Source organism: Mesocricetus auratus, unplaced genomic scaffold, assembly GCF_017639785.1.
Source record: "Mesocricetus auratus isolate SY011 unplaced genomic scaffold, BCM_Maur_2.0 Super-Scaffold_100031, whole genome shotgun sequence".
NCBI classification, from domain to species: domain Eukaryota; kingdom Metazoa; phylum Chordata; class Mammalia; order Rodentia; family Cricetidae; genus Mesocricetus; species Mesocricetus auratus.
Genome location: NW_024429212.1, coordinates 10675539 through 10747627, shown reverse-complemented (window position 1 = coordinate 10747627; position 72089 = coordinate 10675539). Strand labels below are relative to the sequence as shown.

General features: G+C 42.9%; 1 long non-coding RNA gene across 1 annotated transcript; it reads left to right on the top strand.

The window, feature by feature from the left end:
- The first annotated feature begins 17456 nt into the window (after positions 1 to 17456).
- Positions 17457 to 59751, top strand: LOC121135164. Its single transcript, XR_005872372.1, has 4 exons — positions 17457 to 17486; positions 27259 to 27310; positions 58176 to 58332; positions 59282 to 59751. It is a non-coding gene; the product is annotated as an uncharacterized LOC121135164 (long non-coding RNA).
- Positions 59752 to 72089: the final 12338 nt, after the last annotated feature.

Sequence of the window (72089 nt, the reverse complement as noted above, 5' to 3'; positions counted from 1 at the left end):
AAACTAAAAGTTTATTTTAGTTTTAAGTTGCCCTGACAAAGGCAATGTAAGAAATAAGTGGTTTGCTTTGGCTTACGGTTCCAGAAGGGAAACAGTCAAACATGGCAAGGAAGGAGCATGAGACCAGCCTAACCATCAGGAAATGATCACACACTTTATCTACACACAGGAAACAGAAGGAAAGAGAGAGAGAGAGAGAGAGAGAGAGAGAGAGAGAGAGAGAGAGAGAGAGAGAGAGAGAGAGAGAGAGAGAGAGAGAGACCAGGCTCTAAAATCTGAATCCCAGTGACCCACTTCCTCCAGCAAGTTTCCACCTCCTAAAGACTCCATAACTTTCCCAAAGAATATCACTATCTGGGAACTCACTATTCAAACATGTGGGCCTGTAGGAAACACTTCATATTCAAACCAAAATAACCACTAGTGAGTGTGACATTATCTTTTCAAAGTAGGATGACTGAAGGACATTCATAGATAATCAGCACCAGTAATTCCTCTGAATTTGCTTTTCCAACCCCCTGAGATGCCTCTGTACCACAGCTCTGAGCATTTGGCTGCCTCTCTCTTAGTACTACAGATGCTGTAGTACTACGGGATTTACAGAGCATTGAGAATGAATTGACACCACCAATGGGCCTCGTGTCCTATAAAATAGTGACTTAGAAGATATAAAATATTTTCATAACTCCAGAATGTTTTATTTTGTTTTTCAGCTGATGCTATACATATTTTTATTTATTTAAATTAAACAAGCTAGCTTCACATGTCAATCCCAGCTCCCTCTCACTCCCCTCTTCTCCTGTCCCCCAGAAATCCTCCAACCCCCAACCCCCTTCCCTGCCCCTCACAGGGAGTGTTCTGCTCTCCATGGAGGATCTTCAAAGTCTATCATATCATCCAGGCAGGGTCTAGACCCTTCCCCATGTGTCCAGGCTGAGAGAGCCTCTCTCCATGTGGAATGGGCTCCCCAAATCCATTCACATGCCATGGATAATTACTGACCAAGTACCTGAGGCCACAAAGATTGCCAAGGCCTCCTCACTAACACCCACATTCAGGGGGTCTGGATAAGTCCCATGAATGCCTCTCAGTCATCAGTCTGGGGTCCATGAGCACCCCCTTGTTCAGATCAGCTGTCTCTGTGGGTTTCACCAGCCTGGTCTTGACCCCTTTGCTCAACACACCTCCCTCTCTGCAACTGGGTTCCAGGAGTTCAGTTACATGCTTGAAGCCATATATCTTAAGGTAATGAAAACCTGTAACTATTGTCTGATTTGTCATAAAACTTAATAAATTTAAATATTTTAAAAACATTAGTCTCAATGTAATTTCTGTTTTTGTTTTGTTTTATTTTTTGAGACAGGATTTCTCTGTGTAACAGTCCTGGCTGTCCTGGCATCTGCTTTGTAGACCAGGCTGGCCTTAAACTCGCAGAGATCCTCCTGCTTCTGCCTCCTGAGTGCTGGGAATAAAGGCATGCGCCACCACCACCACCAGCCAGCCCAAGTAATTTCTTTAGTTTATATTCCTCTTATATTTCTCATTCCATTCTATATTTTTGAATCCAGAATTGTCAAGAGGTAGGTTACAGTATATTTAATTTTTCTCATTCTGCTTTTCTGTATTATTCAAGTTTTTCACAATTCACAAATGGTAGACGTTAATTTTTTTAAAGGCAGCTGACCCACCAAAAGGAGAATTAGATTTTGCATAAACAGTAATTTTCATTAAGAACAATAGTATATCCATTTGCTTCATTTTGACAATTCAGTTTAAAAGTACATGGTCAGGTAAGTGATTGAGTTTACTGCTCAGGCCACAGTAATTAAAGATGCTATCTTAATAACATTTAATTAGTAAAAACTTACTAAACTTTGATTTCATACTAAAAGTTGACAATTTTATGAGTGATGATGGATAAGGACAAATGTGTATCACTTATGCTCACAGGCAGATGTGTCTTCATCATGAATGAGATAAATCCCAGGACCCTGAAGACCTGCAAAAATCATTAGGGGGGTCTGCAACCCAATTTCTCAACCCTATGCCAGCTCCAAACAGCTTAGGAAACGCCTTTGACTGCAACTTCTGTTTGCATCACGTGGGCGACTCCAGCCTGCAGAACAGGCAACGTATGGAACATGACTACTTTCTCTTTCATGATTGATCTCTTCTTTCGCTTGCTCGAAAATACATTAGTCATTTCTGCCAACAAAAGCATCCTTCCAGCAACAGATGTTATGTCATAAAGAAAGACTTTGTACATGCTGGTATAAATAACAAAGGTGTTAGCTGGAATTAAAAGTAGACATTTCATATATATATATATATATATATATATATATATATATATATATATATGTCTTCGGTGATTACTGAGTGAGTGTAAAAATCCACTATAAATAAAGTTTACATAAACAACATGTTTAAGGCACACTGGAAAGTTTGACTAAGAAGGAAAATTTATCTTCACACTGATGACTGTTTTGTTCACCCTCAACAGAGTTTACATGACTGTTATACATAAACAGACTCTAAGATATTCATTAATCACAAACTTTGAACTAAATCCCCACTTGAAGAGAGCACATGTGCTTCTGGGTGCCATTTTTATAAACACCAAGATGCCTTAACCCCTTCCCACACCAGGGAGTCAGGGACTGCCTCTCGCATCTCCTCATAGATGAAGACGCCATTGAGGAAGGCTGTTTGCAGTAGCAGCAGACTCCCGGCTATGGCACGGGGTGAGTGTGTAAGCAGGCCAGTGGCAGGTCACATCGCTATGTCCTATACTTCTCTCTCCTCCACTGGCTATCAGCTCTTTGTTGATACTTTCGAAGGGCTCTGGGAAAGCAGCATGGCCAGCTCGACAGACCATGAATTCTAGATTAACCAGCCTCCTATCCATCCATGACGTAGACTTGGAGGACAGAGTCTCTAGAAACTGGGTGGAGAAACCCGATTCCCTGGCTTCAGAGGTCCCTTCTCTTATGTATTCGTTCAAGCTGTTGGGAGGTGTATCAGAGTATAGAGTTAAAAACAAGCAAGCAGGTGCGTACCCACACTGCACAGAGCATGGTTCAAAGCCTAGCCCTTCCCCACAGGTGGATGGTGCTGCATGCTCTACATGGCTGTCTACACTTTGGGTTCCTTTCCTGTATCCTACTCCATGTGATTGCTCAGAATAGTCAGTGCGTTGATATTTGTGGAGGACTTGGAAATGTATCACAGGGGGGGAAATTAGTCAAGGAAAAGGGGCCTGCGTGGAATGAGGAGCACTTTCGTGCACGCTCCTTAGGTTCATTTCCTGAACAAACTTGTGAGCACAGAATTCTTTTTTTCTTTGTTCTAAGTATTTTTTTAATTTATTTTTCAGTTTAAATTTAGATTAGAAACAAGGTTGCTTCACAAGTCAGTTCCAGGTCCCTCTCCCTTTCCCTCCCCTCCTCCCGTGCCCTCCCCCCCAACCCCCCAATATCCCCTCATTTCCCCAGGGAGGGTAAGGCCCTCCATGGGGGTGTCCATAGTCTGTCATTTCATATAGGGCAGGGCCTAGACCCTCCCCCAAGAGTTCAGGGTGAGAGTGCATTTCACATTGTTGGATGGAAGTCCAAAGTCCGTGTGTATACTTGGGATGGGTACTGATCTACTGCCCAAGGCTCAATAGATTACCTAGGCCTCCTCACTGATACCCCCATTCAGGGGGTCTTGATCAGTCCCACGCTGGATTCCCAGGCTAATGCCTGGGATTCAAGAGTTAACCTTTGTCAGGTCAGCTGTTTCTGGGGGTTAAACCAGCCCAGTCTTAATTCCTTTGGTCATTAGTCTTCCCTCTCTGTTACTGGCTTTTTTGAGTTCAGCTCAGTACTTAACCGTGGGAGTCTGCCTCTTCTTCCATCAGCCACTGAATGAAGGTTCTGTTTCCCAGACTCTCTGGCCATAGGATTGTAGGCTGGCACTCCCCAGATCTGTGTCTAAAATCCATATATGAGAGAGTACATGCCATGTTTCTCTTTTTGTGACTGTGTTACCTCACTCAGGATGGTTTCTTCTTGTGCCATCCATTTGCCTGCAAATCTCAAGATTCCATTGTTCTTTTCTGCTGAATAGTACTCCATTGTGTAAATATACCACATTTTCTCTATCCACTCTTCCATTGAGGGGCATCTAGGTTGCTTCCAAGTTCTGGCTATTACAAATAATGCTGCTATGAACACAGTGGAACAGACATCCTTGTCGTATGAATGGGCATCTTTTGGATATATGCCTAAGAGTGGAGTTGCTGGGTCTTGTGGTAGGTTTATTCCCATTTTTCTGAGGAATCTCCATACTGATTTCCAAAGTGGCTGAATAAGTTGTCACTCCCACCAGCAATGGAGGAGTGTTCCCCTTTTACCACATCCTCTCCAGCATAAATTGTCTTTGGTGTTTTTGATTTTAGCCATTCTGACAGGAGTGAGATGGTATCTCAGCGTTGTTTTGATTTGCATTTCCCAGATGGCTAAGGATGTTGAGCACTTTCTCAAGTGCCTCTCAGCCATTTTAGACTCCTCCATTGAGAATTCTCTATTTAGTTCTGTAGCCCACTTTTTAATTGGATCCTTTGGTGTTTTGGAGACTTGCTTCTTGAGTTCTTTGTAAATTTTGGAGATCAGCCCTCTGTCAGATGTGGTAACCGGTTAGTGATTATCTTTTCCCATTCTGTGGGCTGCCTTTTTGTCTTGTTGACTGTGTCCTTTGCCTTACAGAAGCTTTTCAGTTTTAGGAGGTCCCATGTACTAATTGTTGACCTCACTGTCTGTGCTACTGGTGTTATGTTCAGGAAGAGGTCACCTGTACAAATTCATTCAAGGGTACCTCCCACTTTCTCTTCTAAGTGTTTCAGTGTAGCTGGATTATTATTGAGGTCTTTGATCCATTTGGCCTTATGTTTTGTGCATGGAGATAGACATGGACATGCCAGCCTCCAGTTATGCCAGCACCATTTGTTGAAGATGCTTTCTTTATTCCATTGTATATTTTTAGCTTCTTTGTCAAAGATCAGATGTTCATATGTGTGTAGGTTAATATCCGGGTTTTCAACTTTATTCCATTGGTCTACCTGTCTATTTTTGTGCCAATACCAAGCTGTTTTCAGGATTATAGCTCTATAATAGAGCTTGAGGTCAGGGATGGTGATGCCTCTGGACGTTGCCTTGTTGAACAGGGTTGTTTTGGCTATCCTGGGTCTTTTGTTTTTCCATACAAAATTGATTATTGTTCTTTCAAGGTCTGTGAAGAATTGTGCTGGGATTTTAATGGGGATTGCATTGAATCTGTAGATTGCTTTTGGCAGGATTGCCATTTTTACTACATTGATCCTATCTATCCGAGAGCATGGGAGATCTTTCCATTTTCTGAGGGCTTCTTTAATTTCTTTCTTTAAAGATTCAAAGTTCTTGTGATACAGGTCTTTCACTTGTTTGGTTAGTGTTACCCAATTCTTAACCCCATTTGATAGATAAGGAATCTGAGGCTTATGAGGTTAACCACCCTGCCAACCAAAAGTTCGGTAATAGGCCCACAATTGTCTGTGGCTGGAGGAGAGTGTTCCAAGCCCTTGTTAAATCAAGCTTGATAAATGGTGAGAGGATCAACTGCCAAGCTACTAATTAAAATATTCACCAGGGTAATTGTGTACTTGGATCCCATGTTGCTCCAAGATACATTTGGAGAAGCTGATAAAAGAAAAAAAAACCAACAGCAAAAAACATTTTTTAAAATTGTAAATAGATGAAGAAGAAAAGATTTTCTATATTTTTAAGGTGTCACTTCTAAAACTAAACGATTGTTCTTCACATTTGCAGACCACTGCCACCTTAAGTTCTCAAATTATTATAGGGGTCCTTTTAGCAGAATGCCAAAAATATCCAAGACACAATGCCCACCTCAGAGCTCCTGACCAGCCTTGGCTATGAGCTTGCACAGAGTCTTATCTAATTACCAAGGAGGAAAAGAAAGACTAAGCGAGAAATGCCTTTGGTGTAAATTATTTCAGTTGTGGGGATAAGGCAAGTCTTCTCAAACCCTGCTCAGCGAACACGCACACGTCCGTAGGGAAGGTGTGCCAAGAGTGAGACAGTAGAGCAGAAATGTTCATGCCTTGGAACACAGCTGAGACAACAGCAGAGCATCAGGACCTGAAACAACCGGTGTCTCATCAGAAGGTGCCGCCACTGCCTTCTGACCAGGGTATTTCAGGTCAGGTTGTGGGAACTTGAAGAGAGTGGCAGCTCCCTGCTCGTCTCTGTAGACTTGGCAATCAAGCACCATCAGCTATCCAGAAGTAATTCCGTAAATTCTTGAACTAATGGAATAAATGAAGATTGGCAGGCTACGTAGATGAATGCAAAGATGGATGGGGGCCATGCAGGTCATAAACTAGTTTAATATAAAGGACTGTTCATACTTAAATGTCTGCACCAATAACTCGGAGTATAATGTAAAGCGAAAAGGGAACAGAAATACATTTCGGTATAGTCTGTACACTCGAGGCAAGAATGGACTAAAGGAATTTATTTCTTGGCTGAGAGGCCAAGACCAGACCCCCTGAATGTGGGTGTCAGTGAGGAGACCTAGGCAATCTATGGAGCTTTGGGTAGGAGGTCAGTATTTAACCCTGGAACACAAATGGACTTTGGGCACCCATCCACAATGAGGGATGCTCTCTCAATCTGGACACTTGGGGGAGGGCCTGGGCCCTCCCCGGAACGAAATGATGGACTCTGGAGATCCCCCATGGAGGGCCTTACCCTCCCTGGGGAATGGAGTGGGGATGGGGGGCTTGTGGGGGGAGCGGACGTTGAGGGGAGGAAGAGGGAGCTGGGACTGACATGGAAGCAAGCTGGTTTCTAATTTACATATAAAATAAAAAAGAACAAAATTAAAATAAAAAAAAGAAATTTATTTCTTTATCTCGCTGCTTTGAAAACAATGTCAAGTTGAGAGGGAGGAGACGAAGGAGGAACTATTAATAGATGGCACAGATCTATGGTTTGGATGCGAAGCATCTGCCCAAAGATTTGTGTATTGAAGGCTTGTTTCCTGAGCCAGGTGGTGTTCGGAGACAGGGTGCTTGGGAAGATCGGCTTTTCGTGTTATGAGTGTGTTGATCCACTCATGGACATGCACTGTGGACAGATTATTGACAGGTGAATGAAGGTATGTGTGGCATTTTCTGACTGGTGATTCATAATTAATATGGCTGGCACCAGCCCACATGTGTTGCCCCTGGGCAAGTCAATCTGCCGTGTGTAAGAAAGCTGAGTGAGCCACGAGGAGCAAGGCAGTAGATAGCATTCCCTAATGGTTTCTGCTTAAATTCCTGCCTCCAAGTCTTGCTTGACTTGAGTTCCTGGCCTGATTTCCCTCACTGAGGGACTATTATCTGGAAACATAAGCTGAAATTAACCCTTTCCTCCCAAGTCACTTTTGTCTATTGTCTTTATCACAGCAATAGAAATCTAATTAAAAAAACAGGGGCAGCCTCTGCATCTGACTGAACTTTACCTCTCGAAATTTCCCCTGGTCATCAATTCTTATAAAACTGGTTAACACCTCAGTGGGAACAGCTGAGTCACCAAGTCCTCACCACTGTCTTTTTTTTTAAAGATTTATTTATTTATTACATATACAGTGTTCTGCCTACATGTCAGAAGAGGACACCAGATTGAATTGTAGATGGTTGTGAGCCACCATGTGGTTGCTGGGAATTGAACTCAGGACCCCTGGAAGAGCAGTAAGTGCTCTTAACCTCTGAGCCATCTCTCCAGCCCCTGTCCTGTTTTTCCCGCATTTTACACTCTTTGACCGTGACATGTCTCCCATAAACTCATATGTCTGCGCAACTGGTTCCAGCTACAGACATTGTTTGGAAAGCTGTAAAATGTTTGGAAGGTGGAACCTCACTAGATTATCAGGGCCCATAGAAAGGAGTCCATTTCATCTTGCCCCAAGTTCAGAGAGTTCAAATCTGTCTTACTACTTACAAGACTTAGCTTGGCGGGTACAGGATGGTTTGGTCTTGGTCGTGGATGTCTCTAAATAACAAGAGACTTGGACCCAGGTGTGTTTACTCTCTATCCTGAAGGTGGGATGGCAGGCGTGGCTACCATATACCTGGAAGATTAAGGGGAGTTAGTCTCTTTGCACCTTACACATGATAATAGAAGTCTCATTCCATTGCCCCCACTTGTGGTTGGGCATTTAAGTATGTGGAAGAATAAACTCGGGCATTCAGTGGCATTCAGTATTAGCTGAGTCTGCCCTCCTGACATCTATTCTGTGTCCCTGTCTCGTCTCTTAACCCCTTTATCTAGCTTTTCTTTATCCACATTCCCACTCTCAGGTATGAACCGCGGGCTTCCAGAATGGCTCCCACTGCAGTTCCCCAAACACAGACTCGCACAAATGATGCAGCAACTTGGGGCGATTACAGATGGCAGCGACACTAGAGAATGCGTGTAATTGAGGATAGGCCGGGACTTCTGCCGGGACTCTGATTCCTGTTTGCTGATGCACACAACATGGGTACAAAGCGCCCAGCAGCCTCATCCCAAGTGAACTGTAGCCCTTCTTACATGCAAATCTAAAAGAAGCCCTTCTTCCTCAAGTTGTTTTCGTCAAGTATTTTGTCACAGCAATAGGAAGCAACCAACATAAATATGTACTCACACATGCATACATTATATAGATATATAGACATGCCAAAAGTAGTAACACTTGATGATGATTTTTTTGAGAAAAAAGTTTCAGTTTTAGCTAAAGTGTATTAGATAGTTATATCCTGGTATAACATTTTAAAAGATCATCATGGCATGGCCATGGGCTTACTGTGAAGAACCCTGATCCATCGTCAGGAACTTGAGCACTGATAGAGCCTGATGGCTTTATCAGTCGTTCTAAACTTGGCTACATGTTCTCAGCCTTCTACAGACTTGAAGGCAATAAGGGCGGGACCCTTTAGGCTCAACAGTGAAAATGGACATGCTATTCCAATGGGAACTTTTGACTATGAAGAGGCCACCTGCCTAAAACCTCAGCATGTTCTGTTCAATGTTGCTGTGAATTCAAACTGCCTTAACAAGGATAATTAAGAGAAAACAACTGGGTAAGGGAGAAGGCTTAGTAGATAATAATGCTTGCCCTGTAAGCATGACAACCTGGTTTCTAGTTGCCAGCATCTACCCAAAATGTCTGCCTTTAATCCCAACAGGCTGTTGGAAGAATGGGTGGCTACCAAGAGCTGCCAGGACAGTCAATCTTGCCAAAATGGTATGCTGTCAGTTCAGTAAGACACTCTGTCTCAAGGAAATAAGGAGAAACTGAGGAAGACACCTGCTATCCTGCTCTGGCCTTTGAATACATATGCCCTGACACACACACACACACACACACACACACACACACACACACACACACAATATTATTAAATAAATAAATAATGTAAGAAAAATATTAAAGAGTTAGATGGAAAAAATTCCATTGGCTAGATAGTTACTCTCTTCTTTCTCTTTTTCTCCCTCTCCTCCTCCCTCTCCCCTCCCTCTCCCTCTTCTTCCCTTCCTCCCTCCCCGCTGTGTGTGTGTATGTGTGTGTGTGTGTGTGTGTGTGTGTGTGTGTACAGGTGTCCTCACTAGTAGACCAGAGGTTAGCATCACATGTAGCTCTTCACTCTGAGACAGGATCTCTCATTAGACCTGAAACAAAGGGTTTAGATAGGCTGGCGGCCCAGGAATCACAGGATATCCCTGTTTCTGTCTCCAGGGGTAGGTGCCTCAAAGTCTTCAAGTTCTATACATAATGTTTTTCTGATAATGTTGCCTGGGGTTTAAAGTAAAAAATCAATGCTGGCCAACTAGACAACAAAAGGACAATGCAATGCTAAGAGGACATGAACACTAAGTGTGTGGCGTTGTCCTAAGAAAGATAGTTGAGCAGTTAGGAAAGCTTGATTACCCTGAGCGGAAAGACATATAGACAAAAACAGAAGAGTGATGAACCCAGTTGTTTCAGAAGCTCATGTGGTTATGAAATAAAATCTGGGATAGCTGTCTGCTACTGATGCTGCCCCTAAACCTTAACAGCAGCAATCACAGTCATGACCGAATATCATGAAAAGGAGTATTTCTTCTCTAGAAGCTAAGGAATGTCAGAACATGTGACAACTGCAAACTCAGTGAGTCCAATAATATTGGACCAGAGATTAAGAAGCACACCAGGTAACTTCAGTGTCAGAAGAGCTAAGCACTCAGAGAGTGAGGAGACTAGGAATCACAGTGTTTATTTTTCTGATGCTGACTCTACAGAATAGGAAACTCTTAACTAAAAGTCCAACTGTTCTTTCACTTAAAGTTGGTTTCTACTGCCATGTAAATGACCACACATTTATAGTTTTTCTTCTTAAGAAGAATACCTTTTTCCCAGAAAAAAATAGTTTTTAAAAGAATGAATAAGGCAATCGGAATACAATAGAAACTCTCAAGTCCCTGCCAATACAGCCCCTCTGATTAATGGGTGGATGGTGGCTGTATTGTTGGACTCACGGATTTGACCTGTTGATCATGCAATGGTAGGCAGTTCAATGTGCGATTGTTCACAAGAACATTTACTTCTCCTTCCACTGACAACCTCAACCTGTGTGTATTTATAAAGCTGTCCCATGTGAGGTGCATGCAGGTCGAGGAGCCCCTAGTGACATGATCGTTGGATCTGCCAAGTATTTCAGCCACAGTTGCCAAACAAGGTAAATCATGGGTCTAGAGTTTTGAAACTGCCCCATGCCAGCACCTCCAAAACCATTTCAGGGTATAGTTGTTACTCACAACCTAAATACTTGGTTCTTCTTTCTTTCCTTTTCTATGTCCTTGTCTCAGCTCAACACATGCACACATGGACATATACGCCTGCATGCACATAACAGGCACACACGTGAGCCCATATACCTCTATTCAGGCACAGACACACATGCATACATGCACACATACATAAACATATCACATAGTCTGTAACTTTGAAATCAGTTGCATATATCATGTATACACACGCACAGTTACATACAACACAAGCACACGTCATACACTTAGCAGTCAGCTGCATATATCATGCATACAAATGCATGATTTATGTTATTTAATAGGCTGCCATGCACCAGGAAGAAGTTAGTTAATATTTGTTCCTTTCTGGGCAGTGCTCATCAAAAAAGGGTGCATACAAAAATGCAAACCAGTTACTAGATGTGACTGCATAAATATTTAGTTTGGAATAACGGGATCTTTTTTGTTACACTGATTCTTTCTCTTCATGCCAACTACGTAGTTCAAATGGTCATGAAGAGCAGAGGGTCTGCCAGGCAGTGGTGGTGGACTCCTTTAATTCCGGCACTCAGGAGGCAGAGGCAGGCAGATCTCTGTGAGTTTGAGACCAGTCTGGTCTACAAGAGAGAGTACCAGGACAGGCTCCAAAGCCACAGAGAAACCCTGTCTCAAAAAAACCAAAACAAAAAAAGAGCAGAGGGTCTTCCATCTCATGAGGATGGAGTCACCAACCATCCCCAACTAAGACATCAAATTCTTTTCGTCTTCTTACCTAGAGCATCTTTGTATTCTGCTTACTCCATCTTTTTAAAAAAACTGAATCAAATTTAATTTCATAGACCAGTTTCACCAAGCAAGGAAACTATGACTTGTATGGGACACCAACTATAACTGAAAATTCCCAAAGAAAACAGTCTATCAAAAAAAAAAAAGAAAGAAAGAAAGAAAAGGACTCCAGAAGGAGGCCATTTTAAAAACAAAACATTCATATTCACATACAAGTAATACCTTTGAGTTTACCTTTATCAAAGAAACGCTAACATACTTCCTTTCTGGCCCCTTACAGAAAGTGTATGTATACCAAGGGTTTAGGTAACAAATACTTCTTTAAAAGTTAAAACTCATATTGTCATTGTTCTATGGCTATAATCCCAAATACTAAGGAAGCCAAGACAGGAGGATTTAAAGTTCAACTCCAGCCTGAGGTATAAACAACTATATCAGAGGTTAACCTGAGCTACACAGTGAGAACATGTCCAATTAATTAATTAATTAATTAATTAATTATATAGAGTGAGACCAGTATATTAAAAGTCCATACCTCCTTAAATGCATTGAGAAACCACCTTAGTACAGAAAACCCCTCAGTTGATCTTGTCTACTTCTCTAAAATAGATCTACAAGCAGATTTGGTCATGTCTCCTACCCATCACTAGTTTCTACCAGCTTGTCCCCTCACTAGGTGGTACACCTTTCTTTCTCAAATCTGCTTATAGCACCGAAGACTGCCATTGCCCTACTGTTGCCTCGGGGTACTGTACTTTTGGTCCAGCCCTTACCATGCTTTTCTGCCTGGTTCTCCAAATACTGTGTCGTGCTTCTGTAGCCAAAAGGAAGCCCTGGGATATAGAGAGAGAAGCCTTTTGCTTGTCTGCCGCTTTGGTTTTTCCCCACCAGTCGCCTGGGCTCTGCCACATTGTAGTCCCCAAATAACACACAAGACGCTGTATTATGAAGCTGTTGGCCTTGTTTGTTTCTTACTAGCTAGCTAGGACTTAAGTATTTATCCCATAATTGTTAATCTAAGTATTTCTCTTACCGGAGAAAAGTTCCAGATATCTTACTTCTCTGACTGGCTACATAGTGACTCCCTGTGTTTCTCCTTCCCAGAGTACTCCTCGACTCCTAGTCCCACCTATCTTGCTTCCCTATTGGCCAACAGTGCTTTATTGACATATACACAGGATTTCCCCATCAAGATGAAGGTCTGTCTTCTATTTTCTGGGCTCTGTTACTTGTCTGATGTGGCCAACAAATTACCTTATTTGGTTTGAGTGCCATTCACATGTCTGTGCTACACACTGCTCTTTGGAATGTGGCAAATAGCTGAGAATCCTTGGGAGGTGACAGTCACTAGCTATGGGATTCAATAACAAATCATTCTAACTTGTTGGTTTGATGGTGATAGTTGAATGGCATTACTTCTAAATTAGAATATCAAAGACATTAAAATATAAGTATATTTTAAGGCTAGGATAATACTCATGAGAAACTAGGGTATAAACTCTCTCACAGCATTCTTACAGATGGCATGAAAAATGTACTTGACCTTAAGGTAAATTTTTTTTCCAAGTCAGTGATTGGTTAATGGATAATTAGATTGATTAAGCCTATATATATGCACAGAATGCCTCTACTAAATATTCATCCATCTAGTTTTAAAAATATAACCCTAAGTGGCTTTAGATTAGTTCCTTTATCCTGTTTGACATGGCAGATAAATCATAAAATGCTCCTGATAGTTACAGGCATTTTGTAATCACCCCCAAGCAATTCCCTGTAATGCTACTGTTATTTTATGTCATTGCTGAACCCAGTTCTTATTTTTGGTCTACTACCTGAAGAATTCTAATCTCTCCTGTCATAAAAAAATAATAAGACTTTGGTGATTTCTTAGTAATTTTCCTCAAGGATATTTCCCTAGGTTGTATCATGTAGAAAAGTAATTATGACGCATATTGTTTAATTGTAAATCCATGTTTTGTGTTAAAATTATGACTTGAAAAGGGAGTTAAAATAAAGAAAACAGTAATCCCTTCTCTGGGGAAGTAGCAAAGCTATGTTGATTTAAGATCTAAATGGTTTTTGTTTCTGACTGTTTCTGTTCCAGCTGCCTAGTTAAGGAATATATATAAAACTGTCCCAAACTCCGTTGGTTCTTTTCTATTCACAATGACGCAATTTTATTTCTAGGGTGGGAGGATGAAGCCTCCAATGGAGGAGACACAATGACACCTTGGTTGTAATCAACAAAATATAAAGGAAGGGGGGGAAGGAAAGAAAGAGGGAGGAAGGGAGGGAGGAAAGGAAAGGGAAGGGAAGGGAAGGGGAGGGGAGGGGAGGCGAGGAGAGGGGAGGAGAGGAGAGGAGAGGAGAGGGGAGGAGAGGAGAGGAGAGGAGAGGAGAGGAGAGGAAAGGAAAGGAAAGGAAAGGGGGCAAACCTCTTCACAGTTGCCACTAAGAAAAACCACATGATCTCAAGGGGAAGGTGGCTATAATGAATATTCCACTTTAACACTCAGAACCAATAGTCACCTGCTCTTCTCTACTATGCGACAGTTAAGGCCATCAATGCCTTCTAAACTCACAGGGGAAAATTCTGGGGGGGGGGAATAAGATGACGGCATTTCAAATATATGAAAGAAAATGAACAAGAATGTAAATTTGGTTCTATCCGCAGTATATTTGCAGGAAAAAAAAGCATCACTCAAGGCTTGTCAATGCCAAAGCTCTTTTTTAAAATATGCTTCTTTGTGGTCCTACAATATGGTTCCATATACATTATATTCATGCTGTAGGAGAAAATACAAGAAGATAAAGCTATTCTGTAAAAAGATGCACATACTTATGCAGTCACTGACTTATAATGATCCAGCTTATTGATGCTTTGTAGATGATCTTACAAGTTTTGCTCTTCTCCCAGGATATCCATCTGCAGCAAGACACTCCCTTGTAATGCTGAGCAATGACAGCAACCTGTGTTGTAAAGACGGATAGCCCACACTCTCAGTATACTGTGGTGCTGAGCAGCGAGGTTCTCTAGGTTAAAAGTAACAAGTACATTCCTGAATTACTATATTTTCAACCTATGGAACATTTCCTGAGATGAAACAGAGCACCAAAAATATTTCACGGGTTTTCATTTGGCATAGAATACCTTCTTGGAAGCCTCCCTAGATTCTTGAGGGCAGAGTGCAATGATTAAAACACTCTCTGAGAAAGTTATCTTCAGAAGGGGGCAAATAAGCTTAACCATTAAATCCAGAAAGTAGAGTTAACTCAATGAAAGAACCACATCTTTCAGATGGGAAAATATGTTTGTGTCCTGTTGCTTCTTGAAATTTTAAACAGGAAAAAAAAACAACTAGAACATGCAGGAAACCTATCTAAACCTAGTCAGTCATCAACTCCGTAAACAGACTTAGCCTTGTGATTATTTTGTTGCTAAAACTGTCACAAAACTTTTGGGGAAGTAGATTGTGAATAAAAATTAAGCAAAAATTTTCATTAAACAATGAAGCTTCTTCCTTTGGGGGCAATTATTAAGGTCTGTACGAAGTGTGTCGTTATAAAATATTACTAGAGGAAACGCAGAGTAGCACATTAGTCAGTAGAGGGACCTCTGAAGTAGCCCCCAAAATCATGAATGTATTTATCTTTTGCCTCAGTAATCTCAAATCTAATACTGTATTTGCGCAGAAGCAAAGTTAAGACTATAGCTGGCAGCCTAAGTTCAAGCCCAGAGCCCACATAAAAGTGGAAGAAGAGATCAAGTTCATGATGAATAATAACCTATCAACTTCTGCACACATGCAGTGGCATGCATGGCCACACATACATATCATGAACACACACAAGAAAAAACTAAAATAATGTCATTTGGCAATAGTCAATAGCTATGTAAAATGTAACAAGTCCACATGACCTAATAAAATTCAGTCTTTAGAAGTTGACCTATATTTCCATCCAAGATAATACAAAAAGGCATGTTTTCCTATTTGAATCAACAGGAGTAAAAATAAATAAGGCAAATGTCTGACTAAACAACAGATGCCAGGAAACAAATACGCAGAGAGTCTAAAACTGATTTAGCTTGTTGGCTTGGTCAGCCAATGAATATGGGAAAATTATTCCAGGTAGTTTGAATCTGGAATGTCCTCAAATGTTTTGTGTTAGAAGCTTAGTCCCAGAGCTGGTGCTATGGGGAGGTAAAACAACCTTTAGAAGGTAACACATAGAGGGAAGTCTTCATGATCTAGAGGGATGGGATATAGGGTGACTATAGGTCTCAAGTCTCTTCCCCTGTCTGTTTCACTTCCCAGTCACAGGGGAAGCCATTTAACTTGACCGGGGCACTTTGCCTCCCTGACACATGCCCCCAAAGAATTGTGTGTCTATCCAGTAATGGAATGGGCAGATCAAGGATACAATTGTAAGGCGGGGCAAAGCATGGCTTAGCATCAGTTAATTTTCTCATGTATGTACTTTAATAGAAATGAAAAGCTGACACGTAAAAACACCTAGAATAGTTGCTAGTATCAGAGTCCAGCATAGGCACAGGGAAAAACCTGACTGCTTCCTGTGGCACTGCAAACCACATGATTGACAACAGAAGACCGAAGAATGACTCAGTACTGAGGAAACGCCAAGTCCTAAATATAATGCTGTTCTAGACCTGCCTGAAGAATCTTAAAATTACATTCACCATTGAGTAAAGTTTACAATGTAATGCTTGATTTCTGAGCAAAAGTTAGAAGAAGAAAAAAAAAAGCAAAAGAACAAGAAAAGGCACTACGAACACACACACAAAAGTTTAAGTTTCCCTAGCTAAACACTGATTCTAAAACTAGCAACAGACTTTAAAGCAGATATTCTAAGCAAAGATTCCATACGTCCACAGTATTCAAACAAAGACATGGAAAACATGTTTAAAGATTTAAAAGTCACTCAGGGGTGAACCCTAAAGCAACAGCAAAGTACACTGGACATAACTAGCCAGTGATTAAATGCTGCAGAAGAAATATTTCTTAACTTACATCTACACGTGAAAACCATCCAGAATGAAATACTAAGATAAAGATGAATCCAAAGGCACAGACTTGAATCAATGAGCTACGGGATGACGTCGTATGATCCAATATAACTATGAGAGGAATTACTGAGGCAAACCGAGAGGGTAAGAATGGGGATAGGCATGGCTAAGCACTTGAGCTGAACTCAAGAAATCCAGTGACAGAGAGGGAGGCTGGATGACCGAAGGGATTAAGACTGGGCTGGTTTAACCCCCAGAAACAGCTGACCTGACAGGGGTTAGCTCTTGAACCCCAGACTGATGCCTGGGAATCCGGCATGGGACTGATCAAGACCCCCCCCCTGAATGTGGGTGTCAGTGAGGAGGCCTAGGTAATCTATTGAGCCTTGGGGAGTAGATTGTGGGGAGCCACCCCCACATTCTCCGTTACAAGATGGCGCCGACATTCATTGTCAGTTGGAGTAAACAACCTTGGTGCGCACGTGCCTGCTACTTTTCTATCCCTTACTCTCTGCCTCTCCCGTGGCATCATATGGGCTGACAAGCAGGAGCCAGTCAGGAGATGACACGTCCGAGGCGGGGACTGCTGAGCTATATAAGGGTTGGGCTTTTCGCTCCCCGGGTCTCCACTCTGTAAGCTTATGCTCTCCCTCTCAAGACGCATTAAAGCTGTTCTGCAGAAGGATCCTAAGTGTGCCGCGTCGTTCTTGCTGGCGAGACGGTAGCGCGGGACATCTGGTGCCGAAACCCGGGAACTCAGACCTCATCATCGTCAGCACCATCGGAGACCCCTTGGATTCAAGGAGGATTCAGAACTGCAGGTAACTACGCTCGGAGAGGTATGCTATTCTGGGACTTTGGACTGGAGCCTGTGTTACAATCGTTACATCGTTACTTTTGTTTCATTCGAGCCGCAGGTGTTTATTTTTATCATGGCTCCTCTCAATCCCTCTAGCATGTCAGAAACCAAGCGTAGTGTAGTGAGAGGTTAGGTGCACGTAAAAAGAAACCGGTTGTAACTAAGAAAGATAACCCCCCCCGGTAAATTTAAGGATAAGGGGGAGCCCTTACAGTCCTCAAGAGGGACATTAGAAGATAAACAAAAAAGGGGAGAAGGATTATACCCTTTTCAGGAACTGGAAGCTTGCACAAATGCAAGTCACACATACTACAGGCCTGCCCTACAATCCTCAGGGACAAGGCATCGTGGAGCGAGCACATCGCACACTTAAGTCTTACCTAATAAAACAAAAAGGCGGAATTATGAAGGAGTTGCCCCCAACACCAAGAGTGGCTATTGCCATGGCATTGTTTACTATGAATTTTTAAAAATCTGGATGATAAGGGTCAAAATGCAGCAACAAGGCATTGCTCGGATCCGCAAAGACCCAAAGAATTTGTAAAATGGAAAGATGTGCTAACTAATGAATGGAAAGGCCCGGATCCTATTCTAATAAGATCCAGGGGAGCTGTTTGTGTTTTTCCACAGAATGAAGAAAATCCCTTTTGGGTCCCAGAACGACTCACCAGAACCATTATGGAGCAAAAGGAGGGAGAGACATATTCCCGTGACAAAGAGGAACAACTTGACATTGATGGCACTAATTGCAATGAATTGGACCTATGAATTTGAGCAGATGCTTCGCGAATTGAGGGTCGCCATTGTTCAGATTAATTCTACCCGCCTTGACCTGTCCTTCATGGAGGGATTGTCTTCGTGGATTTCTTCAGCTGTTTAATATTTCAAAGAATGGGTGAGGGTGGGATTGTTTGGAGCAGTCCTATGCTGCGGAATAGTGTTTATTCTCTGGCTGGTCTGCAAGCTCAGAACCCAAAACAAAAGAGATAAGGTGGTCATAGCACAAGCACTGACTGCGCTCAAGCAAGGGGCGTCAACCGATATCTGGTTGACTATGCTTAAGCAATAGGCTGCTGACTGAACAGCTCCTGCACACCCGGAACTTAGGTTCATTGCACAGGGTAGAGTGTTTAGTCTGGCCTCCCAAGAGGGGTGTTGAGCAAAGGCATCGCACAGAGAGATATTTTCCTCTGAGAGACATGTTGTCCTGCATAAGGGTTACCTGCTGTATTTTTTCCCTTTTCCCAAAAAAAGGCAGAGGACAGGTCGGAAGCATCCCGGATTTTGATGAATCTAGGGATAGGTTTCGTACACGTCTCACTAATTTTGTTCTTTGGGAAGTTCAACCACTGTCTCTACCCTCTTATGTCCTGGGAGAGCCTGTTTGCTATTAAAACAAAAAGGGGGGGAGATGTGGGGAGCCACCCCCACATTCTCCGTTACAAGATGGCGCCGACATTCATTGTCAGTTGGAGTAAACAACCTTGGTGCGCACGTGCCTGCTACTTTTCTATCCCTTACTCTCTGCCTCTCCCCTGGCGTCATATGGGCTGACAAGCAGGAGCCAGTCAGGAGATGACACGTCCGAGGCGGGGACTGCTGAGCTATATAAGGGTTGGGCTTTTCGCTCCCCGGGTCTCCATTCTGTAAGCTTATGCTCTCCCTCTCAAGACGCATTAAAGCTGTTCTGCAGAAGGATCCTAAGTGTGCCGCGTCGTTCTTGCTGGCGAGACGGTAGCGCGGGACAGTAGATCAGTATTTATTCCAGGTATACAAATGGACTTCAGACTCCCATCCAACAATGAGAGATGCACTCTCACCTTGAACTCTTGGGGCCCTGGATGAAATGACAGACTATGGACATCCCCGTGGAGGGCCTCACCCTCCCTAGGGAAATGAGGGGATATTGGAGGGGGGTTGGTGGGAAGGCATGAGAGGAGGGGAAGGAAAGGGAGAGGGACCTGGAATTGACATGTGAAGCCACTTTGTTTCTAATTTAAATTTAAATTTAAAAATAAAAAATATAAAAAAAGAATGGGGGTAGGAATGGAAGAGATCTTGAAGAAATACCTTCCTAAATCTGTAATGAAAACTTCCAACCTACAAAATGTCCTAAATAAGGACACATGAGAAAACAACAAAGAAAATCCTAATAAAAAATCAAGAAGACCTTAAAGCACATAAGAATATATAAAAATGAATGCATCTCTATTGAGAGATTTTAGTGCTAGCTCAATGACTGGTAGGAAATTATACCATAATAATTAAGATTGTATATTATTTACTATCTATTTTCAACCATTTTGACCAGTTATACAACCCTTCATCCAACAACAGAATGCACATTCATTTTAAGTGGTCACAAAATTTTGCCAAGTTGAATAAAACACCTCTCATATACTTAAAAAGACTTAAATCACAATCTTTTTCTAAACACAATGCAATTAGCTTGAGAATCAATAATAGAGCAGTGTTAGGTGAATTTCTAAACATTTAGTAACCAAATCACACATATCAAATTAACCTATTGATCTAGATCCTTGGGGGGATCATCCAGAATCTCTCTGTCCTGCATTACTCCATGACAAAACCATAAAAACATTGTAAGGAAATAAAGCTACATTCCTACATAGTTCGTGAATATACATGCCAGGATTTTAAGCAAGGTTTTTCCAAGTAAAATCCACCAAAATATTTGAAAAGGCTTTTTATTGTATCAAGCAGAGTTTTAAAATGTCCTTAAAAATCTCATCAGCTACTGTGTTACATCCATATCCTATGTAATCTCTCCTGCCTGAGTGTCAAGAACACTTTAAATTAATTGACCAATCAAAGTGTGGATGAGGTGGTGGTGACCTGGAATTCTTCACATTAGTAGTAGAAAATAATGCAAATGTGAAAACAGGCTTGCAATTCCTTACATGAGTAAATATGCACCAGACATAAAACCAGGCTGTTTAACTCTCAGATGTTTACTGGAGAAAGGGTTGCTCTTTCCCAAGCAGGAGATGTACCCCAGTGTCGACACAGCTCTATTTTTTTAAACAACCAAACACTTACCTGGATCCAAATGCTCATCACAGGTGAATCCGTGAACAAACAAATGGAGGTATAAGGCTATGCCACACAGCAATGAAAGAATGAATGTCTGATACGCAGCACAGCATCCAGGTTTCGAAATATTATGCTAGATGAAAGAAACCAGACCAAACTAAACGCATATGTGGCATAACTCCATTTATATGAAATGTCAGGAATCGCAAGCCAGTATTCATCAACAGAGGACAGATCAGCAGTCCCTGAGAGCGGTAATGAGAGATGAACTCATAAAAGGATGCAGGGGAAAGCGTTTGGGGTGGTGGACATGCTCATCGATGCAGCAGGGGTGATATTTCCGTGTGTATATACATATACATACACTCACCAAATCGTGTATTTATCAAATCCACGAGGTCTCCACCCTACACAAAGAACTATGGCAGTTGAGGAAAGCTGGGAGCCAGAGGAGTGCTCTTCCCCAGGACTGTCTAGTGCCAGTCAACCATGAAAACCTACATGCAAGTAAGATTTTACAGACTGAACAGGTAGTATTTAGGAATATGTGTTATATACATACATTTATGCATGCAATCACCACTAGTGAAAAAAAAGAGGTCATGAATTTGAATGAGAGTGGTGAGTGATATATAGGAAGAGATGAAGGGAGGAAAGAGAATGGAAAGATAACATAATAATCTCAGAATAAAATTAAAACATGTACAGCTTATTGCATGTCAATTATATCTCAATAATTCTCTTTTTATTTTAAAGAAATCAAGCAATGAGGAATATTTTAGGTACTGATCTGGAAGGCATATCAGGAATCTAAAGTAAAACGTTTAAACACGATAACGCAAATATATTACCTGTAGCATGAGAAATAAAATAAATAAAGTACCTCGCTGGGAGACCCCTAAGTCTATAATTTCTTCACCATTTTAATGTTTGATCTCCAAGTACTATTTTAAAATGGTCTAGTCAATAATAAGTGACAATCTCAATGTCCATCAACTCCAGGGTATAGTAGTGAAATGTGGTATAATCTTTCAATGCATGCTCTTTTAGAAGTAAATGTATGAAGTTTTACTACATGCTACAACAAAGATGAACCTTGGATCACTTCACTAAAGTACCTCCAACCCCATAGACTCTAATTCCTTTAATGTGAATGGTCCAAGAGAGATAAATCCACAGAAACAGAGATCAGAGACTTCCAAATGCTTGGGTAAGGGGGTTGTAATAACTGCTAAGTATCTCAAGTTGCCTTTCAGAGAGATAAAAAAAATGTTCTAAAGTTAAGATGTGTTTCTGATTATTACACATCCCTGTTACTGAAAACCATTGACGTGTGTGTTTTTAAATGCTGAATGTTAACCTAACTGGTATGTTCGGCAAAGCTGCTAAAATAATACTTTTATAGTCATTGAACTCGTTCCATTCGCAAGCTCCGTGTATGTTATCCTTTTATTTGACATTGTTTAGCAGCCATACATTGAGGGCAGCCAACACTGAAGTCCCTTTGTGCCAGACACAAATCAATAATCTATTCTACGTCTCTATATCCAGATGCACATGTGCCATGAGCGGTCTCACTGAAAGCCACAACTGGCAGGCACACAAAGGGTCATGGATGTCCATCCATGTTTCCACATGTCCTTTCATAGATGTGTCTACCTCTCTCCGGAGATCCACTTTGTCACAGATTGGCTCTGACCAGTTGGTGAACTCAGCAATTCTTCCCATAGGAGCTCCCACTGACAGGTGTAAAACAAACAAATGCTGAATGAACTTTGGGATGTATAGGGGTCACGTTAGGGTTCATTTAAGTATATTTAAACAGATCAATTAATGAGGCAGGCTTAATATCATGTGACTTAACAATTAGATGTCCAATAGACTTTCCAAGACGGTGTGATGACACAGAAGATTTGAAGCCCTCCATCCAGATGGGTGGTCTGGGGGATGAGAGCGGTTGTGCAGAGAAAATGACAGAAGCAAAAGAAAGAGCTTGAAGGTAGATAAACCAGTGGGGGACGGCAAAAGTTACAGAATTAGGTCAACGGGGTGTCAGCATTTCAGTACAAAAAAATGTACAAATTAGGAGCTTAGAAATAACTTAACTTGATTAAATTAAAAGTCTACAGGATAAGACCACACAGTGAGCGAAAAATAAACCCACGTCTAATTATTGTTCTTTCAAATTATTTAGAGAATCATTATAATTGGAAACAAAAATTCCACGGTGACAGAGGTGACAGGCTGCCACCCTGATACAAAACCACGGGGTTAAATAGAGCTTCTGTTTCCCTCTGCACTCAAAAGCTAATCTGGAGGCCACACCCCCAGCTGCATGGAGTTTATGAACAAAGCAGGAAAAGGCGGAGGATAAAGGCGGTCACTCACTCTACCTGAAGTTAATAAAGAATAAGGAGCGGACCATGTTCCCCCACAGCTACACATCTCATCCCCGCACAAACCATACTACAACTACTTTTCTAAGTTCTTCTTTTTTTTTTTTCACTTAAGCACCTAGTGAAAGCCATGCCATTATCCTGCTTTAAAATGAGCAGCAAACAAAAGAGAAAAAAAAAGCATCCTAAGTATTTTTAAAGGCCTGGGTTATGCCTATTTCTGATTCAACTTCCTTTGCTTTCTTTACACAAATATGAGAATTAAGAAACTTATTTACATGCAAGGATGAAGAAAGGAAACATTGAGAACTTCCTCCTAGGATATAAACAGAAAGAAAACCCCTCCCTCCCTGACTTCCAGAGCCCTAGGAGGACAATGAGCATATTGTGAAATCTGTAGAAAAGTAACTGATGTTTCTGAAACACAGAAAAATCTGCAGGCGTAGACTCTTCATGACTCCATTGTTGCCTAAGTATGTCCTCTAGCACTGGCTGCATGAATAATCACCAGCTTTAAGAAAAATAAGTTAATGGAGTTGTAAATTTTTTTGTAATAAAGGTACCAGAAAGCCTACAGCTATGTGGTTGGAAAAGCTTCAATGAAGCCTTTTTGCAGATTTTTTCCTACCCAGAGCCCCTCTGAGTCTAAAATCGGTCATTTGCTGAACAGAACCAGGGGAGGATAGTTGACAAGCTGTCTCCAGAAGGAGTCTGTCTCTAAGCTCGAAGGCCACCACGTACAAACACTTTTCAAAGAGTCAACAACTGTCAGTACTTTTCTCAAAAGGCCAGCTAAACTCAAGAGCCCCAGGGTTCAGGGCTCCTGACCAATCCCACTGGTGCCCAGAGAATTGGAGTCTATACCAAATGCTTTGCCTCTCATGGTGTTCCCAGAGTCTGGCTGAGAAGAAAAAAAGAAAATGCATCAAAAAACTTGAAATTCCTCAAGGACTAAGGCTGCCTTTGGGGTAGGAAGGAAGGAGCAGACTGACGGAAGAATTTCAACCTGGTTCTGTACAAATAAATCCCATCAAGGGGAGGAGAGGGGTGGAGAGGGGTGGGGAGGAGAAGGGTGGAGAGGAGTGGAGAGGGCAGGGGAGGGGAGGGAAAGACAGAAACATGGCTTGAAAACACAGAAGTAAGGAAGATGGCAATACCCTTTAGAAGGTTGTGGTACAGGACTCAGGTCCTACCCTCTTCTTTCTCCTTTTTGTCCTAGCCTACGACCCCAACCCAACCATGCAGAAGACTTTGAAATTGGCATGAGTGATTGTTGGGATGGGGACGCTTTTTCTTTGACTGGTCAGACAAATTAATAAGAAAAAAAAATCTTAGACCTGCACCAGAGTTCACTTGGGAACACTGTCAAGGCTTCCTAGTGGGAAAAAGCACCCATAAAGTCAGCCAACAGACCCAGAACTAGAGAAAAAAAAAGTTTTCTCGGCAGCTTTCCTGAAATGCTCTAGAATGTGGCCATATGTTGGTTATAGATGGTCTTTATATTCTGTTTTGATTTTTGCTGTGGGTCTTGATTTCTGCTGTTGTTTACAAATCCTGGGGGGTGGAACCCAGGGTCTTGCCCATGCTAGGGAGGCTAGGGAGGCATTTTACTACTAAGCTGTATCCCCAGACTATAAATTTTTGGAAGTTATTTACAAGTTGACTAATTTGGCTATTCTTCAAAAAAGATTTTCACAAAGTTTTGGATAAACATATTCAATCATTATATAAACATAACCCAGTTACAGAGGGGAAAAAGTGAGTATGCCTTTTAAAAAGGTGTGTGTGTGTGTGTGTGTGTGTGTGTGTGTGTGTGGTGTGTGTGTATGTGTGTGTGTGGTGTGTATGTTGTGTGTGTGCGTGCGTGTGCTGGCTGGGGAGGTAGCTGTGTGTAAGCCCACATGCATGAGGTTGCCTGAAGCCTAGAGGAGGATGTTGGATCCCTTGGAGCTGGAGTTACAGGCAGCTGTGAACAGCCCAAGCAGCAAGTGCTCTTAACTGCTAAGCCATCTCTCCACCTACTCTGGGTGGGCATTTTAGTATTTACTTTCTGATTATGTTCAGTGGAGCACGCAGTGAAGAAGGATGGAGTTCATCCTCTCCCCCTCCCACAGCAGGCACCCTGGAGAAGCTCTAAGAGTTGTGTCTGCTCTGAGCCCCTCTCCAGCACTGTCTTGGGAAACAGGAACCATCAGACCCACGGGAGCAGCAACAAAGGCTGCGTGAGAATAACGGGGTGCTCCAATTCTCTGTGAAACGAGCGGTGATGAGCATGGATTGCAAATGGATGGAAGCTTTGCCATGGAGAGTAGAGGAAGCCCAGAGTGAATGTGCAAGGAACAGATGAAGTCCTGAGTGGCATGTAATATTGACAAGAATAAATACTTCAGACCCACAGGAATTGTCAAAGCCTTCCCTGGACGGGGCTGGGAGAATTAGCAAAGCCTTCCTCTGGTCCATGTACAAATGTTGACAGAGTATACAGAAAGCGTGGACTGACCACAGCTTCCTCCTCCCAGATGTTTACAGCCTGACACTCAACTCCTGAGGAGACTAGCTCGCCCTTCCCCCTTGTGCTAGACATACTAAATGCACTGGGCTTCCAGATTGTTGCAGCCAGTGCCTCTCTATCGGAGCGCTATTCCAACTTTCCTGTACATGTCTGCCCTTCCTTCATTCTCTTGTCACCCCAGCCTAGATTTCCAGGACCAAGTTGTGCCAGACTGGGTACTTTACACAGAGGGTTTTAGAAACTGCATAAAGGAAAAGCCCAAAAATGGATCACGAGTGACCTGGCTGAGATGGATGAGGAGAGGGCGGGTGCTGCAGGGAGACCTCCAGTCAGATAATTCGTGAGCCTGACTCTGCCTACTTTCCCATCCCATGGAGTCACAGTAGCACAGAGGCAATTTTGATTGACAGGCAGTGCTGCTACTTGCTGGTGTTAAAGTTCATGAGAACTGGAGCAATGTGCTGGGCTCTCAGGAGTGGAGACAGGTGGCATATGTTAATCGTCTCTCAATACCCATATACTAAGGAGGTTACCTGGGAAGTCAGGAAGTTCCTTCCCTGGGTGGCACCTGGAAGGAAGGTTCTACAGTCCCTCCAGAGAGCAAACGGGCTCAGGCTCACAGTTGCTGCACCTAGGAATTGTCCAAGGTGACTTTGTCCCTGTTCTTGAGGACGTGGGTCATAAGGCGAGCTCTGCTTCCATCCCACACAATGGGTTTGCTACCTACCCATCATTTTGTTTTCCTCCCCAACATCGCAAATCACAGGAGTCATTTCTGTTTCTATAAATCACTTAGAACATGCGCTTCTCACCCGATCGGGCTGAGCACAAAGAACCAGGGTGTTCTCAGGCAGTTTAGCCAACAGCCAAGCTCTTGTCATCCAGCCTGCAATACATTTGATAGTGATAGCAAGGAAAAGAGTACTACAGCAAGACCCTCATTGTTCCATAGAGAAACCTTAGAGGTGAATGCTTCTGTTATTATACCAGTGGATTCTGAGTTTCGTTTAAGCAGATAGCTGCTAGATTTGCCGTACCGCGTGGGAATACACACCTCATGGAGAAGATGCACAGGGATGTGTGGGTTAATACATTGCAATGATCAATAAATTGTCTCCCTAGGAGAAAACCCCATTTTTTTTCTTCCCCCTAAATGGCAGCCTCTAACTCGGAACTCCCAGCCGAGTTCACTGGCAGCGACCTTAGTCTCCACTCTAAGTTACTCCTGGTTTCCCCTCACTGGGATTTGCCCAGACTCCAGGTCTCTCTCCAGGAGCTGAGCTCTGGAAGCCACTTTTGAAGAGGACTATCAGTTCCCTCCTGTTATCACTCCCTCAACAGCTGCCTCACTCTGCCTGGCCCCTGGGATCTCTCAGCTTTTCTCGCTCTGTAACAAGTCACTGGAGAGTCTGGGAGTTGTTAAGTCCAGCAGCAATCTTCAGAATGTACCAGGTGCTCATCTCACCCCAGGCGCTAGGCCCATGAGCCCTGCCTAGGCAAATCCTGCATTTTTGTATACTTCTGGTCTCCCTTGGTTCTAGAAATTATTTCCCCTGCAATTCTCCGATTAAGAATATTTCCTTGATGTGCCAAGATAGAAAAGGTTGTTAGATTTAATGTCTTTGTTTAAGGCATTCATTCTTGTGAGACAGGAATAAAATGGAACATTTTTAAAAAAAAAAATCCAAAGCTCCTGGCCTTAAGGGCATGGAGAAAGCGTCCCACACATAGAAATTATGAGCTCTCACTCTGCTCCTGTTTTGTATTCGCAGGCTCTCCGACTTGGCATGAATGAGAATTGAAGTTCCTGCCTTGTCCCCTGAGGTATGTCTTGGCATTTATTTATTTACTTGCTGTGGCTGACAGACATCTTTTTTCCTTCACTTTATGTGTATGAGTGCTCTGCCTGCACGTATACCCAGGCACCCTCTGCCTGTTGTGCTCAAAGCAGCCAGAAAAGGGTGTTAGATGCCTAAAACTGGAGTTACAGACGGTTGCGAACTGCTCTGTGGGTGCTGGGACTCAAACCTGGGTCCTCTGGAAAAGCAGCCAGTTCTCATAACCACTGAGCCACCTCTCCAGCACCTTGACTGACATTTTCATTAAAAAACTTCTTACTAGGACTTATGTTTTGTGCCATTTAAAGCAAGCCTCCTTAAACTCTTTCTACTCCTGACTCTTTTACACTTTAGTTTCATGCAACCCAAGAGCGGTGGTTTGAGGAGAAATGTCCACCACCGGCTCATATGTTAAAATGCTTGGTCATTAGGGAGTGGCAGGTTTTGACAGGGATTAGGAGGAAGTTTGTCACTGGGGGTAGACGTTGGGGTTTCAAATGTTCAAGCCCGACCCAGTGTCCCTCTCTCCTTGCTGCCTGTGGATCCCAATGTGGAACACTCAGCTACCTGTCCAGCACCATGTCTGCCTATAGGTTGTCATGTTTCCTGTCATGCTGATAATGACTAGACCTTTAAATGTGAGCCAGCCCCAATTAAGTGCTGTCTTTTATAAGAGCTGCTGTGTTGTCTTTTCACAGCAATAGAATACTAACGAAGATATCATGTATGTGAGTAATAACAGACATGCAAATCAATCACTTCCCAAAAATTAGCCTTAAGTTCATTTTAAAACAATTCCATAGCATACATATGATTTTCTGCCTATTAAGAAAGATAAAAGGAAATTTGCATGCAATAAATATATGAAAAAATCATTTAATAAATAAATGCTTGTTTATTTTTACAGAAATAATTAAACTCAGCATATTTATTCGATATTATAAAATGAAGAGCATCCTCGAGCATCCTCTCCATATTCTGTGGTTAACTGATATTTTGATCCTATAATTGCCAATGTTGAGAAGTCGTCTTTGCATAAATGTGTTGCACAAAGTGGCAGAAATATATTTACGACCACTTCCTAAATTGTTAGAAATGCATGAATGAGAATTGAAGCTCCCAGGAAAAATTCAGATAGCATTTTTCGTTTTGTTTTAATGTAATTCAAGTCAGCAACCCTAACTGAACATTTTTTTAAATCAAACATTCTATACTAATATAATCCAAAGATGCACTAATTTGACACTAACATGTTAAGGCATCAGTCCCAGTGTGCAAGTCTTGAAAACATTGGTCAGCATTGCTTGGTATGGTTCCACGAGCAGTGGAGAGTATTCATGTTGGGTATTCAGAACCAAGGCTGTAGTGAACTTTCATGGTGTAAAATGGGTGGGCCCCACCAGAAATACATCAGATTTATCCTGGGTTGATTTTGAATTTGTTTGTTCGCTGCACATTCAGCAACCTTTTATTACTACCAACGATTTTACCCCGTGTGCTTTCAGTTGCATGACCACAAATGGAGTGGCAACCCCCAGTGTGCAAAACTGGACCTTCAAGGGGATGGAAAGAAATTTCTAAAAAATAAAATCAGCATAAACTAAAGAAATACTGAACATAGAAAACTTGTGCAAAGCTGTTGCTTATGATGAAGTGTTTCCATCCTTACAACTTAATGATCTGCTCGTAATTCTAGACATAAAACACAGGCTTACAACGCTGATTCAAAGCTGGCCAGTGGCAAGAGACTTCTGCAAACAATTAAGAGAGGAAATTGGGAGATCAAAGATGAGGAGGGAAACGTGTGGCAGTGGTATGCTTGTGAAGGTGGTCTTCCGAGTGGAGAGAGGGTGAGATGTCCTACTATACAGGGTAGGAAGGAACAAAGATGGAAAGTCAGAGAAACTGCTCTGGGAATTCCCACCCCAAGCCCAGCTGCCCTAATAAACACAACAAGCGGCATAGGAAGGAACAAACCCTCATTTCAGTTCAGATAAAGGGAGGTGGGACTAAACAGTCAGCATTGCTGCAGACACACAGTACAGGAAACCTGAAACTCGTGGGAGAGCCCCGATAGGAAAGCTGGATGCAACATGGGAGGAGCCCAGACAGGAAAACCAGATGCATCATGGGAGGAGGCCAGACTGGAAAGCCAGATGAACCATGGGAGAATCCCAGACAGGAAAGCTAGGTACATGTCTTAGTATTCCAAATAGAACTAATTGTGAGAGCATCACATCTAAAAAGATTGAACCAAGCTAAATGAAATATTCATTGTGTGTTTGTTTTGAATAGATAGCTTTGTAACTAGTACATTAAAATGCCTCCACCACTGTTTTGCAATTCTGCTCAGAAAAAAAAGATTCATGGAAAAAGATTTGGTATTTCCAAGAAAGAAAGAACATAAGCAATTAGAGTAATATTAGTTATACAGCTTTATTGTGGAATAAATTAAAAATTGCTTAATTTTTAAAACAAATTCTTATAATTCTATACTGTTTTAAGATAACGTAACTTTTGAAATTATCAAATAAGATAACAAAATTTGAAATAATGTTTACCTATGGTAAATGTTGTAGTTTAAAAGCATCTGAACTATTTTTTCAAAATTACTTCATTGCTACTACACAAGAATAAATCAAACCACAAGAACATATATACTTTTTCCATTTCCTTCTAGCTTGCTTTAAATAAATACGTTAAAGAATTTGGAGCTAAAGAGATGGCTCAGTGGTTAGGAATAAAGTTCGGTTCCCAGAACCCACATCAGCGGGTTCATAACTGTCTTTGACTCCAGGGGATCTGACACCCTCTTCTGGTCTCCAGAAGCACCTGCACCCACACGCACACATCCACAGCACAAGTGCGCACGTGTGCAGACACACACACACATACACACACACACACTACTGAAAAATAAGACTTTTCTAAAACAGAGATAGATTTAAGAAATGCAAATGCATATGTAAACTAAGAGAGGACAATTCATAAACTCATAATGAGACTGGCACACGCTTCCCCCAAAGAACTTCAAATTCATGCAAACATTGGGCATCTCAATTGGATCATGAACATATGAATGTTTTTGCACAAACACATCAGCAAACCTGCCACACTGTTAGGACACATCATGAAAATTTAGGAGAAAATGTGGAGTTTGGAGTCCAGATTCCCAGATCAGTGATTGGGTAACCTCTCTGGAAGTAGAGAGACATCGGTTGCAATAGCCCTGAGTTCAGATTACAACTTGTTCCTTCTCATTCAAGAATGGTCTTAAATCTGAGATCTATCTGAGGTCACTTATGATAGCATCTAGCATGAGCTGTGTTTTGTGGGGGCTGTTGTTGTTGTTTGCTTTGTTTAAGACAAGGGCAAAGAACAGCTCTGGTAACCCAGGGTAGAAACCGGGCATCTCATGGCAAATCAATAAGGAGGAGGTGGCGCTAGGAATCAGTGAAGACTTGAAGGGAGGATTCTGAACAGCAGCACAGCACCAAGGATTCTGGAGGGCTATTTCTGAGCTAAGTGAAGGCAACCACGGGGTCATTGCTTCATTTCTTAAGCAGCTGACTTTGGTTTGAGTCTTCTGAACAGAGCATGTCAGAGTCACTCACGGTGAAACTCAACTGGAGCAGAGGGGAAGGCTGAGTCTCTGAGAGCGTTATACATACTTGAATGATTTCAAGAATCATTAACTTGCCTATAAAATGAGCCTCCGTATTAAATATGTGCCTGGAAGCAATGTGTGGGACCAAATGCCGATGTAATCTAATGAACTCAAGTTACACAAGAAAATACCCTTCGTGATTCTTCTCCATTTATGTGTTCAAACACTCAAGAGAGGCTTGCAGGGGGGCCTGTGGATGCCAGGGAAGGCACATTCTACAAACGAGGGAAGACTTTGTTCCCTGTTCCTTTTCATTCAGAGCCTTTCATGAACTGTGAATTCCCTCTAAGAGCACCTATCAGCATGAATAAACTGATAAAAGCAAACGCGCGAAATGCCTTTCACTTAGCTAACAGGCATGACTCCAGACCCTGGAGCTCCCACTGCTTTTATCTGAAACCCTACCCCACCATGAGAGTAAACAGGACTTGACAGGAAGGCCCAGTCCTGGAAGTTACAAGATCCTTGGACTATTGTGGAGCCATGGTTAATGGCCAGCTTTGTCAGGCATAATCCATTCCCGTGCAGTCTCTTGGATCACCCTGTGACTGTGGTACTCCATTTTACACAAAAAAAGTCAGATTAATAAATCCACTCGGCCTTCCCAGAGCGTCCATTTATACACTGGTGCCTTCAGCAACTGCCACCCAGGGAAACACTAGGGTGACAAAGCGAGAGTCCACACCTCCAAAGACCAGTAAAGATGTCAATGCCAGCAGCCAAGTTTATAAAAATAAGGAGGGAGAGTGATAGAGCTGTGGAGTATTGATTAACTCACGGCACCTTGGTATCTCAATCACTGAGAGCAAAGGCAAGACCTTGAAGTAGACCAGCACAGGGCTTCTCAGCGGGCATATCTGGAAGCCCGAGCACACAGAACACATTCTCCCAAGTATAACTGTACTCCCTTCCTAACTGTCACCTGTGTATTCCGAAGAAAGCTTCCAAAATGTCAAAGGATCTGTTCCAAAAATAAATTAGAAACTAGTAGTCAAGAACAAGTCCATTGGAATCCACATACGTGTCAGAATCTTGATTTTAAAAAGAAAAAAAAAAAGCAATGAAAAAAACGATGCTGAGAATTCAGCAATAATGAGCATGCATGCTGGCACATCACCTGTGGGCTCACCTGTGGGCATAGCTGGGGATGACCTCCTGCCTCTATTTCCTGAGCATGGGGAGCACGGCTGTTCACCACCATTCCCTGGGCACTGGGAACTAAACACAGTGCTTTGGGCATGGCTGGCAGGCCTCCTTCCACTGAGTTACATCCCCAGTTCCTTAGATCTTCAAATAAGGCAAGGATCAGAGAAATTACTCAATAACGGAGAAAAAGTATAAAAAAAGAGCCACACAAAATAATTTAGGTGGGGAGACAAATAATGTAGAAATTACCAAAGTAGGAACAGAGGTGTCTTAGTTGGGGTGCCTATTGCTGTGACAGAACACCCTGACCAAAAGGCAAGCTAGGGAGGAAAGGGTTTTATTAGGCTCACACTTCAGCATTGTTGTTCATCACTGAAGGAAGTCAGGACAGGAACTCAAGCAGGACAGGATCCTGGAGTCAGGAGCTGATGCAGAGGCCACGGAGGGTTGTTGCTTACTGGCTTGTTTCCCCTGGCTTGCTCAGCCTGGCTTCTTATAGAACCCAGGACCACAAACCCAGGGATGGCACCACCCACCGTGGTGTGGATCTTCCCCCACTGATGACTAACTGGGAAAATGGATGTCAAGGGAGCATTTCCTCAGCTGAGGCTTCCTCCTCTGATGACTCCAGCTTTCCTCAAGCTAGCACACAAAGCCAGCCAGTACAAGAGGAATACTAAAAAAAAAATCACCAGACCCTAACACCGGCTCTTCAAGAATGCTGACCTAACCTTCCAGAGAAAACAGTAATCACAAAAAAGCGGGTGCCAACATGAATGTAAAGGCAAGGAATGGAGAGATTGGCATCACCAGAGAATACGAGGTGGCAGAAAAGAGAGCACTTTGAGTGAGCTTATGTCCTTAGATTAAGACAATAGACCAATGAGTTCAAAAAAAAAAGAGTTTCAAAACATATGCCTGGAGAAATAGAAAGAATAAAATAAATAATAAATATGTTAGCTAATTTTCTTTCATAAAAAAGCTTCTACTCTTTCAGCCAGAAGAGCATCTGGACTTGAATGGGTTTGTAAGACATTCCCATGTCATCACACTTATATATGGATGCATCCAAAGAGAAAAAGAACAGTTCCCAGGGCATAGTACCAGGTTTGTGCAGGACAGGGTGTGACAAAAATCCAGAACAATGTCACTTAGGAGCAGAGACCCAAAATCCAAAACTCTCAACAGAGAATTGGAAGGTCCAAGATATCTTGTTTTTTGTTTGTTTGTTTTTAATGTAGACAGCAAGCAACAAAGTTGTGTTAATTCTGGGAACACAAAAGGGAGAAACTTCACTGATAAAACCCTGTGGTTCCTCAAATGAAGATATCAGAGAAAAAGCCTGCATTCATCACATTAGGTAAAGATTTAATTTACTACTTAACAAAGCATCTATTCATAACAACGAAAGTTTCACCATAAGTGCAAGAATACCTCTTTTCATCTGCAGCAAGATAGACACACACATGCAAGGCCTGGTGCGTGAGATCTCTAATATATACTTTGAAACATTTTATTTAAAACTGACCTCCAATAAAATTAAGATTTCTGTACACCAAACAACAGCACAGAGTAAGAGACACACATGAGCAAGACATGTTAGAGCACAGACAACAAAAAAGCAGTTTGTGAGAGAATGTGCCTCACCCCAGTGGGCTGCTAGAACAAAATACCTTAGCTTGGTAAGCTACTACTGATTTTAAAAAGCAGGGGGTTAGGGTAACTTTAAAAATAGCATGAAGAGAAGTCACCCCATACAACAGAACTCACATAGGTTTATCGGAAGAGGAGGGAGAAGGGGCAGAAAGGGGGGCAGAGACTGGTCCCTTGGAACAAGAGCGGTTGAAGAGAAAGGGAAAGAGGAAGAGAAGGAGAGATGGGGGAGGAAGAGAGGAGAGAGGAGAGAGAGAGAGAGAGAGAGAGAGAGAGAGAGAGAGAGAGAGAGAGAGAGAGAGAGAGAGATGAGAAGTGGGCAGAGCTTTTAAAAAGGGAACCTAGTGCAAGTGCCCAGGAGATGCTCTTAGTGGCTGCAGCTGAGGGCATATCCTGTAAGAACCCCAAGGGCAAGCCAGTACAGATGCCTGAATACTAAAACTGTCCATAGTTCTGAAGGCTGGGATCTTCTAGACCAAGGTCCCCAAAGATTCCTTGTCTGGTGAGGGTCTCATCTCTGCCTCAAAGATGACTTCTTCTCACATCTACCTCAAAAGATGAAAAGAGCAAACCATGCTCCATGTTTCTCAAGCCTGATTTCAGGAGCAAACATTCCATGCTAGTGGGTTCTAGTTGTGAATGGTCACCTCTCAAAGGCTCTCTGCCTTTAACACTTATTTCATTCAGGATTAAATTTCTATATGAATCCTGTAAGGATTCAGGACTACAGTAGAGTCACAGGTATTGTCAGAATTGAAATATTGGCAATGAACACAAACAGCCATCCACACCAATGGCTCAAGACCAGGCAAAATCTTCTCCACTTCAGTTTTAACTATAGCACTGTAAAGTACATCCAAACTAAGATGTAAGCATAAACAGTTTTATGCTTCAGATCGCAAGCGTCATAATGTTTGAGGAGTGGGAGTTTTGCTTATGGGCCAGCAGGAACACCAGCACAGCGCAGTGGCTACACTTGGGATTAGAACAAGCACCTTGGAACTCAATGAATTCAGTTTTTACATGCCTTACTACAACTTGAGGAACCCCTTGTACATGGATATAAAGAATATGCAAATAATCTCTATAATGGTCCGTGATGTCCTGGGAGTGGGGGGTGGAGAAATCCGCAAATGTTCTAAACAAGGAAATGAATGACCTGTGATGTATTGATGAGATAAGAAGAAACGGCAATTCTTTCTTAGATAGTTTTTCTCACCCTGAGAACATTGGCCCAGCCTGCAGGTATCTGGAGAGTTCTCCAGGGTCTCTGTGGGCTACGCCCAGCACCATTGGCCAGAATCTATACTTCTTATATGTCTTAACAATGTATAAGAACTATCCTAGCATTACTTAGTACCTCCTTTGTTAGTTTTCCTCTCCAGTCTGTGCAGGTAAGTTACTAAATGCTAGGAACAGGAATGAAACACTCTTTGGCCTTAGTTTCCTGGAGTTCACACATAAGCATCCTATGTATACATTCACATTCTTGTGAGTACATACATGTGTGTATGTACTTTTATACATGTACATGCTCGTGCTAATACATACACATACATGATTAAAGCGAGTTTTCCTTTCAATGTCCTGGTGTTCCATGATCTGACTGGAATGCTAGCATGATTTGCATACTTTGTCCTTCTATTCTACCACACCCCCTTTCAGGATAATGATCCGGGCTCCAACCAGTAATACAACAAAGGTGTCTTCACAAACTGTGGGTCGCCTCAGTCATCCTCTCGGAAGACACATAAGAGCTTAAAGTAAGACAACGTAAATTCTGGATGCCTTTTTATAATACTCAGGCCTACGGTGGAGAGCACGGCTTCTTTTAGCTCAGTCTTTAGAGTTGCCCCTGAGCTCCCACCCTTTGAGTGGATTCCAGGGTGATCAGTTCAGGTAGCAAAACTGGTTCATGCAGGTGATCAGTTCAGGTAGCAAACCGGCTCATGCAGATCTGAACAGAGTATCCATCCTTCTGCTGGGCAAAATATGCGATCAGCCCGGAAGTGATTCATAGCAGACCCTGTTCTAGTTTGCTTTTCTGGTGCTGACATAAAAAGCCCCAACCAAAAGCAGCTTAGGGAAGAAAAGGGTTTCTTTCAGCTTGGAGGCTACAGTCTATCATCAAGGGGCATCAGGATTAGAGCAAAAGGGAAGGTCTGCTGCTGCCCGGAGCATGGCCTCTAACTAAGCAAATCCCGGCCAAGGGAGTACAGCGGGAGCCACGGAGTAATGTGTGTTGCTGACTCACTCACAGACCCATGTTTAGTTAGCTTTCTTATGCCACCCAGGGCTACCACCTGACGATTGGTGCCACCAACGTGGACTGGACCCTCTTACATCAGCTAACAATCAAGGTGAAGCCCATACAGGGACGCCTCCAGGCAGATTATGATCTGGGCAATCTCTCCATTGAGACTCCCTCCTCATAAGACTCTAGGCTTTGTCAAGTTGACAGATAAAGCTAACTGGGACAGATCTCATTTACATAAGTAATGCTTTGAAAAACATGTATGATGCCCTATTGTAGAGAGAAGCCTTTTCCTTGTCTGCCACTTTGGTTTTTTCCCCACCAGTTGCCTGGGCTCTGACGCATTGTAGTCCCCAAATAACACACAAGACACTGTATTAATTATGAAGCTGTTGGCCTTGCTTGTTTCTTACTGGCTAGCTTTCACTTAAGTATTTATCCCATAATTGTTAATCTAAGTATTTCTCTTACCGGAGAAAAGTTCCGGACATCTTATTTCTCTGGCGGGCTACATCATGACTCCCTGTGTTTCTCTTACCCAGAGTCCTCCTGGACTCCTAATCCCACCTATCTTGCTTCCCTATTGGCCAACAGTGCTTTATTGACATATACACAGGACTTCCCTAACACCCTACGTAAAAAGACTAAATAATAAATTATAATAACGAGCAACGTGTGCTTCTAATTTAGATCCTAGGTATCCACACGCACGTATCTACATACTCTGAAATATGAAGGCGACAGCAGTTACAGACACTGTCAGACATGGGTGTGCGGTGTTAATCTCAAATCCTATGAGTGTTGTTGCTGTCTCTAACTTTAATGAGCACACCTCTTGGCAAGATTACAAAGCCCAAACTGCAAATATCTCACAATTTGCCCAACAGTTTCATTCTTAGACTACCGGTTAAGCTCCAGTCACAAAAAGGAAATATTATACATTCAAGAGTAAAGAAATAAAAAGAAAGGAATACAGGGAGGAAGGAAAGAAGAGGGGTGTAGTCCTAATTCCCAAATATTGCAAGCAGGTTCTTAAAAAGAAAAACTAACAACAGACAAACCTGGGAGGTTATCCAATGAATTATTAGAAATTTTTGCAGGACTCGGCACAATTTTCTGTTGTGCAACCAAACCTGATGTTGGCAGGATGTGTTTTATCCTTGATCCTTATCCAATAATTACTGTGACCTGCCCCCCCCAGTTCAATGTAGGGACAAAAACCACCCCTGCAGACATCCCCTAGGAGGCAGTACTGCCCCACCAAGACCTGCTCTAAACAGCCTTGTGGGAAATGCAGCTCTTCGGCCCCAAGCTGCCTTGGACTTGAACCAATTGTCTCTTGCTCCTGGAATGTTGCAAGTGGATGTTTATTTCCATAGCTCTAAATCTCCCTTTACATACTATGTGTCCCTACCAGCCACCACCAGGCTGCTTAAATGAAATACCTGGAAATGTTGCAGGCTAACTCAAGTCACATTGATGACCTGGGTCCCCCAAAGTGAGAGTGCCTATCTATAGTCAGATACTGGCAAGTGCCCTGTGTCTAGGGTTTATCTCATAGGAGGTGAGGCGAGTTTGTAAATATTTAACCACACACACCTGATTTCTGTGAAGGAAACTTGGTAACTTCCTCTTTGTTTCTTTTTAGCATACCCAAGTCCTCTTGTCACTGATAACGTTGAGTGACACTGGCACTAAACACCCTACCTTCCTTTCTCAAGATTAGACTTGACAGCAGCATCCAAGGAGTAAAAGCGCCTGTTGCTTGATTTCTGAGGTTCCTGCTGCAATCTGCTTGTAAAACAACGCACATATACACGCACCGACACACATTATACAAACAAACATACACACGGGTAAAATATTTGGTAGCGTGGGGTTCATGCAGGCAGTACATTTTTAGAAAAGTGATACTGGAAAGACTTGCCAGTGTGTTAGCACTGGCCACAGTTGGGTCAGAAGAGGTAGGTCACCTGTGAATGAAGGGGATATCTCGTATGACTAAGCAGTGGGTTATCTCAGGATTCAAGGAAATGGAAATGCTTCTAGGACCTTTGCCCTCAAATTCACACCCTAAGCATGGTGATTCTGGACATATCCGCCCTTACCTTGAACTTTGGAATATGGTGGTATTGGAATATGGAGTCAGGCGTGGCAGAGGCACCTCCCAGGTTGGGGTGTGTACAAAAGATCAGTCAATCTAGGGAAAAGACTGGCTATATCAGGGGGATCCTAGTAGCCAGGTTGTTCAGTTGTCTACGGGCATTTTCTGGAGCTTCCAGAAATAGTCAAGAAATATTGTATATAAATTGTACAGTTTTGTGGACTGGTCAGATGGCTCAGCAGGTAAAGGCAGCTGCCATCAAAACTGAAAGCCAGAGTCCAATTCCAGAGACCCGTGTGGAAGAGAGAACCAGTTCCCCATAAGTTGTCCTTTGACATCTGCAAGAACATTGTGTGTGTGAGAGAGTGAGTGTGTGAGAGAGAGAGTGTGTGTGCGAGAGTGTGTGTGCGAGAGTGTGTGGATGAGTGTGTGGATGTGGATGTGAGAGTGTGTGTGTGTGTGTGTGTGTGTGTGTGTGTGTGCGCACGCGCTTTACAAACAAAAGTAAAACTGTGAATGTTTAGATGCTGACAACCCTTCAGACCCTTGGGTAGCCTTGCAAGTTTCTGAGATGAAGTATCCATTCCGGGGACCACTTTGATGTAATTCTGCTGTGCCTGTTAAACCAGTGTTCACAGACTTTAATGCACAGCATTGTTGTTGAGAAAAGGGCTGGAGGGACTGCTCAGTAGTGAGGAACACTGCCTGTTCTTGCAAAGGACCTGATTCAGTTCCCAGCACCAATGTAAGGGTCCCCAGTCATCTGTCACTCCAGATACAGGGGCTCTAATGCCCTTTTCTGACCTCTGTGGGTACCAGGCACACACATGGGAAACAGACACACATGCAGGAAAAACATTCGAACACACGAAATGAAATAAATGTCTTTTAAGATTGTCTCCGTTCATGAAGAAATTATTCACTTTTGCATAATCTAATCAGTTTGCATATCAATTCTATAGGAAAAAACCAGGTTTTATATATCCTCTAGCTACTCGTTTCAAATAGCTCTTAGGAATCTCTCCAAAAATGTATCTTTTAACATTGTTTAAATTAGATCTCAGGGTTTACAACATTGCTAGGAGAAGTAGCACATCACAGAAAGGAGAGTCAGCACACATTCAACTCACAATATATTATGAATTATTTTCATTTGTAATAAGGAAAACAACAAATCTGTTGCAGCCAGATTAGTTCACAGTGAATATAATGAGCTAGAGCCTTTACTGTTTTGAAGGGTGTATTAATTCAGGCGGGATAAACAGAGTAAGAGAATGTAAACATCAAGCCTCTGCTCTGTTCCTTTCTCTCCACAGAAAACCCACAAGGCTGACCTTCAGATTCTGTCTACATGACAGCAACATAATCTGCTGAAAAATGTCAAGCAACATTTCATTCCTGCTTAACCTAGGGCAAAACAATAGTTTATTTTTCTAGCTGTGCACTCATTCACTCACTAAAGAGATGAGCACTGACATTTTTCCCAAACAATAAAGTGGGGTGTGAAAAAGCAAGTCCTAGTCATCGCTGGGCCTGTGCTAGGAAAGAGGACAAATTATTACACTGGCCTTGAACCAAGATTTGGAAAGATTCTCCATGTCAGCCTCATGACGTCTCGACTCTAGATTCTACCCGGTCATTCCCCAAACTTGCCTATTCCCATGAAAAACATGCAAATCCTGCCAGTTATTTTCATGTAAGTGTTTGGATGAGTCACAATCTACTGAAGTGGAGATCTGAAGGAAAGCAAGAGAGTTCAGAAACTGATAGATTTTTAAGAGCAGCAGCAGGTCCTGACCCCAGCCAAGGGCACAGTAGGTTATAAACCTTTTTAGGATTGCCAAAGACAGGAGAGGAAGAGGGCTCACAACATCACTCACGGCTGTACTTCCAATATTTATATCACATTGTCTAGAATTCTGGCCCCAAGCTGGTTTTCATAGTTCACTAGAACCTCTATCTGTGACTTAAAGCACAATACTGAAGAATACAAACATCCCTGAGATTTGAAATGTCATAGGTGGCAGTCGTATTGGTCTAGCGTCACGGCCAGTATTAGAAACCATCCAAGTAGAAATGATGGTCATCTAAAGATTAAACCCTAAAAGTGACGCCAGAAAGACTGTCCTTACAGATGTAGCTGGGATCTGAACCTACCAATCATATGCAGCTTGTTAATATGCGTGATAATCAAGAACACTAATTGGTATGGATTTAGGATCTGTGTGCTTGTGAAGGACAGGGCAGGCAAGATATATTTGTGTGGTTAACACAGTGTTTGGCCAGTGGCCCCGGGAGTGGCCAGCCACATGATATTTGCATGTGAAGCTCGAAGAGCATGAAGAGCCGGAAGTTCTTTTCTATCCTTCCCAGCATCACGGAATTCCACAGGCCCTGGGACAGCTAGAACTTGGCTGCTAAGTATGATTTGCTGTCCAACTGTATGATGCCTCCATGCAATACTGTCATGGATATAAAACAAAGGTTTCTATTAGGTTCCAGACACAGACTCCCACGTGTGCCACCATTAAAGACTTCTTTGTAAAACTCCCTTATGGGCCACAGGGATGACTAAATCAGTAAAGGCACTTGCCACTCAGCCTGACTTCCTAAGTTACATCTCTAGGCTCTACGTGATGGAAGTCAGTTGTCCTCTGACCTCCAGATGAGCACCATGGCAGGTATACTTCTCACACACACACACACACACACACACACACACATGCACACACACAAAAATTAATTTTTAAATACTCTGTGGCACATATAAACAATGCAGCATAAGAGAAGGGTTCACTTTCATCTTCATAGTGATATTTTTTTATACACTAATCCCTCCATATTCTGTGGCCTGGAGAAAGTTTGTACAACTAAGAGAAACAAAAAGAAAAACTAACACATTCAGAGACAGGTAGTGAGCCAGGATTCAATTTAATAATTGGGAGCATTTTCCTAGTAAAGTACAGTTGACTAGTTGGTATTTTCCTTGGCCTGGCACAGAGGGATTGGGGTGGGGGGATCGTCCCAGGTTTGTGATGACAGCCTGTACAGGACCAGCTTAACAGAGACCTAGGGCATCATTCTCCGTAGACTTATGCTATTCTGCTTAAAATTTTTATGGATGTTCTTCTTTTATTAAAAAGAGAGAGAGAGAACGTAAAACTGAAAAAACACATAATTACACAACACTACAGTGAGTCGCTGCTCTCCCTGTCTAGGGGAAAGAGCAGACACATAACTGACAATGACACAAATCGATGAGGAAAGGGGCGTGGGGGACCATTGACCCAAAGGACTCACAGAAAGGGAGGGGCAACCATCCCCCACGATATTTCATGAAGACGGTTCTCAAGAGAAAGGAAACAGAAAGCCTGGGTGAGTCTGGAGTGAGATGACTGGGCCACCATAGGAAGACAGAGCTGGAGTGAGGGATCCAGTAAATCAGTGGAGACTGGGGATCTAGACAGAGATGTGTGGCTTGAGATTTCTGGTCTGTATTGATCCCATAGCTACTGGACAATGATGGACCTCCTATAGGAGAGGATAACGCAAGGTATACTTCCTGGGGTGGAGCAAGGATGCTCTGAGGTCAGCTAGGGGACAAGGAAAGGCAAGGCTGGGGTCTAGAAGCCCCTCCCCTTTCTTCCATCTCAGGCTCTTCACTCCAGCATCACTCACAGCCTTGTAGAGTCTTCGTAAGTATTTTATTGACTCTCGTCATGAACCCAAGTTGAAACATACCCCTCTCCTCCCTGTGGTTGTCGCATGGTACTTCAGCTCCTCCTCAGGCCGCTTTCTCAGGGGTTCCCCTTGGCCCCTGCCATGCTCCTTTGTAGCATGCCGTCAAAGAACCACGGCCCCTTCCTGAAAGTATTCCACAGTTGGAATTAGGATAAGGTTTACAAGAATAGGGCTGTGTGCATTTGGTTCTCCCATTTATGCCCAACCCATAGCTATAGAAGTATTCAATGCGCTTTGAGTAAACAGTGAGCAGACGAGTAGAGGCGGGATGGGGGGGGCGAACATCAAGGAAAACTTGTCTCTTATTAACGTGAGCTTGGCTTGGCCACTTAGGGAAAGCTTTCCCCTGCCCAGCTTCCTCTACCAGTAATAGACCAAGAGGCAGTGGCTCTTTATTGCCCTAGAGGAAGCTTGGCTGTGGGACAAGAGACACAGGGAGCCGTCACTGGCTGCTGTCTTTGCTACCCAGAATGAACCGTGCCAGCGTCAGGATGCCAGCTCTGATTAAATTCTTTTGATTCTGGGCTTCCCCCTGACAGAGATGGGGAAAGGGTGTTGGTTCATCCCACTTCTGTGGAAAGGGAAAATAAACACAGTTCTCATTTATTAGAGACCAGTATAAGAAGTAGCCCTTCAGAACTCTCTGACACGGCCTCATTACAACATAACAACGTGGTTGAGGAAGAACCCATCACTCTTTCCTACTTCATTTGGCTCCCACCGTGACCACACAGCTTTTCAAAAGCCCAGCGCTGTTTTCCAAAAATCCACTTGGAACTCCATCGTAGCCTCCTCCTCCCTCTCAACAGCTCCAACCCTCAGCTTGAGAATTAAGGCATGAAACACATGGAAATACAATGTTCCAATCCATCTAATTAATGCATTAAGTCCCTCATTTACATAGTACAAATTTCCCTTTATGCTTTCAGTTGCTTGGCAATCGCTTGCCTCAAGAAAATATATTAGCAGCTAAAACGCTGCTTAACAATAAGAGAAATAACAAAGACATCAGCCATCTTTCAAAAAGAATATTTCAGAAAGGAAGGGGAAAATGCATCACAGGGAGGATGTCAAATCTTTAAGGAGCTCAGGAACTGGTTTTGGAAACTGATGTAATATAGTGAGCAAAGTGGCATACGTTATTCTGGCAGGCAGAAGGGATGTCCATTTAAGTCTGTGGAGCAGATGCTGCCCCCAGATCTTCATAGCAGTTCCTCAAATACATCTGCTCGATGAAGGCCACAGGGAAGGAAGCCAGCCTCTGACTTCACAAGACAGGAGGGCACTCAGGGTGCCTGCGGCATCAGCCTCAAGAGCAGTATGGCTCTCCCTAGGACCTGTGTGCTCCCAAACATGGTTAAATAGTGAAGCAAGTTTGCAACCATGCTCCCACAAGGTCCTCTCAAGTCAAACTGCATCACTACAAACAGACAGATGGAAGGGCAACTTTGATCCTAAATTAATCCCAGCTTGGGTCAGAATACCACTCGCTCCTACAGGCCTTTGGGAGGCCCAGACTAGGTGGGAGTGAATCCACAGCAGTCTATGTACCTCCATGGGATTTTGCTTCCTCATAATTTGTGGAAAGGAGTGCACCAGAAGTCCAGAGTCCATGCCGAAGGGAAGGGACAACAGCAATTGCGAGGAACAGGCAGCAATCCTATCTCTTACCCCTGACAAGGCACTAAAGTAACTCTCAGGCTCAGAAAAAAAAACTAGAAAAGGCATTTCAAATTCAGATTGTGAGATGTTTCATGAACCCCTCAGAGAGCCACCTCAATGCTTACCTTAACTTCTTCCATGTAGCATCACAGATCAAAATACGTTTCCATAGTCTCCCTTCCAAATGGTGAGACTCTTTGCACTATTTAATATGTTTGTGTAATACATCAAAATAGTAAGAAAATGCATTAGCTATAAAATGCCTCTTCCAAAAGGACAACAGGGGTAAATATGGTCAAAATGCATTACATACACGTACAGAATTATCAATGAATAATTGTTTTTTAGCGCTTCATTTTGCTATGTAATAAACACTGAGAAGTCTGAATATTAGCTGCCCCCTTCCCACTCTTTTTTAAGATGAATTCGCTGAGCTTCAGAATGCTAAAACCATGACTTGTTGATGATCTCATGACAGACTGAGCACGGAGGCTCAACTTACAACCCCAGCATTCATGAGGGTGAAGCAGGAGGAGTGAGAACAGTTTAGGACCAATGTGAGGGCATAGCCTACACACACACACACACACACACACACACACACACACACACACACACACACATATCAAAACAAGAAATCCACTGAGTTGAAGCACATCCATAGTCCCCAATTCCAAACCCTAGCTCCAGAGGAGGAATACATTAGCACATCATATCAAATCATACTAAATGCAAACCACTTATACTTGTGGGACAGGACCAGATGCACAGCATATGAAAATCAGTGTACAGCGGCCTGATTTCCCATCGTCTCTCTGTATTGGAATGGACCCTTTCTCAGACAGTTGCTCTTTAGCAACTGCTATATTTCCAAATCCTGATTTAAAAACAAACAAGCAAACACATGAATATGAGAAGGGAGAGTAGAAAGAACTTGAGATGTCTCAATGAGAAAACAAATATATATATATAAACCAGGCCAAAACCAACAAACGCAACAAACTGGAAAGCATATTCCTAGCCAGGTTCTGATTTGCTACTCCAGTTTGAAGACATGTCATTCGAAGCCAATGTTCTGAGGCACTTTATAAATAGCCCTTTCTTCATGGGCTGAGGAGCATCTGCTGTCTAAGATGGCCTGGTTTTTTGGGACTGCTGTGAGGGACAGCTTCCAATTTCTAAGCCCAGGCAGCAAGCTGTGTGGGGACATGTTTCCCAGGGGGTTGACAGGTTGTGGTGGTGGCTTCCCAGGCCCTAATTTCAGAGTAATCTTCACATCCATTCCTGAGTCTCCCCATCTGTGTGGGCGCCAAGCAATCTTGGGGGAGCGTGTGAGCTACTTTTCTCTTAGATGTGACCAAGTATACTGCAAGGAATGACTTGAACACAGGTCGCGTTTTGCCCCATAGTTTGAAGGAACAGTACATCTTGGAAGGGAAGGTGTAACGGGCAGAAGCAGCCAACTTCCAGCCGTATCTGGAGACAAAGATAGGACAAGAAGTAGGGACAGACTGTAAAATCTTAAAATCTACCCATCCCCAGCAACTTGCTTCCGGCAGCTTGTAGTCAGAATTTCTCTTCAGCCTCCAGCACCCAAATAATAACATGGAGGCTTAGTGTTAATTATGAAAGTTTGACCCTTTAGTTCAGGCTTATTGCCAACTGTCTCTTATAACTCGAGTTCGCCTGTTTCTACTAATTCGTTCTGCCATGTGGTTTTTTTTTTTTTTTTTTTACCTCTCTTCCATTCTGTATGTCTGACTTGCTTCATGTCTTGAGGGCAACTCCTGTGTGCCTAGATTCTTCCCGAGTTCCTCTCTTTCTCAGGAAGTCCTACCTATTCTGTCATGTCTTGCTATTGACCATTTAGCTTTTTATTAAACCAATCCCAGTGACACATTTTACACAGTGCAAGCAAATATCCAACAACAGCAGCTAGACCACACTCCCTCAAAGTAACATGACCTTCCAATACGGTGCCATCATCTGAGCATAAAGTGTTCAGACACATGACCCCGTGAAAGCCATGTAACATTGCAACTGTGATGGGCTATCTGTATTATTTGCTATTTTCTGTAACAACCATAGATTCCAAAATCTCTTTAAATTTCTTTTCTCTGGTAAATTAATTCAGATAAATTATAGGCTTTATTTTGTCTTTGGACATCTAGTATGAGACTTCAGGAGAGTTAGTCAGAAAACAGATGTCACTGGGACACAGGGCTACTACCTTTTACAACTTAGTGTGAAATTTATCAGTGTTCACCATGGGATATCCAATCTGGAAGACTCCTCTGGAAACCTGAATGTTTGTTTATAGAAATCATCAACACAATGTTCCTAGAAATGTGTCATTTTTCTAACAGACGGTTTTATCATGGGCTTCGACTCATGGTGGACTAATGAAAGCTATGATGGCTAGTGGTGACTGTCAATTTAACAACATCTGGTTTTACAAAGGAGACAAGCTCCCAGGCACACCTGTGGGGATTTATTTAGATCAGGCTAGCCTCTTGATAGGCCTATGAAGGATCTTGGTTAGACTGACTGAAGTAAGACTTGTCCTGTGGAGGGTAGCATCCATTCCTGGGGTTGGCTTCTAGACTTCATTAAAAGGAGGAAGTTGAGGCTCAAGAGATAACTAAGAGAGCCCTTGTCAGTCTTATAAAGGACCCAAGTTCCCAGCACCCATGTTGGGTGACTCACACTATCTATAACTCCATTTTCAGGATACCCAAAGACTTCCCTGTTCTGGCCTCCATGGTTATCCTAACTCATGTGTACCTAACCCCACAAGGACATACATGTACATATAATTTTTTAAAATAAAATTAAAATCTTTTAAAAAGGAGGGTGCTATTGGTATGTGATCATTCCTTGGTCTCTGCTTCCTAATTGCAGATACAACTTGACCAGTTGCCTCAAACTCCTTCCCAATCAGGATGGGTGATATCAAGCCGTAAGGCAAAAATCAAGCTTGATTATACATACATTTAATCCCAGTGCTTGGAAGGCTGAGGCAGATGAATCTATGTGTTCCAGGCTAGCCAATTCTACGTAGTGAGATATAGGTCATCCAAGGCAATGTGGTGAGACTCTGTTTCAGCCACCTCCCCAAAAGGGGGAGGACTGTGAGGCATTCCTCCATTCCTTTGGAGGCTGTCCTAGAACTAGCTCTTGTAGACCAGGTTGTCTCACAGAGATCTGCCTACCTCTGCCTCCCAAGTACAAACCCTCCATTTTGTCATTGTTAATTTGTTATAGCAACAGGAAAAATAGCTAAGACAAAAACTATGCTAGATTTTTTTTACCTTCAGACTGCATAAATACTTTACATTTGAAATGCCCTCTTTAAAAGGATGTAGGATACTTCATGACAGTCATCCAAACACAAAGGCTACCGAAGGATAGTCATGAAACAGCCATCCTGTGTCAGTCAGAACCAACTTGACACAGCGTCTTTTTGTGTTCCACAAAGTCTGTTCTCCAACACTGAACACACTCTTGTTTTGCAATGAAGTTGTTTGCTGTCAAGTTCAACTAGCAGTTTCTTCCGCTACAGGTACCATGCCATCCGCGCTTGTATTTTGAAGCGATTCTTCTCAGAGCTTCCGATTTCTCCTAGTCTTTTATGGTAGGTCCTCCGCATCTTTCTCTGCGAGCTCACAGAGGGCTCTGTCTCCTTGTCTCATCAGTAATTCCTGCTCCCTTGCACACCCCCAACTTCTGCCCCCTGCCCCTCTCCTCGCCACCTAAAGCGAGTCCATAATCTCCTTTATCCTAACCCTGGACAGCAAACACGCAGCCTATCAGCAGGCTGAGTTGCTTTTGAAAACCTCTCGACATTCCTTACCTGGACATCCTTCCTTCTCTGCTGACCCGAACGTCCCTGAGATTCATACTCTGGTCCTCACTTCTGCTGACACTTTCCAGTCAAGCAGCGCCTTCCTTATCACTGCACACTGGACCATACTCCCTTCTCACCCGCATGACCTCCTGGGCATTTGAGCCCCTCCCCCACCTTTTCTCTTACTTCTTTAAATTCTATGCATTCCACGGGCCAGCTGTCACCAGCCCTCAAATGGCTCCCCTGCCCATGTGCCATGTGTCAAGGCTGTCATCTTTGCGCAATCACGTCCCTGGCTATGGATTAACACCTTGGTACAAAGAGACCTGAAACCTGGGTCAGGAGGCAACACAGACACCTCCTCTTTGGTGTCTCTTCTCCTTGGCTGTAGTCTATCCTTTCACTAACAGCATCAGGGGCTACGAGCTCCACTCTGGGGTTATAGCGCCGCAGGAAGCTGCTCCTCACACCTCAGCTGACATTCCCCCACGTAGGTTTATGTGGTACAGACTTCTCCGGTTCACTTACTGCTGCCTCAGGGAGATTTAGGAGATGCCAGTATAAACTCAAACTGTCTCAGTGGCAGCCTTGCCATGTTTGGAAGGCAGGAGATGTGAAGTCAGCTTCAAATACTGGCAAGGACACTATTGTCACTCTAGAATTTTCACTGTGCCTCACTCCCCAGGCACCCATGTTTGGTAGACTGCACAGTCATTGCCATGTATCCACAACACTATTCACCTTCGGCCATCGGTGGCTTCCTTTGCCTGCGGCATCGATCCCCCCCATTAATGCTCCTCCCCTCAGCTCATGTACGGAAGGAACCAGCTCCAGTCACTACTTCCCGGAAGCCCTCCCGTATGTCCTCATTGCATCATCTCTTTCCTCCCTGAAAACTTAGGTGTTGCTATGTAGCATTGATGTAGTATGTATAAGTGTGTGAGAGAGAGAGAGAGAGAGAGAGAGTGTGTGTGTGTGTGTGTGTGTGTATTCAGACTCTATAAGATCAGGGAGCTACATCTTAATTCTGCTTTTATCACTCATACACCACCTGTTGTCCACTAGATAAGCCACTTAGGAATTTGATCAAGGACCCATTCGGCGTGGCCTCTCTGGACACGGCCATCTGGTTCTGTTTGTCTTTGTCACACCTAAAGCCATCACAAGCGATAAAGTCTGAAGTTCTGTACTTTCCTTTCTAGGCTTAGTCACTTTTATTATACTGATGTCCTTGTCACCTATATTTATTCGATAAGCGCATACTTTATGTAAATTAGTCAAATAGACATCAGCTACCTAGTCACCTTGTGTTTTCCAAGTTAACTCTCAGGCATGGTGTTTTGAAAAATCTCATGAAATCTACAAGTCCTTATCCCAGGCAGACACATCCATTGAACAAATGGCATAGGCATTTATGGGTTAAGACAGAGGCCCCCTTGACACTTTTGCTGTTCTTAAAACCTACTGACAAGATAAATAAGGAACTGGGGAACTCCAGCTTAAAAATGCCAGAGCCAACAATATATACATGTATATGCATTTGTGTGTGCACACGTGTATATATGCATGTATATCCACAGTGTAAGTATATATATGTATATGTGTGTGTGTGTGTGTGTGTTCTAGACATTTTCAGCATCTTTATCACAGTCGTGGTAACATTTTAGCTAGTCTGCTATTTTAATTTCTAAATATTTACTCAGGCATTTGTTAGTAATAGTAACTAAATAATCTCTGAATACAATGGTCTGGAAAATTAGGATGATCTCAGAGGGGTTGGAGAGATGGTTCAATAGTTAAGAGTACGCAGTGCTCTTGCAAAGGACCTGAGTTCAGTTCCCAGCACCCTTGTCAGGTAGCTCACAACCTCTTGAAATTTGACCTTCAAAGCATCCAACACCTTCCTCTGGCTTCCTTAGGCATGTGCACTCGTACCTACATGCCCCCATCTACATACATACATGCACATAATTAAAACAAACAAAAGCAAAACCATTAGAACATGCTTGGAGCATTTAACCTTTATATGGGACAGCCTACGAGCCTGGGGAATACATTTTAAGTGGGTTATAGTCAACCATAAAAGTCACTTAATGGTAGCACTCTGTTGTGTAACTTAATCTTACTAAGTTGTACAGTAAGAATTCAACTTAAAATTGGACTGTTTTCTGGGGGTTGGGGGGCCTTTCCTTCCTGCTGCCCTCTCCTCCCTGCCCTACTCTTCCTTCTTTTTCCTTCTCTTCCCCTCTTCCTTCTTTTCCATTCCATTCTGCCCCACTTCCTTCCCCTTCTTTTCTACCTGGCCTGGTCTTCCCAGCAGGAACACTGCATGGGTCACTGCTGTCCTCTTGTCACGGGCTTAGCCCAACTTGTCTTCCACAACAGATTTTCTTGATAGCCCTCATTGGGCATAAATAATCATGCAGTCCTTTGAATTCCTATAGGATTTTGCACTCTGTAATGACTTTTAACATTTTCCAAATCACAACATCCTTTCTTAGATCCTGAGACTTGGATTTTAGTGAGTAATGTGAGAATGTGGACTCTCAGTTCAAGCACCTGGCGATAACTTATGTAGTTGATCCAGACAGACTTAAAAAGAAGTGTGGTCTCAGAAAGGCACCATACAAGTGAATTTTCCAAACTCACTTTTAAATAACCTACATCTCTCTGAGCACAAGGATGAAGACTGCGGTCAACCTTAACTCAATGGAGATCAGAGGTTGTAGAATTCCCCATCCTTTGTACCTGAAAGAAAACAAACTCTTAAGTCCTAGATCTTTCTATGGTATCCCGAAGCATCGAAGTAAAGCAACTCGTCATTCGGAGGGAAATGGAGGCGGAAAGCAATGGAGGTTCTTGCAAGTAACCCACTGGAGGGTACCGGCAATGAAGAAAGGAAGCCAGACTTCGCAGCAGTTACGGGTGTAATATCTACCAGATGCCCCAGATGTTTTCAAATTACCAAAGTGCAACTCTTTCCCACAGCCCATTTGCAAGTGGACCTGACAGCCCAAGCCCACAGAAATCAAAGACTGCAATCTACAATAAATTCTGCCACGCTAGATGGAACGAATATCTGTCAGATTTTTTTACTTAAACTTCTCTTCCTTTGAGAAAGCAGCATCTGGCCTCAGACCGCACATTTAATTGAAAAATCCTTTAATAATAGCATTAATTTTCATCGTTGTGCATTCCAGCAGGCTGGGACAAGGAAGCGAGCTCTGCATGTGGAGTTGAGCCAGGCTGCAGAGGGAGGGCGTGGGCATCATCGGGTACTGGAGGAGGTGAGAGTTCCCTGGCCATTGTTCTCTGAGCCTTGCTGAGAGATAGCATCAGGCCTTGTGATTAAGGAGTAAAACATAGAACTGTTTTGTTTTCTTTTCCAAAATAGTTGATGTCCTTCTAACCAGACAATGTACTTGTAGCCTACCAAATGCAAACTGGGCCCTTGAGGATAAGTCAATGGTAGAGCCCAAAGCCAAGAAAGAATCCTGACAGGTCTTTGGGTAGCCTGAGCTATGGTTTCCCCCCTGTGTCTACAATCTCATGTCTATGCCCCTCTATGCTTTCTTTTTATGCTGTCTCGGTGCTTATCAAGTGGATTGTTCCATTTCACTAGGACAGCAGACTAGGAACCTGTCCCAGAGTGACTTAGCCTCTGCCCCCAGAGACAAGGAGCTGGGTGTGGCAGGAGTGGCCCTACTCTGGCCCGATAAATTCCTCCACTGTTTAACACCTGCCTGGAAACCCAAGGCAGGACTGTCACCCACAGGCTGGGAGTCCCTCCAACACATGTACTGCACAGTACACACCTCACCAGACATGTGGGTGATCTTGTAAGTTTAGCCAGGAGGACATCCAGGGACAGAAGTGGAATTTGAAAGAAAATTCCTTCTGGAGGAGGCTGTGTTCCCTTCAGAATGCCTATAGTGAAAGGTTCAGGCATTACTCTGGCCTGGCCTGTTACCTGGCAGGATTCACTCAGGCAGTTCTCTGGCCAGCCCAGAGTTCCATGAGAACCAGTCTGCACGCAGATGCAAAGAACCCCTTTAAAGGACAGACCCCTGTCCCCTCCCTCCCTTCCTCTCTCTGTCTCTCTCTGCCTCTCTCTGTCTCTCTCTGTCTCTCTCTGTCTCTCTCTCTCTCCCTCTCTCTCTCATCCTCTCTCTCATCTTCTCCCTTACCTTACTCTGTTATGTCTGTCTCCCCCTTTCAGTATCGCTATAATAAACTATGTCTAACGTGCTCTATGTCTATGACTCATGCTGTATCTATGGTGCTGGTTCCTGTCATACTTTCTTTTTCCTTTTTTTTCTAATTTCTAATCTTCAGCAAAATAACAACATACAGAACTTTCAGAAGATAAAAGGCCAGACTCCTCCATCCTACCTCCACCCCTGAATTTGTGGGTAACCCTTTTTTTTCTGAACTACACACACTATGGGGTGGAGAATCCTTGGCTGCTGCCATGACCGCCTGTCACACTTGGTTATTTATAAGTCCTATTTTCTCCTCTTGCTCTCCCAATGTTGTCTTAAAATGGCCTAGATTTGTGCTTTTCCGCTCTAGAAGAGTGAGAACTCAGATTTCTAAGCTAAAGTCCATCTCCCCCAGCCAATGGAGCTCATCTGCATTAAGGTTCAGTGAGAATATCTTGCTTTTGCAGCCCATGCCTTTTCAGTCTTCCTGGTTGTTTAACTGAAAAGCCACACACGACAGAGCAGTGTCACTTAATAATAAGAACGCCAATTGGAAGGAATGAGCTCCCTGGTAGAAAGGGAGAGAAAGCCCCCTCTCTGGAACTCAACAAAGGAAATACTTCCCAAGTTCACAGAAGCTTTCTAATAACAAAAAAGGGGGTGGGGCAAAGACAGGAGCATTAGGACCACAGGCACGAGTCTGACCCTGTTCATATTTAGTGAACTCGCATTAACTAGCAGAGACAATCAGCCAGGGAGGTAAGCTGTGTTTGGCTTCTGCTCAGCCTCAGCAAAGCTCCCACATTTCTTTGAGTAACCAGGTAAAGACACTGGAACAAAGATGACCATCCTCATTGCAACCCCCCATTCCTTCTGCTCTTGCTTGAAGGAAAATGTCAACCCCAGGGGACAGGAAGTTTTGCCTAGCGTGATTTCAGTATCTACAGCACAGAAAGAGGTGTATATATTTGTAAGAAGAAAAAAAGAAATTTACTTATGTGAACACCTCAGGAGATTAAGGATGCTGACGGGCCTGATACAACTCCATGGAAAGCTGAAGGAAACGTACATTTGTGCTGGGATTTCAAAACAGGGAAAGTATATCAACCTGCCTTCTGTTTCCCACTGTGTGTCAGAGTTATTGTCTTCAGAGCATCAGGTAGTGGGCACCAAGGGTTTTCCTCAGGATCCATGTGAACTCTAATCCTAGGCAAACTCCCAAACTTCTACAACTTTGGTGACTGACTGTTTCAAGGACATGTGGAGAGAGAATGATTTCTACCGTTAGACAGAGAAGCTCCAGGCTGGCTGGTCAGAGGTGAGTTAGAGAACATGGCTCCAAGGTCTCGGAACACAGGACACCTAGAAGCAGAACTCAATATCTAGAGAGAACTCAGGTGGGACTCTCTCTCATTCCAGGGCACAGGGTCAGTCTATAGGAGACCCTTTGCAAAAGTGTAGCTCAAGAAGCCCAGATTCAGCTAGGCCTGCTCTGTGGACACAATGGCCCTTAGGAGACATGTCACAGAAGAAAAGACATCCAATTGAATGGGGCCTCCAATTACAACATCTTGATCATCTCTAAGTCCTCTGGATGTGACTACAGAAAGGTGGGCCGGACAATCTGGAAGCACGGAGGTGCAGAAGTCCTGACTTCTCCATGGAGTCATGCGAAATAATGACCCTGTAAAACTCAAGAGAATGAACTGAAAGACATGGTTGATGCTTTAATTTAATGTAAGACATTTAGAGCAAACAGGTGCTTTTGGTGTTGGCTCCACCTAATAAAACAGAATTCCTACTCCAAAAAACACCCCACTCTTTGAGGCTATGACTTCAGTCTCAACGGACTGTTAATTCTATCAGGGAAGAAACTTCATTTGCGCCCGTGGTATGGAAAACTTCCAAATGCCCTGAAAATGTTACAAAATACATATCCGTAGTGGGTGTGATATCATGTGTATGTGTGGTTGAGCAAGCATGCATGCTTTCACACATACATATGTCAGAGGCCATTCTCAGGTATCATCTACCTTGGGTTCTCTCAATTTCTGCAACTTGCCAATTAGTCTCAGCTGGTCAACAAGGTCCAGGGGGTTCTCTGCCTCCCCAGTGCTGGGTTGACACTCATGTACCATGCAAAGTCAAAATCAGTTCTTTATTCCTGCATGGCAAGATTTTATCAACTGAGCCATCTTCCCAGCCCATAACAACATTGCTTTTTAATTGTATTTATTTACTTATTGTGTATGGGTGCAGGGCCACTGGCCATGGAAAGCATGTGGAAGCAAGAAAAGAGCTTTGCAGAAGTCCATCCTCTCCTTCCCCTATGTGGAGACTCAAGATTGGGGTCTGGCACCTTTACCCATTGAGTTATCTCGGTGGTTCAACGCTGCTTTTTAGAAGGTGGCATTCTTCAGCAGATTAGGGTCATTCAGTCTGTAGCTCTTTGTGATGAAGTGGGTCTGCAGTCTAGAGAAATGAAGAGGCCACCAGCACGCGTGACTAGTTTGGGCGATGGACCTTGTCCCTTCTCCCACTGAATCGCTGCATGCTGTGGGTGCTTTGACCGTCCTTTCCACCTGTGTTCCCTGCGGTCCTTCTGCATCCATCAGCTTTAGAGAAATGCATCGCCACTCAGCCTCGACTTTCCTCCCTTTGCTTTCGCATCAGCTTATCCCGAGAACACACCTTTTGTGTAGAGCATGTCTATATCAGATGAGTCTACATATCCATGCAGGTATGTTCTGTTGCTATTTTCTCACTGTTGACCATAATTAATGCCTGTCAAACAGGAGAATATCTTTGTACCTTGAGCAAGTGAATGAGTGCAAGGTCAGAGACATGTTACAGTCAGGTCACTTTCCCCCCACGTACACACATGGAACCCCAGTTTCAGGAGTGACCACAGAGGCAGGGACCTTCCTGAATCGTCAGCAAAGACTCACCAGTGTGCATCTACCCACCATGAAGACCAGCATCACGTAAGCCTGCCACTTCTAGCAGTAGAACCATAGGGTGTGGGTGCTATCAGCCAAGGAGATCTACCTGGGCCTCTCCCTCTGCCCATATGTTGACTTTGTCTTCAGCCTCCCTGCTATTTATTGCACTTTCTTGGTCAGCGCCCAATGGAAGCAGGCCAAAAGCATTTACATACACTTTCACACCGTGTTTCTTTCTCATCTCGTCCTTGGCATGCTCTGGGTCCATGACCTATCTCCTCTTGCTAAATTACAGAGCAGCTTCCTATTCTGGGTCAGCCTGTCCCTGGTGAATCCAACCCTCCTGGGAAGGACTCTAGGCAAGACCCTTTCTGCTCAGTCCCTCCACTGCTCAAAATATGTTTCAATTTTTAAAATAACTTTCAAGATGTATTTTTCATTTCAAAGTGTGTGTCTGTGAGAGTGTGTGGCACGTGTGTACAGGTGTCCACAGAGGCCAGGAAAGGGTATCTGATCCCCAGGAGCTGGAGTTACAGGAGGTTGTGAACCATCTAACGGGAGTGCTGGGACGTTTACGGAGATGCTCTAGAGGGGCAGCAAGTGAGTGCTCTTAGCCAGTGAGCCATCTCTCCAGCCCATAAAATCAAAGTGTACAAAACAGAGGGTTCCCTGCCACACTTTCAAGCCTGTTCATCTATCTCTGTGCCTTTCTCAGACCTATCCTCCATCCCCATCCTTATGCATCCACCCTCTACCAATCTTACTTTCATGTCACTGTGTGTGTGGGGGGGGCAGATGCTAGATCCTCCATATGAGAGAGAAGATGAGCCATGAGCTATCCTTCCTTCCTATGTCCCCTCCTACTCTCAACTTCTACTTCCTGTATGCCATTTCCTCTCCCAAATAGAACCGCTTCTTCTTCCTTCAGTGAACTCGAGACCCTAAGAGTCTTTTCTGTATGTCGAAATATCTTAACCACACTACTGTTCTAAGGTGGCATTGATCATTCTTGGGGCTGACTTTCCAAGTACTCTCACCCCTATGCTCAGTCCATTGGTGTAAACTGAATGGATATTAAACCCAGATTCGGATCCCAATGGAGTTAGGTCCTTCCCTGCTGTAGTCCACTAGAAACATGCTGATTCCAGGAGTGGGTGGTTTCAATTCATCCAGTCTTCCTTCCTTCCTTCCTCATTCACGCTAACAGTTCTGAATGCATGCACGTCCTCAGAGAACAGTGACTCTGTGCAGTGCAGTAAATGCTTCTCCAAGAGGGCTAGGTGCCCACAGCACACCTACTGCACCAGGGCTGGAAAAGCTGAGTCCTCCAGAGTCTACTTTTCTCCTTTTTCTTATTGTCCTTACATTATACTATAACTTGTCATTCGCAGGAATATAAGCTGTTGGCTCCAGTGGGCATGTTTGCTGCCCTGTGCTCAGCCTCTTAAACAGGGCCTAGCACATTCTGTGTCAACAAGTATTTTCTGGATGGGTAGAGGAGACACTGAATAAACATTTTGCTTTCTTATCTGATGCCATTGCAAACAGACCCCACCCCCTCCCGTGCGCACCCCATGGTTGAATACACATCTCTGAGAAGATCCATGTTCAGAATGTATTAAATTGGATCTAGAATGGCAGAGTCTTACAAATAATATTAATCAGTTGCATTATAGACATCTATAGAAACGTTTAAATGTCATAAAAAGAACATGGAATCCTTACCAAATATCAGCCATCGTGTGAAGCATTTTGCACAGATGTGGCATTAAATCCTCACAGTCACCCCTTGACATCTGCCTTTATTGAACTCATTTTGAAGGAGAGAAGGCTGAAGCAGAGAGCAATGCACCTAGCTGAAAATCACATGGCAGTGGGCTCACCCACTACACAAGCAGCTCCCAGCATAGTGACAACACACTCATAAGACAGTATGCCCTTGTCACCTCGGGCTACCGAAACAAGACACCCAGGCTGGGTGTCTTAAACAACACCAGTGTACTTCTAGAGACTGCAAAGTCCAAGATCAGTGTCCTGTCCAATCTTGGTTACCACATGGTAAGATCTTTTGTCCTAGTAAGTAGGCAACTACCCGAGAGAGGAAAGGGGGGTTGTGAGGGAGGATAGAGAAAGTGATACACTATGGGGTCTCGTCTGCAGAGATGGCACATTCTAATCAGCCAAGGTCTTGAGAGGCAGGGGTGGAGAGTTCTAGGTTGGGTAGCCTGAGCTGCAAAGCAGGACTTTATCTCCAACAAAGAGAAGAAAGTGGGAATAAAATAATGATTAGATCAGATCACCACCTTTACCATTTCACTGGACCTTAATAGCTTCCTAAAGGTCCCACCTGAAAACATGGTTACACTGCTGGAAAAGGCCCTGGTATAACATGAGTGTAGGGTAAGGGCACAAAGAACCTGTCCACTATACACTGGTTCTTCCTTCGGTCTACAGACTCTTCTCAAACACCTGCTACGTGTTGGCACTTGATTAGATAAATGAGTGTAAGTAACTGCTTAACTTCAAGGATATCACCTCTAAGGGAGAAGACAAATAAGCGAATTTAGGACCATGAGATAAGAGTCCTTTAAAGAGGCCTGCAGGGGTCAGAAATGGCTTGGTAGAGAGGGTTTGGTTAGGCTCCAACTTTGTTGACATATAGGACTGGGAAGGAGAAATACCAAGGCCTCAAGACCAGTTTTGCAGGGAACCACAGCCACGTGATTTTAGAAAATTTACTACTTGTTTGGAATTTCATGTAAGATATCAGAACTCCACACAAAGATGGAGACTTCATCTTGATGTCTAAACAGGAGAGGTGGGCTTAGAAAGAAGCCTACGAAAAAGACTGTGACAAAGGCATGTGACATATGGACAATGGGACCACACCACACGAGCAAGGAGCACCAAAACCCAGCACACAGGAAGAAGACTGTAAGAGGTCAGCAGTGGAAACTGAGCAATTCTGCCCAGTGGTAACACCTGGACAGGAGTATGCATGTTGCCTCTAAATCCTCCTTTACCCGAACTTAGACATGCCTTCTTGGGTTGTCCTTCTGTGTAGAGCCGGCTGTCAAGCACTGTAGACCTGGAAACAGTGGTCGGGATGCCTATAGAGTTGAGATTGAGTTCAGAGTCATCTTGGCTTGTAGATTCTGTACCAGCGCATCAGTGGCCATTTGGGAGCCTCCATGCTCTTTTATTTCACATACGTAAGATGTGCCGGGTAGTGACATCAGAGAGTTGGAGTGTTAGCCTGAGTGTCTGGATAGGAGAGGAGACCCAGATGAAAAGTGAAGCTCTAGAGACCACTGGAGGGTAGAGAGAACTTTCTGGTAGATGACTAGGAACTAACATGAGGGAATTAAAGCCACAGCAGGCAGGAAGCTGAGTCCCACATTCACAGAAATTTTGAGTGTGTTCCATGGATTTTTTTTCTCCCCTTGAAATTATCTTTAAGCAAAATCTGCATCGCATTAAGAAGTTTATTAAATCCCAAGTCAGAGCAGACATCAGACTCATTATCTGCGCCTCCCAGGGAAGTTCAGTAATTTGTCTTGTAACAATAGCTAGTCTAAGTATGAAACTAAATGCTAAGTCTCCAGACCAAGTGATGACTGCTTCTTCCCACAGAGAACCCAGGCCAGCAACAGCCCTGATCTCAAAAGCCTCACACAGTGGGATTACAAGGTCGAGGGAGCTACAGAGACCCTAGGCTGGCCTTCAGTATTACAAGCTGCTACCCATGAGTAAAAGTACATTTCCCAAGATCATTAGACTAAAGTATAAGGTAAGAATGCCAATTTAATCATCTCAGAGAAATAAATCTGTCACCAAGACTCAGCATTAGCCAACAGATTCTGTCCCTAAGGTTAAGCGGTGGGAAAAACCAAACCACACTGAGGACCCTCTTCATTGAGATACCAAGAATAATGATGCCATCGAGAGTGGTGGGGTCAGAGTCCCATGTGCAGTTCTTTCTCTACATGTAATAAGCCAACCTAAAGATTAACTGTGAGAATTTATAGCTGCAGGGACCAAAATAATTTGTCAACCCAGGGATAGCCAGCCCATGATCAAAGGATTCCTGGTTGGCAAGGGCTGATAACTTCAGTAGATATAAATATCGAACATTTCGGGGCCTGAGAGGTGGCCCAATAAGTAAAACACTTGGTTCAAGAGCATGAATACCTGAGTTTAGATCTCAGAAAAAAGCTGGGCAGGGTGTCTGTAACCTCAAGCAGAGACAAATGGATCCCAAGGACTTCCTGGCCAGTCAGTCAGTCAGTCTAGCTGAAATGGTAAGTTCTAGATTCAGTAAGAGATCCCGGCCTCAAAAAATAGAGAGAGAAAGAGAAAAACACCTAATGTTAACCTCTCACATGCATGACTATGTCACACACATGCATGTACACACGAGCGTGTGCACAGAAACACACACACACACACACACATGTTGCGGGGAGGTGTGTGAAAGGCATACAGCAAAGATTTACTACTCTCTGGACCCTAAGGGTCAGTTCTCTTCATTAAGACCACAGCCCAGAGGTGGTTCAGCTTAGTGCACCTCTACGGTCTCTGTGCTTGGGGTATGAAACGGGCCAGAGCACTTGGGAGTCCCTCAGCTGGAATGCCCCTCTGTTCAGGAGGGCGCTGTGAATGCATGCACACATAACCTCCCAGGTATGCTGCACAGGACCACGGCTTGTCGTTATAACGGGGGACCTTACTTCTTACAGGTGTGGCGTGAGCACACTGAGTATGGACCCCACAGCTAGATGGGCATTCCACACCTGTTCTCACCTGTTCTTGCCTACGCTGGAGAAGCTGTTGCATCTAAATGTGTAAAGACCAGACGTGTTTCCTTCTGGCCCAAGAGACAGTGGGCATCTTACTGTGACCCTTTGACTCATTCAGACTATGGGTAGAGATGGAGACTCGGAGTCACATGTTCAGGGTCCCAGCCCTGCTTCTTGCCCCAGCTGTCTCTTGATGGGTCTCTCCTAGGAGGTTACCTAACTGTACTCTAATGCCCTTTCTAATTCTGAGGGCTCCCAGAATTCACTGAGTGGTAGCTATGAGTTGAAGGAGTCTTGAGGAAGATAACAGGAGAGGAAATATTCTCAAGAATCTATGCAGTTTGGAGGCAGGTGGATCTCTGTGTTCGAGGCCAGCCTAGTCTAAAAAGTGAGTTCTGGGACAGCCAGAGCTATTACACAAGGAAACCCTTGTCTCAGGAAACCAAACAAACAAATAAGTAATAAGTGAATAAAAGTAAAAGAATTCATGGAGTTCATGGCCACATTTTCCTTTCTGGGTTAGACATAAATCCAACTCCAAGTCCTTGAATCTCCACTCTTCATTTAAATTACATGAAAAGTAGAAACGACACTTGGCCAGATCTGTGACTGTGTTGCCCTTTGGTCTTCTAAGTTTCCAAAGGGGTGGCACCTGGCACCAGCACCTCTGGGGTAATACTGTCAATGCTGCCTCGACACCACCCTGATATGTGAGGTTCAAGGCTGTGGGTGGGACCGCCAATGAGTTCCTTCTCTCAGACTCGGTACACAGGAAGCTGGGCAAGTGGTTCTAGGTTTTGGCATCTTACCAAATATTATAGCATTGTGGGAATGAGGAAAGAGAGATGAGGGAGCATTTAGTATCAACCTTACTCTTCAAAGTTATGGCTATCATTATATGGACTAGGCAATGGTAAGCTGAAATAGGATTTACTGGGATGTCTGCTTACTTTCACTTAGCTAAAACTGTTCTCACCCATTTTATCCTACACAATGGTACCGAGTTTCTAGAGACATCAGATAACACTTTTTGCAACAATTGACACTATTTTCTGACAAGTGTCTTTAAAACACATTGATCTGTCCTGTCTGATCTAATTGATCAAGCAAACAAACAAACAAAACCTCCTCAATGCCATTTTCAATATTTTTTTCTCTACAGCCCCAAATTCAGCTGTCCTCCGATGTACATAATTTCATATAAAGGTCAAACTCCAAATAAATGCTCCCAGTTTTCTTTTTCCTGTGTCACTCTTGCATAATCAGCAAAGAGGAAGTAAAGCAAGGGTTCTCGGGAGAAAAAAAAAAGCAAATGACATAAAAAGGTGTAATTTAATATCATGTTAACTCATTCTGCATGATACAAGGTACGGCTGCATCATGGCGAAGACATGGTGTAAAGTACTCCCAGATGATTTGGGGACCATTAATATGAGAATTCCATATTTCATAACATCAACAAACCAGATGAACCTCATCCACTTAAAACGGAGAACAGTGAAGAGAACAAATGTCTTGTGAAGAGTGGAAATGAGAACAACGTGTCTGAGGTTAAACAGTGGAAATAAGCTGCGGATGTTGGGCATGAAGTAATTATTCCTGCAATGCCGTTTCTGCATTTAGTTTATGAGCATGTCAGGGTGTGCAATCCAGGCATAGTTTAGGGAAGGAAGTACCCATCTACATGATGTGCGGGGAAAGTGGACACATTCAAAGCCTGCGCCATGAAAGTCTTGTCAAAACTGAAATTTCAAGCAGGAAGCCCCACCACCGGCCAGGGGACACATGTGTGGGATGTACCTGTCAGTCACTTCAGTCCACTGCAAACTTTTATGAGTCAAGGATCATCTTTAATTGTTTAATAACCCAAAGGGATTGTGAGACAGACCTTTGACCGTTAATATATATATACATATATGTATATATATAGTATATATATGTGTATATATACATATATATGAAATTAAGTTCCTATCAAATTCAAACAAGAGCAATAAATATGCCCTAATTATTATGTAGGCTGATTCACCTCTTCTAGGAAATTTTCATGGGAGTTAAAGATGTATTAGATGATGCATTAAATCTTAAAGACGCAAAGGGAAATTTTTCCCTTTCGATAACTTTCCAAAAGAATGAGTTAACACAATGAAGAATCTTTAGCTGTTTAATCACCCTGAGAGACCATAATGGCCTTGCAAAAAATAAAGCAAATATCATTCTAATGTTTGCACATTATGTCACAGTGACTTGGGCAGAAAAAGGGGACTTTACCCAAGAACACAAAGCCAGGTGCAAACTTCAGAGCCTCGCTGATCAATTTGGAGTCCATTCTTAGGAAACAATGGATTTGAAACATTTGGTAAATTCACATCAACCCCCTCAAAATGGCAAGACGGATGAAGCCAATACAGAGGGAAAGTGACGCCCCAGTTTCTTTCCCTGATACTGTGATTAAAATGCCCTGATGAAATAAACTTGAAAGAGAAAGGGTGGATTCTGGCTCACAGTTGATAGCCAGGTATACTCTTCAAGATAGGTGTGAAATTGGGTGTCTGAACTAGAACTGAAACTATAGTCCCTGCCATCACAGACCTAGATCTCACCAGTGGAGTGACTGGGTACCCCAACTTATGACCACAAATGGTGGGGTCCATCCTGCAGTGTCCTGTACTAGAGTCTGACATCTGACTCTGTTAGGTCTTTGAGCATTGTCTGAATGGCAATGTACAGTGTGTCACACCCCCTCTGTAATTCAGTCTCTCTGAGAATTTGGGGAAATACCCACAATGCCACACTCACAGCAGGCTGGGCATGTGGAAGCCCATACTCAACAATCTCTCCACAACAGCACTATTCCTGGGAGGTTGGCATTGCCCAAATGCCTCCATGGCACAATTCTTTTCCTGAGTTTCTTTTTTCTAAGCTCTTCTTTGGGCTATGGTCAGTAGTAAGCAATCTTTAACCCTGTGTGTGGGTTTTATTTCTGGAGGTGGAAAATGGCTATCCAAAGCCAAGTTCGTAAATTAGCATGAGTCATCTCACGGGGCAACACTAACATAAGTGCTACATCTATAAAGAAATAGATGCAAGTTATGGTTTTTAGTTCAGAAACTGACTCTGAAAGAATCCCCAAAGAAGAGTTTTATGCATTTAGAGCAACAAACTGATGCTTCAGGTAGTTATTTTCAGGATGTATTCATCAACATGGATTTAGAATTCATTTTCTTAAAAAAAAAAGGGTTCTACCTGCTTTTCAAGACCCTGTACAAACGTATCTTGACTTCTGTAGCCCCTCCGCTTTGGTCTGTATATGAAACACAGGTCTGTATATCTCCCACAGGCTTATGGGCCAAACATTTGGTGTTACTGCTATTTCAGGCAGTTCTGTGCACATTGGTCAATGTAACCTAAGGAAGTAGGTTCCGGTGGGTATGCCTTTGAAAGTCAAGCACGACTCTCTGTCCCTTCCTGTCTCTTTCTCCCACCTGGTGTAAAGTGAAGAAATCTTCTACAACTACATGCCACCACTGCCATGGATGCTTTGGTTCACCACAGACCAGCTGTGAACTGGCATCACTGAAACCATGAACCAACGTAAATCATTCTTCCTTTCCAGGTGTTCGCCTGCGCAGTTTGGTCACAGTTGTGTGACAATGTAATGAGAACATGTCCTCCCCATCTCAGGGTAGTTCAGTGGATATTCCTACCATCAAAATAGAAAACATCGGGATGATGAGACACTGATTTTGGACTACGTATCAAGTCACATGATATCAAAAAGAGATACAGTAAAGATGTCAGTCACTCTAAGACCCCAAATTCAGAGGAGCAGGTAAACCAGGCCCTGTATCCGGGGCTGCCTTCCAGTGCCTGGGGACTGCCACAGAGGCTCCCCTTCTGGCAGGAGCCACACATCCCAGATTCCTGGTTTTCTTTTCCACCAATGGGGCCAGGTAAACCAGGCCCTGTATGGGGGCCTGCCTTCCAGTGCCTGGGAAATGCCTAGGGACTTCCACAGAGCCTCCTCTCCTGGCTGGAGCCATGCACCCAAGATTCCTGGTCGTCTTCTCCACCCACTGGAGCAGGCAATTCAGGGTCTGTTTCTGGGTCCATGGTCCAGCGCCTGGAGACTGTCACTGAGTCTCCCCTCCAGGTGGGAGCCTACACACACCAGATGCCTGGTCATCTTCTCCTCCCATGGGACCAGGACTAGGACCAGGAAGAGGAGAACTACCAGAGTATTGGACTTGCTTGCACCCACTGAAAGGGAACTCTGGTCCCCTAACCACCAGACCAGTAAGGGGCTCTTTCTGCACCCACTTGAAGAAGGGATAGGAAAGAAACAATACAAAAACACACTCAGTAACAGAAAAACAAATATGACACTACCAGATTCTAGAGACTCCACATCAGCAAGACTCCAAAATTCCAATGCAAATGAAGCAGAAGAGAATGACCTTAAAAACAACTTCATTAAAATGATAGAGGTCCTAAAAGAGGATATAGGAAAATCCCTCAAAGAAATGGAAGAAAAAAACACCAAAAATTGCAAGAAATGGAACAAAAAAACAAGCCAAAAAATGCAAGAAATGGAAGAAAAAAACAAACCAAAAAATGCAAGAAATGGAAGAAAAAAACAAACCAAAAAATGGAAGAAAAGATGAAGTAAAAATTGCAAGAAGGAAGGCTGGAAATAGAAAAGCTGGGCAAATGGTCAGGTACTACAGATGCAAGCATAACTAACAGAATACAAGACATGGAACAGAGAATCTTAGGTGTTGAAGATACACAAGGAGAAATTGATTCATCGACCAAAGAAAATCATAAGTCCAACAAATCCTTAATAAAAACATCCAGGAAATATGGGACACCATGAAAAGACCAAACCTAAGAATAATAGCAATAGAAGAAGGTGAAGAAAACCACCTCAAAGGAGCAGAAAATATATTCAACAAAATCATAGAAGAAAACTTTCCCAACCTAGAGAAAGATATGCCAATGAAGGTATGAGAAGCTTACAGAACACCAAATAGAGTGGATCACAAAAAAAGTCCCCTTGCCACATAATAATTAAGACCCTAAATATACAGAATAAAGACAGACTATTAAGAGCAGCTAAGAAAAAAGGTCAAGTTACATATAAAGGCAAACCTATCAGAATTACACTTGACATCTCCATGGAATCTCTGAAAGCCAGAAGGTCCTGGATAGATAGTCTATCAACACTAAGAAACCATTGATGCCAGCCCAGACTACTATATCCAGCAAAGCTTTCAATCACTATAGATGGAGAAAACAAGATATTCCATGACAAAACTAGATTCAAGCAATACATATCCACTAACCTAGCCCTACAGAAAGTTCTGGAAGGAAATCTTCAACCCAAGGAAGTTAACTACAAACAGAAAAACATAGGCATTAGATAATCCCACCTTACCAACAGCCAAAAGAAAAAAAGGCTGGAATTCCACACATAATTCCAACAACAACAACCATTCCAAATCAAAGAAGAATGAGCAATCAATGGTCATTAATATCCCTCAATATTAATGGTCTTAAGTCACCCATAAAAAGACGCAGGCTAACAGAATGGATTCAAGGAAAAAAACCCATCCTTCTGCTGCATACAAGTAACACACCTCAGCCTCAAAGACAGACATTATCTAATAGTTAAAGGTTAGGAAAAGATTTTCCAATCAAATGGACGCAAGAAACAAGCGGAGTTAGCAATTCTAATATCTAACAAATTAGACTTTAAAATAAGATCAATCAAAAGAGATGAAGGTGGTCATTATATAGTCATCACAAGAGAAATCCACCAAGATGAAGTTTCAATTCTGAACATCTATGCCCCAAATACAAAGGCAATCCATGCTCATAAAAGAAACATTACTAAAACTCAATATCACATATAAAGCTCCAAACACTTGTAGTGGGAGACTTCAACACCCCACTCTTAACACTAGAAAGGAATACCACACAGAAACTTAATAAAGAAGCAAACGGGCTAATAGGAGTTATGACCCACTTGGGATTACCAGACATCTATAGAACAATCCATCTAAATAAAAAAAGAATATACCTTCTTCTTACCACCACATGGAACCTTCTCAAAAATCGACCACATACTTGGCAACATATCAAACCTCAATAGGTACAAAAAATTGGAATAACTCCGTGCATCTTATCAGACCACCATGCTTTAAAATTAGAATTCAACAACAACACAAATTGCAGAAACCCTACAAACTCATGGAAATTGAATAATGCACAATTGCACCATTCCTGGATCAAAGAAGAAATAAAAAAAGAAATTAAAGACTTCCTAGATTTCAATAAGAATGAAGACACAACATACCCAAACCTATGGGACACTTTGAAAGCAGTGCTACGAGGGAAGTTCATTGCCCTAAATGCCCACATGAAGAAACTAGAGAATAGTTATACTAGAGAATTAACAGCGCAGGTGAAATCTTACCCAGGAGGAGTAGATGCCAGAAAAAAATCAGACTGAGGACTGAAATCAATAAAGTAGAAACTAGGAAAACAATACAAAGAATCAATGTAACGAAGAGTTGGTTCTTTGAGAAAATCAACAAGATAGACAACCTTTGTCCAAACTTACCAAACAGCAGAGTGTGAACATGCAAATTAACAATACCAGAAACAAAAAGGGGGACATAACAACAGACTCTGAGGAAATCCAGAGAATTATCAGGTCATACTTTGAAAACCTGTACTCCACAAAATTCGAAAATTTAAAGGAAATGGACAATTTTCTGGATAGCTATCACTTGCCAAAATTAAATCAAGAACAGATAAGCAATTTAAATAGACCTATAACCCCTATGGAAATAGAAGCAGTCATCAAAAGTTTCCCAACCAAAAATAAAAGTCCAGGTCCACAGGGCCCCAGTGCAGAATTCTACCAGAAATTCAAAGAACAGCTTATACCAACTCTTCTCAAAGTGTTCCACACAATAGACGGCAGAAGGGTCTTTGCCAAACTCTTTCTACGAGGCTTTAAAAACCTTGATCCCCAAGCCACACAATGACACAACTATGAAAGAGAACTTCAGACCAATATCCCTCATGAACATTGATGCAAAAATACTCAATAAAATACTGGCAAAGATCCAAGAACACATCAAAACAATCATTCACCACGATCAAATAGGCTTCATCCTAGGGATGCAGGGATGGTTGAACATACGAAAATCCATCAATGTAATCCACCTTATAAACAAGCTGAGAAACAAAAATCACATGATCATCTCATTAGATGCAAAAAAGCCTTTGACAAAATCCAACACCCCTTCATGATAAAGGTCTTGGAGAGATCTGAGGTAACAGGAACATACTTAAACATAGTAAAAGCTATATAGAGCAAACCAACAGCCAACATCAAACTAAATGGACAGAAACTCAATGTGATTCCACTAAAATCAGGAACAAGACAAGGCTGTCCACTCTCTCCATGCCTTTTCAATATTGTACTTGAAGTTCTAGCTAGAGCAATACGACAACAAAAGGAGATTAAGAGGATACAAATTGGAAAAGAAGAGGTCACACTTTCACTATTTGCAGATGATATGATAGTTTACATTAGTGATCCAAAAAGCTCCACCAGGGAACTCCGAGAGCTGATAAATACTTTCAGCAAAGTAGCAGGATACAAGATCAACTCAAGAAAATCAGTAGCTCTACTATATACAGATGATAAAAGGGCTGAGAAAGAAATCAGAGAAACAGTGCCCTTTACAATTTACACAAACAATATAAAATATCTTGGGAGTAACGCTAACTAAACAAGAAAAAGACCTGTATCTCAAGAACTTTGAGTCTTTAAAGAAAGAAATTAAAGTAGCCCTCAGAAAATGGAAAGATCTCCCATGCTCTTAGATAGGTAGGATCAATGTAGTAAAACTGGCAATCCTGCCAAAAGTAATCTACAGATTCAATGCAATCCCCATTAAAATACCAGCACAGTTCTTCATAGACCTTGAAAGAACAATGACCAATTTTGTATGGAAAACAAAAGACCCAGGATAGCCAAAACAACCTTATTCAACAAAGCAACATCTGGAGGCTTCACCATCCCTGACTTCAAGCTCTCTTATAGAGCTGTAGTCCTAAAAACAGCTTGGTATTGGTACAAAAATAGACAGGTAGACCAATGGAATCGAATTGAACACTCTGACATTATCCCATACATGTATGAACATCTGATCTTTGACAAAGAAGCTAAAAATATACAATGGAAAAAAGAAAGCATCTTCAAAAAATGGTGCTGGCATAACTGGAGGCTGGCATGTAGAAGACTGCAGATAGATCCATGTCTATCTCCATGCACAAAACTTAAGTCCAAATGGATCAAATACCTCAATAATAATCCAGCTACACTGAAACACTTAGAAGAGAAAGTGCGAGGTACCCTTAAATGAATTGGTACAGGTGACCTCTTCCTGAACATAACACCAGTAGCACAGACAGTGAGGTCAACAATTAATAAATGGGACCTCCTGAAACTGAAAAGCTTCTGTAAGGCAAAGGACACAGTTAACAAGACAAAAAGGCAGCCCACAGAACGGGAAAAGATAGTCACTAACCGGTTACCTCATCTGACAGAGGGCTGATCTCCAAAATTTACAAAGAACTCAAGAAGCAAGTCTCCAAAACACCAAAGGATCCAATTAAAAAGTGGGCTACAGAACTAAATAGAGAATTCTCAAAAGAGGAGCTAAAATGGCTGAGAGGCACTTGAGAAAGTGCTCAACATTCCTAGCTCTCCGTGAAATGCAAATCAAAACAACTCTGAGATACCATCTTACTCCTGTCAGAATGACTATAATCAAAAACACCAATGACAGTTTATGCTGGAGAGGATATGCAAAAAGGGGAACATTCCTCCACTGCTGGTGGGAGTGCCATCTCATACAGCCACTTTGGAAATCAGTATGGATATTTCTCAGAAAAATGGGAATAAGCCTACCACAAGACCCAGCAACTCCACTCTTAGGCATATACCCAAAATATGCACATTCATACAACAAGGACATCTGTTCCACTATGTTCATAGCAGCATTATTTGTAAGAGCCAGAACTTGGAAGCAACCTAGACGCCCCTCAATGGAAGAGTGGATAGAGAAAATGTGGTATATTTACACAATGGAGTACTATTCAGCAGAAAAAAAGAATGGAATCCTGAAATTTACAGGCAAATGGATGGCACTAGAAGAAACCATCCTGAGTGAGGTAACCCAGTCACAAAAAGACAAACATGGTATGTACTCTCTCATATATGGATTTTAGACACAGATCTGGGGAGTGCCAGCTTACAATCCCATGTCCAGAGAGTATGGGAAACAGAACCTTCATCCAATGACATGGCAGAGGCAGACACCCACAGCTAAACACTGACCTGAACTCAAGGAACCCAGTGACAGAGAGGGAGGACTGATGGATGAGCAAAGGGGTTAAGACTGGGCTGGTTTAACCTCCAGAAATAGCTGTCTTGACAAGGGTTAGCTCTTGAATCCCAGACTGATGGCTGGGAATCCAGCATGGGACTGATCAAGACCCCCTGAATGTGGGTGTTAGTGAGGAGTCCTAGGCAATCTATTGGTCCTTGGGTAGTATATCAGTATTTTCCCTGGCATACAAATGGACTTTGGATGCCCATCCAACAATGAGAGATGCACTCTCACCCTGGACTCTTGGGGGGAGGGTCTAGGCCCTGCCTTGGATGAAATGACAGACTATGGAGACCCCCATGGAGGGCCTCACTCTCCCTGGGGAAATGAGGGGTCATGGGGGGGTTTGTGGGAACACCAGACCTTGAGCAGAGACCCACTTTCCCTTCTGCCTGGGAGTAGGCAGCTGTAAGACAATGTTTACTAAAAACATGTTTACTAAAAACAATACAATGCCTGGGGGCATTAAGTTCCTGGAAAAGGCCTGCCCACAGAAACCACCCTGACCTCGACCTTGTCCAAAGACTAACCACCTCTTCTGCCACGCCCAGATTAGTTTCTGGGGAGAGAGCAGAACCAGCCAGGGTAGAGGAGAGAGCAGAAGCTTCTCTGGTGGGAGCCTTTCTTAGAAGTTTTCTTGAACCTTTTTGGAGCCTGCTTAAAGTTTTCTTTACATCGTTGAACAAGTCTCTGTGTTGTCAATCCCCGACACCCTCCGCACGTTCTCAGACACAGGCTGCGCGGCAGACGCGACAGGGGTTGGTGGGAGGGCTTGGGAGGATAGAAGGGAAAGGGAAAGGGACCTGGGATTGACATGTGAAGCAACCTTGTTTCTAGTTTAAATTTAAATTTAAAAATAAAAGTTAAAAACAAAAGACCCCAAATTCAGACCCTCTGGATTGCAACTGTTTGACAACCTAGTCAGTTTTACATAGGATATTCAATCAGTCATTTGTTAAACCAGTGCCCACTGTGGTGGACAGAGTAAACTGGTGACTGTGACCTCCCAATTGCTCATAGTGGACGTACCCAGCACAGGGGTTTGTACCCTCATAGGACCCAGACAACAGCCAATGTTGCTCCCTCAACGGGCATCCCAAAGTTCTTGCTGCTTTTCTCTTTCTGTGTTGTTTTTTGACAAAACTTAATCCTGGAAAGTTTATGAGGGAAAGTATGGGGTTCCAAACAAAGGGGATGGTGTATGAACAACAACAACAACAACAATAATAATAATAATCCTGGATTATAAATGGTGTTCACAGAATTGGCTAAATGCATATAGTCAATGTTAATATCACCTTTCTCAGGAAAAAAATCTCCTTAATGACAGAGCTCAGCAGAATTTAATTTTCCGGTGTCTTCCAAGTCCCTAACCCATCATGTAAAAATGCATGGTGCCCTTTTCACTATTTTCTTCTAATTTCTTTTATACCATTTTTATATGGCTTACTGTTTTAAAACCCCAATGTGTACATTACATATAGGAAATCACTTAATCCACAGGACTGCTGTACCATCTCCTATCATGGGAATCTGGCATGTCTGTCCATCTGCATCTTTGTCAACTACAGTTGTTAATTTCATGTAACATATATATTTATTTGCCAAGCATATATCACATAGGGAGGAATTTCATCAGACTGATTTGTCTTTTTCTCTGTATGAGATGTTAAAATACCTACTGTTCATAAACAAAAAAATATTAACCTCATATGAAACTAACAAAGATTCAGTCACTTTCTTTCCCCAGTTTCAATCCCATTTGATTGTCCTTGGGATGTGTGTTGTCATGTGTTTAGTCACTAAAACAAAAATCCTCTGCATTGGCAATACTTAATTTCTAAAAATCTCCCTCTGTTTAAAAAGTTATATGCTGCTTAATAGAATTAATTGTTTGAGGGAACCCTGAGGATAGAATGCCCATCCTTAGGTTAAAGAATGTTCCTGCCTTCACTCAGAAAGAAGGGGCATTCAGAATATTTGACATTGCCTTCAATAGAGATTTTGGTTTCCAGATGGGTGAAACAATGTACTATGAGTCCTGAAAACCCTGCAATTTACTAACTCAATTTATCAAGTCTTGTCTTTTTCTATGAGAAGTAGCCTTCATTTAAGATGCCTGATGGGAGTTTGGAGAGATGGCTTAATGGTGAAGAACATGGAAACCCAGGTTCAGTTTGCAACACCCACATGGTGACTCACAGGCATCCATAACTACAGTCCTAGGGGATCCAATGCCTTCTTATGGCCTCCAAGAGCATTATTCACACATGGTTCACAGACATACAAGCAGGCAAACACTCATCCACATAAATGTTTCTTTTTTTCTTGGAGTTTCCTGAGGAGCACATACGCCATTTTTTATTTTATTTTTGAGACTTCAACATGACATTAAGTTTGGCTTTAAAAATAGAAAACATTTTATGTGGCTTCCTCTCATTCTTTTTCAACTGTTTGTAATAAAATAGTCTTTAGTGAGATTAAAGCCATGGAGATTTTTTCAAAAATAAGAAATAATAACATTTAAAAGACAAATTGACCTGAAATTATGACACCACAAAATAGATGCCTGCGTGGAGGGATTTGAGGAGTGAGACAAAGCCCTATGCCTCATTGGTCTCACTCTATAGTAAGTCTGGGCTTTTTCATGAGGGTCCCCCAGTTGGAACTGACTTCCTCTGCCTGTATTCTCCTGAATTATTTACATTATTTCAGTTGTCCCATAGGAGCCAGAGTCTGCCAGACCTTCAAAACACAAAACAAAACAAAGCAAACAAGCAACCAAACCATTTAGGATTGGCACCTTCCTGGTGACAAGAAGAAAACCAATACATGGCAACTATTTGGAGTTGGAATCTGGAGAACAGGAAAGGGTACGTGCTTCTTCGTGGGAACACAAATTTCATCAGGGAGTTGGAACCACTCTCCATCTAGTCAGTCTCTCCTAAACGCAAGCCCATGAAAACCTAAGTCACCATTAGGAGTCTAGGAGGGCATAGTAGCAAAAGATGACGTTTTTTGGCAATGCCGGATCCAGGGTCTTGGCTTTCTCCACAGAGAACCCTGCTAATTCTCTACCTTCTTGTCTCCCTTTATGTACTTTGATACACCTAATCATTTGTGCAGCAGTCACAGGAAATACGCCCTTCCTTTCTAGAGTCCTCAGATGTGCCCCCAGCCACACTGACTCAAATACGTCCAGCACACAGACCTCCATGATTGCCTACCCAGGTCCCTCATTGGATCTGCAGTTTAATCACAGCTTCTGAGACCTT